The sequence below is a fragment of the Hydra viridissima genome, unplaced genomic scaffold (assembly GCF_058129835.1).
Source record: "Hydra viridissima isolate aposymbiotic clone 2 unplaced genomic scaffold, HvirCarnegie_v1 scaffold_1, whole genome shotgun sequence".
Taxonomy (NCBI): Eukaryota; Metazoa; Cnidaria; class Hydrozoa; order Anthoathecata; family Hydridae; genus Hydra; species Hydra viridissima.
In genome coordinates, this window is record NW_028324300.1 from 3,802,273 (window position 1) to 3,874,361 (window position 72,089).

At 35.2% G+C, this 72,089-nt stretch overlaps 4 protein-coding genes and 2 pseudogenes across 5 annotated transcripts; 3 read left to right on the forward strand and 3 right to left on the reverse strand.

The window, feature by feature from the left end:
- Positions 1-5,897: 5,897 nt before the first annotated feature.
- LOC149892936 (uncharacterized) lies at positions 5,898-10,376 on the forward strand. Its single transcript, XM_090084523.1, has 3 exons — positions 5,898-7,795; positions 7,889-9,494; positions 10,365-10,376. The coding sequence occupies exons 1-3, from the start codon at positions 5,898-5,900 to the stop codon at positions 10,374-10,376; spliced, it is 3,516 nt and encodes a 1,171-aa protein (XP_089940649.1).
- A 16,543-nt stretch (positions 10,377-26,919) lies between these two features.
- Positions 26,920-27,966, forward strand: LOC149892937 (uncharacterized). The gene has a single exon (XM_090084628.1). The coding sequence runs from the start codon at positions 26,920-26,922 to the stop codon at positions 27,964-27,966; it is 1,047 nt and encodes a 348-aa protein (XP_089940754.1).
- An 852-nt stretch (positions 27,967-28,818) lies between these two features.
- Positions 28,819-29,589, forward strand: LOC145198608 (uncharacterized). Its single transcript, XM_080074144.2, has one exon. It carries the CDS (start codon positions 28,819-28,821, stop codon positions 29,587-29,589), a length of 771 nt encoding a protein of 256 aa, XP_079930270.2.
- Positions 29,590-33,832: 4,243 nt separating this feature from the next.
- On the reverse strand, positions 33,833-36,068 carry LOC145186749 (uncharacterized; annotated as a pseudogene). The gene is made up of 2 exons (XR_016451131.1): positions 35,631-36,068; positions 33,833-35,391 (listed from the first exon to the last, which is right to left on the reverse strand). The product of XR_016451131.1 is annotated as an uncharacterized LOC145186749 (transcript).
- Positions 36,069-37,875: 1,807 nt separating this feature from the next.
- On the reverse strand, positions 37,876-41,034 carry LOC149892938 (uncharacterized). The gene is made up of 2 exons (XM_090083203.1): positions 39,254-41,034; positions 37,876-39,092 (listed from the first exon to the last, which is right to left on the reverse strand). Exons 1-2 carry the CDS (start codon positions 40,251-40,253, stop codon positions 37,876-37,878), a joined length of 2,217 nt encoding a protein of 738 aa, XP_089939329.1. The 5' UTR covers positions 40,254-41,034.
- Positions 41,035-60,637: 19,603 nt separating this feature from the next.
- The window catches only part of LOC149892939 (uncharacterized), a 13,852-nt pseudogene continuing 2,400 nt past the window's right edge, over positions 60,638-72,089 (reverse strand).

Consider the following 72,089-nt stretch of genomic DNA (forward strand, 5'->3'; position numbering starts at 1 on the left):
ATAATTTTCTTTTCTTTATAAAAAAGATGAATTTCGTAACGATTGAGAATTTTGATGAGAGCAAATTATCGGTTGGAGAGATTTATTCAGCAACCAAGCCCATTCAGTACCAAAAGATTCCGCTTTTTTATGAGTACCCCTCTGGAAAAGGTCCTTTTGTTTTGAGAACTCCCGTTTTGTTTTCTCTGGGTGTGTTTGAGAACCGCAATTTTGGAACGAAAGAGCTGGAGGGATATTCAATGTCCTTTCTCGGTTTCAACGAAAAAAACGGAATGAGCGAAGAAGAAAAAAAGTTCATAGAGACGGCAGAAAAAATATCAAAATTTCTTCGAGAAAAAGTCAAGGAAATGATTCCAGCTTTGAAAAAAGGAGGAAGAACGAAAAAAATAATGACAGAGGATTTGTCCATTTTCAAAAACAAATCAGATAATCCAAACGCAGCTCCCATTTTTTTCGGAAAATTGTTCACAAAGAAAAGCGAAGAAAACATTGAGGTTTCTTCTTCGCTTTTCAAAAAGAAGAACAAAAAGATGGTTAAAGTGAATCCTTTGGAATATGTTCGACAAAAGTGTTTTGCTGTTGCGGCGTTGAGAATCGAAGGTGTTTTTGTTGGAGCGCAGATCGAGTCCATTCAGGTTAGGATTACCGAAGTAGCCATTGCAAAAAAGGATACTTCAGTTCAAAGCATCATAGGTGGACAACCTATGAATTTTGAGGAAATGGAATCTGACGAAGAAGAAATGTAAAAACACAAATAAAAAATGGAAATCTGACGAAAATAAAATGAAAATAAAATGAGTTAAAACATTTTCTTTTCATATTAAAAAAAATGCATGCCCCTCACAAGTTGTATAAAAACGTTTACACAGCAGAAAAACATGCTGATTCTAACACGGAAATCTCGAAAATGTATTTGGAGCATATGGATGACAGGATCAAAGTGTTGGAAAAATTCAAAGAGTCAGATAGAACCAAAAATTTGGAAAATTTGGTGGAAAGAATCAAAGAGCTGGAGAATTTGGTGGAGACAACCAAAAACCTTCAAAAAAAGACATCGCAAAATATTGTGGTGCCATTAAAAAAATTGGATCACCCAAACTGTTTTAACATAAAGGGACAACATGAGATTTTTGCTCAGGAAAACATTAAATTTGCTGCTCTTTCTCCCAAGACAATAACGTTGTCTGTGGGATTGAATTTTGAAAGAGGAATCGCGGTCGTCACTTTGATGAACAAAATAAGTGAACAATTGAACTTTAACAAAAACGATGTTATTTTTTCAGAGTCTGTGAAAGAGATCTTTTTGGATGTGCTCAACAACAGTAACAATGATGTCACCGTCAAAAAAGGAGAAATGCTTTGCAAAATAAATCACATCGATTCGAATTAAAAAAAATTTTGTCTTTGTTAAAAAGATGGAGATAATCAAAAACACTGAAAAAATTTATCCAGTTCTTCCAACAGCGCCATCCGATGACGCTTATCGTCTTCAAAAGATCAGTGAGATCGAAAAAGAAATGGAGGATGAAAAAGTGAAAAGAATGACCTTGAGCAAAAAGTACCATCGAGTGGCAAAAATAATTCGTTTTGCAGACGATGGGTTGCAAACGTTGAGCATTGGTTTGGGGATTACAGGCATTGCTCTTTTGTCAACCGTTGTTGCCACTCCAGTTTCGATTGCATGCGAGGGGGTTGCAATTGGATTGGGGGCTTTGTCCATCTTCGGAAACCATCAAAACAAGAAAATGTTGTTAAAGGCTGAAAAGCACGAAAAAATAAAAGTTCTCTCCGAGTCAAAATTGAACACGATTAGCGACCACATTTCAAAATCGCTCATGGACGGGTTTGTGAGCGATTCCGAATACGAACTCATCCTCGGCGAGCTTCAAAAATTTAAAGCCATGACTGAAGAAATCAGAACAAAAACAAAAAGCAGCATTGACGAATTGACCAAAGAGTCGTTGATCCAAAAAGGAAGAGAAGAAGCCATTCAAGCTTTTAATAACTTTTACAAAAAAGGAAAATGAACGCAAAACGCAAACGCAAACGTAAACGAGTTTACGTTTAAGTTTTTTTCTTCGTATTTTAAAAAATGGAATTCTTTAAAATACAAGACCCGAAAAAGAGAGATGAGATTGTGAAAAATTACATGGCCAACAGAGAGAAGCTTTACAATGAGAGCATCAACCGGAACGTTTCAGATGCGAATTATCAGACTGATCTGTCCAAGTTTTTTCAGCCGTTGCTAGAGAGCAACGAAAAAGTGAAAAACGAGATGAAAAGCATCACCTACAGAGAGGTTGATAACAGTCCACTGGCTTTGAATTACCCAGAAAGTGATACGTCTTTTCAAAGTTTAAAAAGTGCTGAAAAAAAGTTTGAAAAAACGTTTGGAAAAATGAATGTTGGAAATACAGCATTGGAATATTTGTCAAAATACGCAACCAAAAAAAATTCTGCAGACAGAGTTTTTGGAATCCACGCAAAAGAAAGAGGAAAAATGTTTATTGGGAACAAAGAAATCACCATTGATGAAAACGACATCATTATTGATGGTGAAAAGTTTGAGGGTACTTTAGGTTTATGGGAGTTGATCGCAAGAAACAATCCTGATATGACAAAGATGACAGAAGAGGACTTGAAAAATTATGGAAAAATACTGGTTGAAACGAATGCAATGGAGCAAGAAAATGATCCAGCCAGACCAAAATCTTCAAAAGGTGAAAAGTGGAAAAATATTGTTTCAAAAATTTGGGAAGAACATTATACAAACACAAAAGGAACAAAAGGTAGTGGAGTGATCATTCTTCCGAGCGATCCGAATGCTCTTGTTCAAAGGCTTAGTTTGAGCATCGCAGCGGGTCATGCTGGAAATACCGCATCGAGAAACGAAGCTGTTGCCATTTGCGACGAGCTTTTGAGGCAGGGGGAAATCAACAAAGAGGAATATCGATCGATTCAAAAATACATTGCATCGTGAATTAAAAATTCGAAGAATTTCCATTGATCATCTCATGATCTAAAAAAAAATTCTCATTTTAAAAAAATGCTCATTGTAAACAACAGAAGATATATGAAAAAGAACGTCGTAGGAGGAGGAGGTATCGTTGACACGTTTAAAAATTTTTTGAGGAGAATGATCGCTTCAAACGCATCAAAGTCATCTCTTCATTTATTGAGGAAAGCAGCGGCAAGCGAAATTGGAAGAGAAGCGATCACAGCCGCCAAATCTGCAGGAAAAGAATTGGCCTCTTCAGCCATATCCACCGCCAAAGACGTTGCCGTTGATAAAGGAAAAAAAGCGATTGAAAAAGTTTATGCAAAGACAGGAACGCCAAACCCCAGCATGATTTTGAGTGAAGCAGCAAACCCCAGCATGATTTTGAGTGAAGCAGAAAAGCAATATGTACCTATTAATCCGCTGGTAGAGCTGCACAAAAAAATGTTTGGTTCGTCCATTAAAAAGAAAATGACAAAAAAGAACGCAGCAAGAATCCAAGATCTGGTTAAAATGGGAAGCGGGCTTTTGATTGCATGATTTTTTGATGAATCAAAAATGACATAAAAATTTTTTTTCTCATTTAAAAAATGATAAACACCGACAGATTAAGAGTTGATGAAATGCCAGAGTATGACACCGGCATTGAAAAAGTTGATTTTTTCGAGTACCATCCAACAAACCTAGATTTAAATTCTTCAGGATCGATTATTTTCGAGATTGATTGTCAGTCTGTGCATACACTTCCGTCTGAGGCTTACATCCTCGTGGAAGGGGTTCTGAAAAAACAAGACGGAACAGCTTACGCGGCAACAGACAACATTGCTTTGGTGAACAACGCCATCATGTATATGTTTAGTGACATCAGTTATGATTTATCAGGAGATCCAGTGGAAAGAGTCCAGTATCCAGGTCAGGGAACAACCATGCTTGGATTGTTGAAATATCCTTTCGGTTTTCAGATGGCTGATGGTTTGAAGCAAATGTGGTTCAAAGATACTTCAAACGCAACTGGAACAGAAGGATTCAACGTCAGGCGAGACCACTTGTTTGCAGACACCACATCCATTGGTGCATTTTCGTTAAAGATCCCTTTAAAGCACATTTTTGGTTTTTGCGAAACTTACGACAAAGTCGTTTACGGATTCAGGCACATAATCAAATTTACAAAAAAAGAGTACGATGACGCCATTTACAGAGCTGGAACTGTTGCTGCAGGAATGATTGACCTTAAAAAATTCCGACTTTTCATGCCAAGGATTGAGCTTGATGTTTTGAAAAAATCAGAATTTTTAAATTTTATGACAAAGAAAATCAAAGTTCCAGTGGCTTACAAAGCAAACAAAGTTGAAAGACAAGTCGTTCCAGCTGGTCTCACAGAATTCACTTGGACACTTGGAAGGGTCGTAGACAAAAGCGTTCCGAGATATATCGTGTTTGGCCTTCAGACAAACAGAGGTTCCGCTCAAACCGTAAATCCAGCCGTGTTCGATCATTGTGATGTCAGCAATTTTTTCGTAACCGTCAATGGGATAAAATATCCAAATTACAGTTACGACTTGAATTTTGGAGAAAAGAAAATAGTTATGGCTCATTCTGATGCGTTCACTTTTGATGAAAAATATTATGGTACAAACGAGCTTGTTTGTCAATCTGGTTTGACTCTTCTTGAATATAAAAATTTGTTTCCGTTGTTTTTTGTCGACATCAGCAAGCAAAAGGAGAGAGTTGTTTCCGAAACAGCTGAATTGGTTGTCAACCTAAAATTCAGAACGGCTGTGCCAGCCAACACCGTTATTTTCGCAGTGATCATTTCCGACAAATTGATGGGTTTTTCTTCAGACGGAACCAACATGCACGTTGTTTATTAAGGATTCATGAAGAAATTGATTTAAAAAATTTTTCTTTTCATATAAAAAAAGATGAGACTAACAAAAAATTATCTGAAAAATTTGCTGAGAGAAAATGGTATTACATTAACCTCAAACAATTTGCCGTCTTTGCTGATGATTGCGGTTGAGAACAATCTTGTAAGCAAAGATTCGCTTTTGGAAGGTGTAAAAGAATGCAGACATGTGGGTCGACCGAAAAAAGAAATAAAAACTGAAAATGTGAAAAAACAGATCGATCCCAAATACGAGAGGCTTGGTTATATTAGAAAAAAACCTGTGTCTGTGAAAACGACCAACATGGAAACAGGAGAGGTGGTTGAATACAAATCTCTTTACGAAGCGATGAAAAAGACTGGTCATGGCTGGAGATATTTGGAGCGTCGCGATGGAAAAGCGGATAATGGAATCAAGATTGATATCGTAAATTCTGAAAAACTCGAAAACAGAAAAAAAACTCCAAGTCCGAAAAAATGAAAAGTCCGAAAAAATTGATTTTGAGTTAAATAATTTTCTTGACAATAGAAAAGATGAGTTATTCTGAAAATATTGATCCTGAAGATATTGTTGAAGATAATATTCGTCGTGAAGATCTTCTTGATCCTGAACATGATGATATTGGTCCTTATGATATTGTTGTTTTTGAAAATGGTAATTCTATGTATGACCATGAAGTTACGGATGATGATCGACGAAATTTAGTAGTTAGTTATATCTTAAAAGGAAAGTCTGAAAACAAGATCATTGCAGAAGAGACGGAAAGCGAGATCATTGCAGAAGAGTGGGAAAAAAACTCTCCGTCTTCTTGGAGAGTGGGAAGATTTGGCGCTCCTGCTGCTTAAACATTTTTAATTCTTTTTTCTAAGAATTAAAAAATCAAAGATTTTCCACGGATCCGAAGGATCTAAAAAAAAGTTCTTGGCGTAATAAAAATAAAAAACAAAATGCGGAAGAATGGAAAACCTCAAAAAATTGATTTTGAGTTAAATAATTTTCTTGGCAATAAAAAAATGGAGACAAAAACTTTAAAAGAATTGCGAGAAATCGCCAAAGCTCAAAAATTGAAAAATTATTCAAAGATGCAAAAGACTGATCTTGTGAAAAAATTAAACGCTACATCATCTCAAAGGAGCATACTTTCATGGGTTATTAAAAGACCTGTTATCGCTCCTCGTCCTGATCTTAGTTCGATTGCCCCACGTCAAAAGCCTGTCATCGCTCCGAAACCATCAACAATTCCACCAAGACCTATCATGGTGAAGCCAGCTCTTCCTCCAAAGCCATCATCACAATATATCTTTGACTCCCCTGTTACAGATTCTTCTCCTGTGTTGACCCCAGGAGTTTTTTCAAGGTTTACAACGGCTGTAACAAATACAGTTGTCAACAGCTTCAACAGATTTCTTGAGATTGTCGATCCTTACGTTCCAGAGGCTGTGAAGAGAACAGTGAGCAATGTAGGCAACGAAGTGAAAAAGAAAGTAGACTCCCTCAAATCAACGATACTCAAGTCAATTGTACGAAATGCAGTTTACAAACCCCTCATTCATTTTCAATTGACTGATCACGCGCTGAAGCGTGTTGCCAAACAATTTTCGCATCAAGTCGAAGGAAACCAAAAGGATGCTTCTGCCTTTTTAAATTTGGCGAAAGACGGAGTGATCAAGATTCTTCAAGAGAATAAAAACAAAAAAGCGATCCTTGTTTTAACAATCGATATGGAGAGCGTCAGCATCACAACAGGAGAGGAGGTGCATCGAATCGTTCCTTTTTCATCAAAAGCTGGGATTATTTTGGAGTCGACGAACTTGAGCGAATTTTATGAAGAAGCAAAAGATAAGATCCTGGAAAACATGGAAAAATACAACAAAATGGGCTCGAATTGCACAGTGTCCGCCATCTTGAAAATGGATATTAACTTTATTGACTACAAGCCTATCGGTGGTCGGTCGTATATCCCTCTCGACGATTTTCTGTCAAGCAAAAAAGCAATCATCAACATGGTGAACGAAGACAATGAATGCTTCAAGTGGTGTGTCACCAGGGCGTTAAACATGAAAGAAAAACATGGAGAAAGGATTGACAAAGACTTGATCGAAAATTCAAAAAATTTAAATTGGGAAGGGATTGATTTTCCTGTTAAACTCGATCAAATCAAAAAATTTGAAAAAAATAATCCAGACATCAGTGTCAACGTTTTCGGATACAAAAATGAATTAGTTCACCCTTTGAGAATATCGAAATGCTTTAACAGAAAGCATGAAATAGATTTGCTTCTTATTTCAGATGAAAAAACAAATCATTACTGCCTGATCAAAAATCTGAGTCGACTCATTTCATCCCAAGCATCAAAAGAAAAAGTAAAAAAATATTATTGTAGAAATTGTTTGCAGGGGATGAACAGCGAGGAGTCTCTTTCAAAGCATTCGACTTATTGCAGAGAGCATGACTCGATCCGAATGGATCTTCCTAAAGAAAATTCGTTCATGAAATTTGAGCACTTAGGCAGGTCGATGAGGGTTCCATTCATCGTTTACGCTGATTTTGAAAGCTTTGTCAAACCGGTGGACTCATGCGAGCAAAATCCAGGTCAGTCGTACACCAAAAAGTTTCAAAAGCACGTTCCGAGCTCCTTTTCCTATTACATCAAATGTTTTGATGAAACCGTTTATAACGGTGATCCATCCATTTCAGAATCGTCAAACGAGAACCAAGACGTGGCTCAATTTTTTGTCGAAAGTTTGGAAAAAGAAATAAAAGAAATTTTTGGTAAAAACTTGGAAAAAAATATGGTTATCACAAAGGAGGATGAAAATAATTTCAAATCAGCAACGGTTTGTCACATTTGCGAAGAAAAAATTCTAGATTCGGAAAAAAAGGTTCGTGATCATTGCCATTTCACTGGAAAGTACCGTGGTGCTGCTCATGATGCTTGCAATAAAAAATACAAAGTCCCAAAATTTGTTCCTGTCGTTTTTCACAATCTGTCTGGTTATGACAGCCATTTGTTTATCAAAAAATTGGGAGGAGAAATAAACTGCATCCCATGCAACGAGGAAAAATACATCAGCTTCTCGAAAAAAATCAAAGTGGGAGAGTACACTGGGAAAGACGGAAAACCCAAAGACAAAAAAATTGAATTGAGGTTCATCGACAGTTTTAGATTCCTTTCCTTCAGTTTGGATACTTTGTCGAAAAATTTAAAGCCGGAAGAGTTCAAAAACCTCTTAAAACATTTTAATGGAGAAAAATTCGATTTGCTTCGAAGAAAAGGCGTTTACCCTTACGGTTGGGTGGATGGATTCGAAAAATTTCAAGAAACGCAATTGCCTCCAAAAGAAGCGTTTTTCTCAGAACTTAATCACGAGGAGATAAGCGATGAAGATTACACGCATGCGCAAAAGGTTTGGAACGTGTTTGAATGTGAAACGTTCAGAGATTATCATGATTTGTACAACGCGTCAGACGTTTTGATTCTGGCGGACGTCTTTGAAAATTTCAGAGACGTTTGCATGAAACATTACAAGCTCGACCCAGCCTGGTATTACACGTCTCCAGGGTTGGCTTGGGACGCTTGTTTGAAACTGACAAAAATAAGATTGGAATTGTTAAGCGACCCCGACATGCTTCGAATGATACAAAAAGGAACACGTGGAGGGATCAGCATGATCTCCAATCGGTATGGAAAATCAAACAACAAATACATGGGCGACTCGTGCGATCCAAGCCAACCGTCAAAATTCATTCAATACTTAGACGCTAACAACCTGTATGGATGGGCCATGTGCAAACCTCTTCCCACTCACGGTTTCAAATGGATGACAGAAGACGAACTGTCCGATTGGAAATCGATGCCATGCTTTCTTGAAGTTGATTTGGATTATCCTGAAAGCCTTCACGATGAACATAACGATTATCCGTTGGCCCCAGAGAGAATGAAAATCGGAAAAGTGGATAAGCTCGTTCCAAATTTAAACGACAAAAAAAAATATGTCCTTCACTGCGAAAACCTGAAATTGTATGAACGAATGGGAATAAAAATCTCAAAGGTCCACAGAGGTATAAAATTTGAGCAAAGTGATTGGATGAAACCATACATTGACCTCAACACACAATTGAGAACAAAAGCCACCAGCGAGTTTGAAAAGGAATTTTTCAAACTGATGAACAACTCGGTGTTTGGAAAAACAATGGAGAACATTGAAAAAAGAGTGGACGTGAGACTGGTAACAACAAAGGAAAAGGCAACAAAATTGGCGGCTAAACCCAACTACGACCGTCACACGATTTTCGACGAAAACTTAATTGCCGTTCACATGAAAAGGACATCAATTTTTTACAACAAACCAATTTATTTGGGTATGTCCATTTTGGATTTGAGCAAAACCTTAATGTTTGAGTTCCATTATGATTACATCAAACCTAAATATGGTGATAAGGTAAAGCTGTTGATGACCGACACGGACTCGCTGGTTTATGAAATAAAAACGGACGATTTTTACAAGGACATTGCAGATGATGTGGAAAGCAAATTCGACACGAGCGATTTTCCAAAAGACCATCCTGCCATTCAAAACGTTGGGTTCAAAGTGGGTTTAAACAAAAAGGTCATTGGGATGTTCAAAGACGAAACCGGAGGAAAACAGATTGAAGAGTTTGTCGGTCTCAGGTCTAAATTGTACTCTTACAAAATACATCAAAAAGAGCACAAAAAATGTAAAGGAGTTAAAAAATATGTTGTCCAAAAATACATCACACACAACGATTACAAAAATTGTCTCGAAACCAAAAAAGAAAAGTTGAACAAAATGAATGTCATCCGATCCCGTTTGCATAACGTTTACACGGAGGAAATCAACAAAACCTCTCTCAGCTCCAACGATGACAAGAGGATCATTTTGGATGATGGGATCCGAACGTTGGCCTATGGTCATTACAAATTAAAAGAGGAACAAAAGGTAAGTGACAAAAATGGGGAAGCAAATTAAAAAAATGAACAAAATAAAAAAAATGATCAATGTAGAAGGAATTATTTTGCCAAACGAGGCTTTGACCAATTTTCAATTGATAGAGGCAGCAAAAAAATTAAAAATAAAAAACTTTCGCGGGGTTTTTGTCAGAGACATGTTGCCAAAAAAAACTAGAAAAAAAGAATGCGGGATTATCAACACGGGGGATTCAAGCACCAACGGGTTTCATTGGGTGTGTTGGTTCAAAGACGGTGATAAGAAGTTCAGCTTTGACTCTTACGCTCAACCCCCTCTCGTTGAATTGGTTCAATATCTGAAAAGTCCTGTCTTTTACAACAGCGAAAGAGTGCAGTTTGGAAACACGTCTTATTGTGGTCACTTGTGTCTTTACGTCTTGAAAAAATGTGATGAAGGAAACAGCTTTCAAGACGTTGTCAACACCCTTTGGTGATTAAAGATCTAAAAAAATTTTTTGTCCTTTTAAAAAATGATTGACAAATTCAACAGAAACGAGTTTAGCGTTTATCTCGACAACCTTACATATGACTCATCAAGCAACGTTTATGTCAAAACGGATGGATCCAGCACCATCACTGCAGACATGGATTACAACTCTCATAAAATCATCAACTTGGGTGAACCGACTAATGCACATGATGCCGCCACAAAAAATTACGTCGACACGCATTCAACAGGTGGAGGAGGAGGAACGGTGATTGGAACAGCTGACTTGGATTTGAATTTTCACAAAGCGATCAACTTGAACGAACCAACCAATCTTCACGATGCTGCAACAAAAAATTACGTCGATGTCAGCTCGAGCATGCTCGTCAAAACAGATGGAACGAGCACCATCACTGCAGACATGGATTTAAACAACAACAAATTAATCAATGTGAAAGATCCAACCACTTCTCACGACGCAGCAACAAAAGCGTATGTAGACACCAAAGTGGCTTACTCCAACATTTTGTACACAGACGTCAACATGACACAACACAAATTAACCAATCTGTCGGAACCCGTTTCTGCTTCGGATTCAGCCACCAAAAATTACGTGGACACGCATGCCGGTGGAGGAGGAACGACGATTGGAACAGCTGACTTGGATTTGAATTCTCATAAAGCAATCAATGTGCTCGATCCTTCAAACGCGCAAGACGCTGCGACAAAAAGTTATGTGGACTTGTTGTTGCAAAAATCGAGCTTGACTAGTGTCGTCCCTGGATCCAGTTTCACCAGTTTGGGGTTTAAGTCTCAAACGGTGGCAGCGTTAACCACTTCTCCTGTGTTTTCGTTTTCTGGAAAATCTGGAGTGTTGAGAAGACTGTGGCTGGCTTTATACAGCATCTCTGGAACCAATGTTCCTGGTCAAGTCTTTATTCGAATCTTCACAGACGGAGAAATCAATGTGGGAAATTATGCAGAAGTGACTGACGGAATTGGAGTGGATCAAACAGGACTTGCTACCGATTTGCTTTTTTCCCCTCTCGGAGGATCGTTTTACGTCAACTCTTTACAAGGATGCAACGCTTTCAACTCCAATTCTTTGGGAGGATACTTGACGTTGGACATGCCTTTCAGAAACGACGTCTCCATTCAACTGGTCAATAAAAATTCCACAGCCATCACGTATTGGATTCAACCGTTCATTTCCACACTTGCTTCCATTCCTGCTTCCATCCCTCTTTACAAGCTGTACAGCAAGACGTTTCGTTATTTAAACACGACGTATGGTAGCGAATATGTTTTGTTGAACACCAACGGGAAAGGAAACGGAGTTTTTCTCAAATACATCAGAGTGCATGTCATTGGAGCTTCTGGAAACTGGTGGGAATCCAGAGTCAGAATGTATGATGGAAATTTGCCTCCTGGAAACGGAACCGTTCTCACTCCTTGGACTCCTTACAACACCAACAATTACACCTATTTTCCTGGATACGACGCTGACAGCACATGCTTCTTTTCCTCGTCTGGATTGGAAGATTTTTACTTGTCTTCGTGGAACGGATCAAACATCACCTCCTTCAACAACACATCGACGGGGCTGTTGTATCAATCCAATGCTTCCATCGTGCCCACTACCACCATTTCCTTTTACAGAAATTTCGGAGAAGCAGACTCCATGCCCAGCGTCGCAGCCGGAAGAAGGCTTGTCGTCACGCTCAACTCTGGAGACGCTCAAGTCGGTCAATCCGGAAGCTTTTACCTTCTCCTCGGACAAGCCTATTATTACGCTTAAAAATCATTTAAAATTTTCACTTGTGAAATTCCAAGGCTTGTAGCTAATTATGCTGGCATGAAACATCTTTTCTTTTTCATTACGATTTATCACGTCATGAAAAAATCGTTTTGTCCCAGAAATTATCAAAAATTTATATGACGATCACGGAAAAAATCGTTTTGTCCCAGAACCCGTGTTTTCTAGTAGTACTATAATCATGATATCGCGAAGGATTTTGGCGCTCTGAACAAAAGATATCTTCTGATATTTTTTGTTCAGAGCGCCAAAGATTTGTATGGTCCAGCCTTCACTGTGTACAATATACATGGCCTAGTACACATGCATGAAGATGTTGAATTTTCAGCCAAGTCGCTAAATGAAATTTCAGCATTCCCATTTGAAATGTGGTAAAGCCTCCCTCTGATCACAGTTTTCATCAACCTTTTTTTTGTCTGGTTTGGAACTAACCTAAGGTTTGGAAGTATTTTCTCCTAACCATCCTCCTTTGTTAAATTGAGACGTAAAAAAAATATAAATTACTGACAAGTTCGTATTTCTGAGGACTCTGCAAGGTTTAGATTTTTAAATTATTGTGTTGCAACTTGTCCCGTTTAATAAAGCAGCCTGCCCCGCAGTAGATTAATTATTTTTTAGTTATTTTACTATTGCGCAAAAACTAAGTTTAACATTATAATAATCAATAACGTATTACTACGCCATCAATCTCATCTATGATTTTGTAAATTTTTAGAAACCGAATTTTGTCTGAAATTGTTAATGTGTTAGCCATTGGTTAGAACAGCAAACTGAAGAAATACCTGAGATTGTAAAACATTTCACATTACATTTTAACCGTTTACTTGGCAGCTTAAGTTTCAAAGAGTCCATTGGAACAGAAAATGTTGGCAAAAACAGCGCCCCGTTTAGAAAATCTGCAAGAAAAATCAGATAAGTTAGATAAACTGTTTTTCTAAACTAGAATAACATGGGGTACTGCTTTTGCCAATATCTCCTATTCTAAAGGTCTTTTTGCTAGTATTAATGTAAAAGTAATTTTCATTTTTCTGGATATCCTTAAGTTATAGTTTAATGTTGAGGCACCTGCCAGTTAACAATTTTTAGCCAGGTTTTACTAAGTTTGCAAGGTTTTCTTGGGTTTATTGGGGTTGCAGAGGTTTCCTACATAATTGAAATTACAGTTTTCTTTTATTGCGAAAAAGTTTTTTCACAACAGGAAAATAAAGAATGAAATTTTACTCTGTGTTTTCAAGCCAATTCGCTTTTCAAGCCAATTTGTTGACATAAGGTGATCATCGCATTTAATGTGTCATCATTTAATTTGGTTCTTAATTTTGTCTTAAAAGAGGCCTAATGCTAAAAAAGCTCTTTCAGAATCAAGTGAGGTGGGCCTAATTGTTAGAATAGCATTATAAAGCTTTTGAAGGTTGTAAGGTCTCACTTCAGTTGCCTCAAACAACTGCATTTCTTTTTTAACTATTTAGCTCCAAAAAGTTCAAAGCCGATTTTTTTGTTGTCTTTTTTCTCACGTTCCATTTGGAACTTTTGGAATTTAACTAATAAGGTAAGTGTTTCATTTTTATCTTTTTCAACATTGTTAGTTGAGGCCTTCACTTTCAGTTTCTTTGTTTTGAGAAATTGCTTAGGACAAAACAGCCTTTGAATCAAAGCTGTATTTGATGTGATGTAATAGAAGTCTTCTTTACTTTTTTCCGAATTGATCATGAGATTGGTCATGGAAATCTTAAGGATTTAGATACGCAGAGAGCTAAATCAGACTTTCATTACGTCTCTCGCAAATCCTGAATTTAAATCTGTCAGCTGTGAGGAAGCTAAACCTAATTAACCAAGATGCTATTGATAACAATCAAAACACCCAAAATCAATCATTAATATTTTACACGCTATCTAACGAAAATGAAAAGACGCCAACGCCCAAATACAAAGCAACAAATATAAAAACGAGAATCCCGAAGAGAAAAGCGGCAAAGGGTTGAGGAAAAAGAAGTGGAGAGAAGTGGAAAGAAGAGGAGAAAGTTACGAAAATTGTTTAAAGTGGGGAAGACAAGTTATAGTCATAAGGGATATACGGGTGGGCATTTAGGGAAGGGAAATTTATAGTTGGTTATATGATAAACGACAAAAGAAGAAACAGAAGAATTAGTAAGAAACAGTTTTTCATATAGTTTAAAGTGGAGAATATATTATTTGTTAATAACGAAAAAAGATTTGTTATTCATAAAGTAAATAGGGAAGAAATATATCGCGCGCCAAGAAAAGTACGCGCGTATCATAACACAAGTCAGAGTGCTACCATTACACAGAACCAAGAGGCATCCATACACCTATACGCCCTATCCTCCTAAAATACAAGCCATTAAATCTCATTCCATTCTTAAAAGAAAGTCCCGTATCACATATGTAAACAAGAAATTATAAAAAAAGACCCGCCTCACACAGCCGAGAAATTGCCGATGGACGTCTTCAAGCCTATCAACTTTCAAAGTGTAAATATCACAACATTTTTAGCAAAAATAAGGGCTTCATCTTCTTGGCATATGTACCTTACTAGCATTTCAATGGGAGTTATGGACGCACAGAGTTTTTTGACTTTATTGAAGTCTTCGTTATTTTACTATCGAGATGGCTATATTTCTATTACAGTTATATATTTTCCCTGCTCTTTCTCAGCTTTTACAATTTATATAGGTTTTTTAAATTCATTGAGTACAATGAATTATGTACAATGAAGTATACAATGACTATATGACGCACGCACAACGCTCCTTCTGACGCGACACTATAATAGTTTATATATATGCAATTATTTACGCTAACTACAACACCCATTGATCTCTAGATCACAGAGTCCGCATATTTATTCGGAAACTTCTGCACTCGCGTTGATCTTCGGAGATTCAGGTTATCCACGATGGGTTCTTCCGGTTCTCTAGTAGACAAGTCAGCGACGATGGGAATAGGATGGACGTCCGTTATGTGCCTCGGCAATCCATTGATTTCTACCGAAACTTCTCGTCCTTCATCTGAAACCTTTCCTCTGTTCCATTCGCTCGTACATTTTGAGTCAGGTGGTTTTACAAATAATTCTTATCCTTGCGTATAGTTGTGGAGAACTTCCTCGTTAGTTTTGGCAGATATTGGGTGTGGTTTCCACTCATTAGAAAATATAGCTTTGTAATGGAGCGATATTTCCTCGCCATTTTTACTGGGAGCCACGTTATACCAATATACCATTTTTAACGGATCTTTTCCACTTCTGGCTGCCATTCGCTTGATTGTGCGATGATGAAGTTTAACAATTTCGTTCCCAGATGGCCTTTAAGCGCAACTAAAAAGGATGGACAGTCCCCATTCTGCGCATAATTCACCAATAAGTTTTGAGCGAAAAGTCTTGCTATTGTCAAGTAGAACTTGCCGTGGAGGTCCCCTTTCTCGGAATATTTTTTCTAAATGGAAGCACAGTGTTGTCTCTTTCTCGTTCTGTAGCTTTCTTCAAATTGCAAACTTGCTCCTTTTGCCACAGACAGTAATATACAAATAAATCTCTGATTTATAGTGGGTTATGTCAATAGCTAAACGGTGCCAACTCTTTCCAACTTCAAGATTTCCTTCTTCCCATCTAATTGGCGCAGGATCCACCGATAAACATCTTTCGCAATTTTTCACGACTGGTTCAACATCTTTTCTACAAACTTTCTCCTTTGGATATGTCTGTTTCATCAAATAAAGGGTTCGATTGACTCCAAAATGATGAAGATTATGAAATGACTTCACATCAGGTGGTACAACATTTGCTGTCATTGCAGAATGGTTTGAATGCAGCCAGTTCTGCGGTACCCTCGTAAGAGCGTCGGTTTTATTTTCTGCTGACTTAACCAGGAAAAGTTTTAATTTTATACCGCACTCCATCACAAGGTCTTCAATTAACAACAACCGGCGATGGACAAGTGGTTCTCCAAAACCGTGTACTCAAACAGGCTAGTCACCGATAATTAAGCAATTCAACCAGCCGACAACAGTAGCCGAATCATACTTTATGGTAATACATTCGAATCCCCAATTTGTTGCTAGATTAATTCCTTTTATCACGGCTTCTAACTCTGCAAAATTAATGTGAGCCGTATCATCTTGTTTTCCCAGCCACGAGCAGTCTTCTTCTATTTCCCCAGCCACTTTCAAAACTATGCCAACAGCTAAACTGCTTGTATCGCACCACACTGCTGCTTTGGAAGTGTTTTTGACGTTCCATGACCCATGAACGGGATCTTCCTTTGTAAGTCTTTCATTTAAACTGCTTACTAATTTGACAACACGTTCGTTCAAAAAAGTGTCCTATCCACAACTACTCGAAACCTTTTTTAGATAGCTGCACGAAGGGCGCAACCAATTTGCAATTGGAAAATGTCCGGTCAGCTGTCCGCACCAAGAAAAGATTTGCTGACGTGTCATTTTTCCTTCAGGAACTTTGGGTATGTTGTCACGTTTCCAACGGACTTGGTTGCATTGTTTGTACACTCGCAATCCAAGCACACCACCGCCGACATGTTTTTCTGGCAACTTAGAATCCAAGCCATATTTTTTCAAGAGTTCTTGAACTCTGCAACTTGACACTATATTATTATTGACAATGATGTCATCAATAAATGAATCTGTCTCAGACTCGACAACTTTGTCTAAGGATAATACCTTTTTTAAGATTTTAGTCATTATTCTGGGTGTCGCATATAAACCAAAACCCAATCTTGTTGGACAGTAAGGCTGCCCTTCATATTCCACAACTTGATATTTCCATAGTGAATCGTCGACACGAATCTGCAGGTACGCTTTCTTTAAATCGATTATCTTAAGATTTTCTCCCAACTTTCTCCAGTTGCGAAGTTTGGTACTGCAAACGTCGCCATCTGCAGTATGACTGGATACAAATTGATTCAGCTCCCGGTAGTCCATCACCGGGGATACTTTTGATTTGCTTCGTTGTATAACTGCCATCAACAGAATGATGCAATTATATCTCCCTTCAAATGGTTTCACCCATCCCTGTGCTATCCATTCACTTATTTCCTTTGCGTACTCAATTTTGTTTGTTAAAGTTGGTGGTTCCATCAGCCATTTCTAAGACACGCTTCAACTGCCATTTTTGAATTCTGCTACGAAGTCTTTATCAATCAGCTGTTGAATAGCATGCGAAGATACTTCATGCGTTTTTTCTTGAGAGACTGCAGTAGCACCGATAATTAATTGTTCTACATTGAAGTTTATGGTTTCGCCGTCTCTCCTAACTAGGACACCTCCAAGCAGTCGTATTGCGTCCATACCAAGTAGCATTTGATATTCGGGAACAATGTCGGCAACCAGGCATTCCAAATCAATGGTGTTATTATTTATAAAAAGATCGACAACAATCTGGTGTTTTACTTCAATTGACTTTTCATTGATCATAACAATCTTTTCTCTTGCCTATTTGACATTTTTTGCGTTTACAATATCCCGACTTAAAATTGATTTGGAGCATCCAGTATCCTACAATGGTTTTATTTTTCTTCCATTGACATATACGCAGAGAGTTGGCGGTTTTAAATTTTTTGGGAAGCCGCACGCACAAAAACGGGTGGCTTCCCTTCCATGTTTTTTGAGTTCGTACACTTTTTATAGCAGTCCAAGGCCAGGTGATTGTCCATTCCACACACAAAGCACCTCTTCTTCTCAATTTCTTTTCTGCAGTTTTGACTGATATGTTCATCCTCGCCGCAACGGTAGCACGTTATGGTCTATTTTCCGCTTCCTTAAAGAACTTTTCTCGGACCAATGGCAACAGGATTCACGCGACAAACAAAACACGATTCTTTAAGATTTCCAAACTTTTTGCTTTTTCAGCAATCTGGTGCAGGGACATTGTTAATATTGAGCATGCAGTTAGGAGCTGTTTTCTTTCTTCATCAGGTAATCCGAGAATAAATGCGCACCTTATCCACTCTTCGGTTACGTGATAATCCTGCGAGATATAAGTCAAAGGACTCGTTTCCTTTAAGACGGCGATTTGAAGCAGAGAAGGCAGTAGTCAGTGCGTTTCTCACTTCACTGTAGTCTTCTTTTATCTCATCTCTAAGACCTTGATAAACGATAAACGCCCCGCCAAAAAGAAATAAGGGGAGCACCACATGCAGCTCGTCAACTTTTTGAAGTTTTGCTACCAGTTCCCATTTCTGTATCCATTCTGAAAATTCACCTGAACCATCGTACTGCGACACCAAATCCGCGAACTTTATTACGATGCTCATTACCGAAATAGCTTGTACTATCAAGATGACTATATTTCTGTTAAAGTTATATTGTTTTCCCTTGCTTTTACTCAGCTTTTACAATTTATATATGTTTTTTAAATTCATTGTGTACAATGAATTATGTACAATGAATTATACAATGAATATATGACGCACGCACAACGCTCCTTCTGACGCGACACAATAATAGTTTATATATATGCAATAAATAACGTAATTTAGCGTAAATAACGCTAATTGCAGTTATTGAGTTCAAAATCCTGATCAAGCTTAATTATTGCCAACTTCACTAATTTTCTCATTTCCAAAACGCGTTGCAACCTGGTAAGTAAGCTGTTTCACCTTGTTTGTGTGTCAAGAAATAAAGCTATTTCCATTCCAATTAAGATCGCAATTTCGGGTTGTAAAAATCATAATTTTTTACTTGAGATTTGCGAAAATTTTTAATTCTTTTTCTGATTTTGGCCATTATAGTTTTAATATCAGGAATCGATTCAATATCAACTTGATCTTCATTTGAATCTGAATCTGAATCTTCTTCATCAACTTACTTTTGATGGTTGAACTTATACAGCATTTCACAGACATTAAGATAAATAGCATGAATAAAGGAATGCAATATATAAGGTATATGTCTCTGAACAAACTTCATCATAGTACTTTCATCATCGGTTATATTTTCAACTCAATTTTCAATTTTGTGTTCTTCCAATGAAATCTCATACTTACCAAGTTTAGTTCATGTAAAATCAATGGCTTTCTTAGTGGCCATACTTCCGTTAATATGTATATTTCAAGAGACTGAAATTCTATTCTGAAATGCAGGTCAAGATTCATGTATGGCTTGTCTCTTGCAGATTTAAACTCATCAAAATTTATTTTAAAAAATTTATATTAAAGAAATTTTCACTCGTTTCTTGATTTGAACTTCTTCATTGAACCTCATGAATGTCAATTTACCACAGTCCTTGCCATTTGAAATATCATTCCCATCAGCTCTAATGCTTTTCTAATCAACGAACTTTTAGAGATCTGGTTAAAGATTAGGCAATCAATAGCAACAAGTGTTTCACCAGTTGTCTTTGTATTTTTTTCAAAAAATTATCAATATTAGCAACTTTTGATTTTGATTCTGATGCTAAATTTTCAGTGCAAAACTTAATTCGAATATTGTGTTTTGATCTTAACTGAGTCAAAAGACCTTTTATGCTTTATTGAGAAAATTGAAAACAAATGAACAAAGTTTGCTTTTTTCACTTTCATCTTTCTTATTGTACAGAAATTTACATCATACTATGTGGGCTGCGTTTTTATGAATTAAATGAATTATGTTTTATTTGTTAGTGTTGAGCTGTATCAGGTTATAGAGGTTAGGTATGTATGGGTGCGAGGGTTGTGTGGAAGTATAATGTGGAGGTTGGAATTAAGGTTGGTAATGTGGGGATCACTTGCTTAGGAAAGGGCAAGGCTTGGGGATAGTTTAGTTAGGATATGGCAAGGTTTAATCGTTAAAGGGTTAATGTTGTGTTTACCGTCCTCAATATATTCTATTATACTATTACTATTTGTAATCCTATATCATATTAGTGCTTTAGGTATTAATACTTCTTTACCTAATACCCTGTGTTAAGGCCGACGTCGGGCCTAGCTCGGGCCGAGCTAGTTAAATCGGTTCAACATCGGCTACACTGTTTTCAACTAAACAATATCGGCTGAACGTCGGTTATATGTCTGTTCGCCGACGAAGCGGCTAACAGACATTCAGTCAACATTAAGCCGATTGGGTTCTGCTTTTTATTTCAATGATACATTTTAATAAAAAACCGAACCTGTTTCTATTAAAGTTTAAAAATGGCAGCATACTTCAATGAATGGCGAAGTTCTGAATAACGAAATTCTGAAATAACAACATTTTTTAATACATAGAAAAGTTGATACTTTTACTTTGTAAACTAATTTTATTTGAAAATATCAGTTAGTATTTAGAAGAAAGAAGTTTTTTTTTAAATTTGTAAATAGATATTTAAATCAAAATTTATATACCATTAATATAATGGTTTATAAATCAAGATTATTAACAACACTATAATATATATATATATATATATATATATATATAAATATATATTATATATATAAATATATATTATATATATAAATATATATTATATATATAAATATATATTATATATATAAATATATATTATATATATAAATATATATTATATATATAAATATATATATATATATATATATATATATATATATATATATATATATATATATATATATATATATATATACAGTTACGGAAAAAAGTATCCGGACAAACTATTTTAAGGTATAATTCTTTATTAAATGAAGGAAACTTCATACTGTTTATATATTTTTGTAGCTCTCGACAAGCTCTATCTAAGTGTATCATCAAACATTTAATACACCAGGTAGATACCTTTTGGTAAGAAAAACTAAAATGACTGTGGAAACAAGTATCCGGAGAGTTACTTTCTGCTAATTTTTGGTAAAGGTTTTCAATAAAGTTCACGATGTAAGATCTTATAAGTATCCTAGTAGCTTAGGATAATAAAAGTAAAAATGATAAAAATCATAATATTTATTTCTGTAACATTTAGAATCCATAGACAACCGTTACCATGGTGAATAGTAAAGAATTGACAGAAGTTGCTAGGAAAGAGATTGAAATTGTCTCAAAAGAAGCCAAAACGGTTTGAGATATAGCACAACAGTTTGATATCCCCAAATCAAATGTTCAAGATACTCTGGGGAGAATTAAAAAGTATGGAGTACTCAAAAGTTTGCCTGATCTGGACGAAAACGAAAAACAACTCCAAGGATTAATCGATAAATTCTCACTTTGGTTGAGAATTCTGTGAGACCAAATGCAACAGATATTGCGAATCAATCAGAGAACTCGAGTAAGTCAATATAAGTCCTCGGACTGTTAGAAACAGGCTGCATGAGTATGATTTACATGGTAGAGCACTTGCCAAAAAACCGTTACTTACCAAACGACATATTGCAAACAGGTTTGCGTTTGCAAAGAAGTATCAAAATTGGACCGTTGATGATTCGAAGAAGGTATTATGGTTGGACGAAACGAAAATATGCCTTAATGGTTCAGATGGTAGACGTTAGACATGAAGAAGACCAGGTAATTAATGCAACAAAAGCATGTTAAACAGAAAACAAAGCATGACAAGTATGTCATGGCCTGGGGATGCTTCAGTTGGGATGGTGTGGGGCGTATTCATGTTATAGAGGATACATTGACTTCCCCTAAGTATGTTAGAATACTTTCAAATCATATGCTACCATCTGCTCTAGAGTTACTCGATGGAGAATTCTAATTCCGGCAAGATGGTGATTCAAAACATACGGCAAAAAATACCAAAGCCGAGCTCCAAGGTGTTGTGAATAAAGTCTTCAGGATGTAATTAGCGTGTACGAAGGTGTTAATGTTTGTAGGTGCTAATGTGTCTAGGTGTTAATGTTTGTAGGTGCTAATTTATGTAGGTGTTAATGTATGTAATTGTTATTGCATTAAATGTGTGAAAATGACGCAATTGTAAAAGAAAGGGTCTGCGTATCGTTATCGGTATATCGGTATGAACCGATATTTTGAACCGATAACGATAAGAAATGATAACGATATCAAACCATATGAGTTTGTCAATGAAACGATAACTTATCGTTTGAACCGATAACTAAACGATATTTTATCGGTTGAAACGAAAATATCGGCTTTTTTTTATCGGTTTATTGGAATACATAAAAATAACGAGAATACCGATATTTATCGGTATAATAACGATATTTTTTACAATATTCAAATTTTTTTATTTTAAAATTCCACATTTTAGTTCAAATATATTGTAAATCTTCAAGTCGAGTCAAGATGTCGTTTCGCCTTTTTGATTAACGTTAATATCATTTGTGATACAAATGTATTTATATTATGGTTTTTTTTGTAAATGAAATAAATGAATATAAATGGGTTATTTTGATTACCGTAATGGCTGACTGTTAAAACTTTTGAAGAAAAAAAGCCAAAAATTATGCGTTTTAATTTTGAAAATATACATATTTAGCACTTAGTTCAGATTTTTCTGACAACATATATTGTGTTTACTACTGCATATGATTGATGAAATGTAAAAAAATCTGGAGTGGGGAGAGTTTCAACCTGGCGGTCTATTTGGAGAACAGTGTTGCTTCACTTTTTCAAACGAGAGTAACCAATAAATACCGATATGAAACGATATGAAACAATACATTGTTCTATTTCATAATTTATTTAACTTAAGGAAATATAAATTCATAACAAATTTCTGAATTTTTGCTTTTGTTTAAAGTTCCAAACTAATAATTGTCTTCAACTGTAAGATCAACCACATTTGGAGTACTGGCACGAGAGGCAGCAGGAGACGGAGAGGCAGGTCCTTCAACGGCAGCAGCTTCATCGGCTTGTTCTTCAGCAGAAGTGAGCAACGATTTCTTGATCTTAACTTTGACATAGTTTTGCTGGATATACAGGAGTTTCTCTACTTAATCTGGTTGCAACTTGGTTCGTTTGTAGGAGACAATAGCACCTCCAGCACTAAAAGCTCTCTCTGACGAAGCACTAGATGCAGGCACACAAAGCCATTTTCTTGCAGATTCTGCCAATAATGGAAACTTGTGTTTGTTGGTCCTCTAGAAGTCAAGACATCCAATCCAGTTACTGCAGGTACCTGAGGTACAGTTCCCATTCAATAGTAATGGAAGACTGATCAGCTGGGGCGGAGGTAACTCTAACTAGGACGTCACTAGCCAAATCAAAGAAAGGGTCGTCATCAGGTTGGGAACCTTGAGATCTTGCCTCTTCTAGCTGCCTGGCTTCCATCTCTTGTGATGCCTGGATCCATTCTTGGTGGTTCTGAGATTTTGTAATAAGAACATCATAGGCCTCATGAAATCCACCAATCTTTTTCAAAGCCTGGCCCTTGTACAGAGGATTCAGTAAGTTGGCGACCAAATAGTGCAAGTTGGTTGCTCCAGATTCTGGAAACCGGAAATCAAAGGCTTTAACTAGTTTTCGGTAAAACATCACAGCAGTAGGAGACAGGCCACCACGAATAGCTTGCAGAAGTCGGTATTTCAATCCATACAGATGAGAGATAACTCTGTGAATGGAGACTTTCTTGTCAGCAAAGAAGCTTTCCGAAATGTCCGAGATTTTCCTTAAAATTGGCAAAGTTTCGTCAAAGAGGTCAAACTCATCCTCACTGGGAATAGCTGGTGCAAATTTGTTAGGGTCAGAACCTGGATTATCCCTGATTGAGCTCGAAGGTCTTCTCATCCTTACAATACTGTCAATCATAATTAATGTGGAGTTCCAGCGGGTTTTGACAGGCGAGATAATTTTCACATACTTTAATTCCTCCTTGTCAACTGTGTCGTTGTCATCCAACATGTTTCGAATCTCCTTCTTGATTCGCTGTTCTGACAAAGAGGACTTGTGGCATAGAGATGACAGTTCTGTGGCTTTTTTAATGGCTGACTCCAGATCCAAACCTTCAACTGACTTGGCTTCTTTAATTGCACCTTCCACAACCAAGTTCAAAAGGTGATCAGCACAGAGCAGAGACTCGTCAACAAACTTGCATTTAGGGATGGCTGCCCTCAGGTTGGAAGCTAAGTCATGAACACAAACAACATAGCTGTGTCCTACATTTCCGGGAATCTCTGAGACATTTCTAAAAATAAAAAAAAAATTAATAAGTATAAACATTATTTAAATTAAAATTTACATACCTTTAGTTATAATATTATATTATAAAATTATAATTAAAGATATAAAAAATATTAAATGTAACGGGTAATATCGCTAATATGTTAAATTGTATAAAAATTTGTACAACAACAAATCAACAAGTACTACGTAATTAGCTAACTTAGTAATAGTAAGTTAAAGTATTAGTATAAGTACTACTATACTAAGTTAAAAAAACTTCTATAAAAAGTTATTTACTGATCCAGTCTGTTTGCAATAGCTTCTGCAGTATGGCGTCCAGAAAAGGGTGACACACCAATTACAAACATCCGGTGGTTGAAGTCTTCATTGATGAAGTGGAGGGTGATGGCTTGATAGGCGTCATTATTCCGACTTTGCCACATGTCAGAAGAAATGGCGAATCCAGGACTTTTTGGCAAATCTTTCTCCAGAACTTGATCCACTGCTGCTTTCACGTTTTTGTAAACTAATGGCAACCTAAAAGAAGAAAAAACAAATAAAAAAACTGTTGTTTATACTAATTTATAGTTATTTAAAAAAACCAACAAAATAAATTGGCGCGGACAGGTCTAGAAACTAAAAATTTTAAAATTAAAAAGGGAGGTACTAACTTACTAAAAAATAACAATAATGTAATAATGGCGTCATGGGACTTACGGCGTTATTTTCATTGCAATTAAGATTAAGGGGTTTGGAATTTTAAGTTTGATTTAAAACTCATACAAATTCTTTAAATTTGTTTCCCTCTTAAACCCAATGAAACCATCCCAAAATCATTTATTTAACCAAAAGTACAATAAACTATATATCTTACTTATAACGTGAGTATGTTGTGGCAGATTTGACCAGCATCTTTGGGTTGAAATAAGCAATCAGATCCTGGTAGCCTTTATGCCCAACAAGACTAAATGGTAAGTTGCATCTGGCTAAGAACGTTGCAATTTCCAAATCACCTCGGAGTTGATCTCTATCTTGTGGTTTGTATTTTAACCAAGTATCAATCTTTTTATTCTGATTGCCCTTTGATGGACTGCTCAGTTTTCTTGACTTTACTCTTCTGTCCATGACCAGAGGAACTTTGTCTCCATGATCCTTTTCATAGGAATCATCCTCGTCGTATATCTGTAAAATTAAAAAAAAGTTGTAAAATTTTTACATTACAATCTACACACTGTAAAGCGGCTAAAGCCTGCAATACATTGTAGTATTTCAACTTCAAAGTTCTAAGTTCAAAAGTCACTTTAACTCCCTCTCGAAAACTAGCCTTTTCCCAAAAAATGAGAAAGCTTTTAACAATAAAATTTCTATCTGTCATTTTAAATAACTGTTATTTCAAATTTTACAACAAAATTAAGTTATTAAAATAATATTTCAAAAATTTATCTTTTCTTTTACTACTTTGAACAACCTGTAGCGATGATAATTTTTGTTATCTAAGTTTAACCATATTTCACTTAAAAAGTTTAATAACAAAGTAAAAATAGACATTTCATACATACTGCTATATTGTAACAAATAAAATAAAACAAAATTTATCATATCTTACCTTCAAAGTTGATTAAATTTCAATGTTTTTTGTGACTTCCCTGAGACACTAAAGAGTCACTGTTTTCTTTTTGAATTTGATATTATTTTTCCCATCTGACTGCGAATCATACAGTTTACAAACTACAATCCGTTTTTATACAGTCTTTCAACCGCGCCATTTCGACTCATTAAATACATTAAGACATTACATGCGTTAACACCGACACACTTTGTTACCTTAAATACATTAACACGTTAATTGCATCTTGAAGACGATATTCCCGACATTTTTGACTTTAGTTGATCAACAAAGTTTTTACCTGACATCCTACTTAATTGGTCTGGAAGGATCAATGATATCTATTAACTAGATGTCTAACTTGCGCTTACGCAGTGAAGCAAATTTTTTGCCAACCAGGTTTGTTTTGCCAGACTAAAATGACCCTATGATAAATCAAAGCAAAACAAAACTGAAGTATTGCCAGTTTAAATAAAATGGATACTGGCATTAAAAACTTTAAAAACTTGCTTAACTTTTTCTTACGGAATTTTTGTGAAGTTAGACATCTAGATAATATATGCAATTGGGAAGGATTAACTTGTAAAACCGGTAAAGATAGGCAAAACGACATCTTGACTCGGCTTGAAGATTTATAATATATTTGAACTAAAATGTGGCATTTTAAAATAAAAAAATTTGAATATTGTAAAAAATATCGTTATTATACCGATAAATATCGGTATTCTCGTTATTTTTATGTATTCCGATAAACCGATAAAAAAAAGCCGATATTATCGTTTCAACCGATAAAATATCGTTTAGTTATCGGTTCAAACGATAACTAAACCGATATTATCGTTTCATTGACAAACTCATATCGTTTGATATCGTTATCGTTTCATATCGTTATCGGTTCAAAATAATAACGATACGCAGACCCTTATGTAAAAGTGTATAAAAAGAGAGTGTATTTTGTAAAATGTATTGACTCGCAGTCAAATGTAAAAAATATTATCAAGTTCAAAAAGTGACTCTTTAGTGTCTCAGGGAAAGTCTAAATAATTCCCCACACTATTTGGTGGCGACTACTGCCAGGACGACCGAAACCTACGAGTAAGCGAAGAATTGACCAAGAGCGAACTTACCAGAGAGAAATCAACACGATAAGAATAAACATTAAAAGCATAGAACGCAACATGATTAATGGCGACAAATCAAGCATAATCTTAGCGCTGGACAAAATAACAAATTTATTGGGAAGATTTGAAATGGCAAAGATAAACAAAAACGAATGCGTCAGAAAATTCGAGAATGAAAAACAAATCATGGAACAGCAGTTAACGATTCAAAAAGAAGCAGAACAAGCCTTATTGAGAAAACTTCAAAGCGAAGAAGAATGGTATCTAAAGAAACTAAAAATGAAAGAAACAATGCGTAAATCACTTGGAAACGAAAACGAAGCTACTCAGCAATCCGTCAAGCTTCAAAAGTATACAATCACAAAATTTGATGGCGATTATAAAGACTGGTTGCGATTTTGGAATCAATTCACCGTAGAAGTCGACAATTCAAACATATCAAACATCAACAAATTCAACTACTTACTGGAACTCGTCGAGCCAAAGCCCAGAGAGGACATACTTGGTTTACCACATTCGTTGGAGGGATACGATGAAGCGAAACGCATACTACAAGAAACTTACGGAAAAGATATTTGGGTTTACAAAGCATTGATTAAAGATTTGGAAGGATTGACGGCTATACACAGCACGCACAAGATCAAAGGAGTTCACGACTTTTACAACAAGCTTGCGAGAACTGTACGAACATTGAAAACTATGCAGAAACTACAAACGGCTCAATCATTCGTGTATTCGTTGATGGATAAACTTGGACCAGTTCGTGAAATACTCACACAAAACGATGATGGATGGGAGAAATGGGGACTGGAGCAACTTGTTGAAAAGTTGCAAAAGTACATTAAAAGGAATCCATTGAACTCAACTTTTAACTCAAGCGACGAACAAACAAAGGGCGATAAAAAGAACGCAAACGTGCAGTCAAGGTCCTATGAGCATCGAAGCACTACATTCAAACAACACAATGGCGGTCTATATGACAAAGAAATCATGGCAACTAGTGGTAAGCATGGATGTATCTACTGTGGGTTACAAAATCACAAAAGCGAAGATTGTATAAAGGTGCTAACTGTTGCAAGACGCAGGGAGATTTTAACAAGCTAAAGATTATGTTACAACTGCATTGGTTACGGACACTCGGCGATAAATTGTAAATCAAGAGGATGCAGAAAGTGCAATAAAAAACATCACACGTCCATTTTTCAAGATGGGAACGCAAAAATGGATGGTAAAATGGAAAATAAAAAAGAAACCATGGGAGCGGTGCTTAATGCAAGTACAACTATTCACCCGACAGTGATTGCAAAAGTAAATGGTGAAAAAGCAAGGATAATGTTGGATACCGGTGCTGGAAGTTCCTATATATGTACAAACTTGATTACGAAACTAAAGCTGAAACCTCTACGAAAGGAATATAAAAGTATTGAACAGCTCTATGGAACGGTGGACAAGCGTGTGGAATTCTATAGCGTTACGATAAAATCAACAACGATACCAGAATTTAGCATCAAAGTTGAATGCACCAACGCAGAAAAGGAAACACTCACCTTTTTACCCAATCCGATGATCAAGGATGTTAAGAAGCATTTTGAAAAATTGAGGAGACTGAAATTTAGCGATGATGGAGGGAGTGACGAACTTCAACCTGTTCACATTATACTCGGTGCTGCTGATTATCAACGTATAAAAACCACGGAACCGGTAGTTCTTGGAAAAAATCCGGATAAAGATCCAGGAGCAGAATTAACTATGTTGGGATGGACTCTTTCTGGGAGACGAACACAATTGAGTTCTGGTATTGAGAAAAGTTTCTTATTGAACACTGGTCGTGATGAGTTTGAGCAAATGTGTAGCTTAGAAGTACTTGGATTATCAGACACAAACAGTGAGTCAATGTTCCACCAAGACTTCAGCAAAAAACTGCATCAAACCGACGAAGGTTGCTATGAAACCTGAATGCTGTGGAAAAAGGGTATTGTCCAACTGCCAAACAACAGAAATCTTGCTCTTAAAAGATTGGGAAGTGCAACAATTCGATTGAAAAAACATAAAAAACTAGATCAGTATAATGATATAATGATGGAACAGATCAATGAGGGAATATTGGAAAAGGCTACAGAAAAACCTACGGAAGAAATTATTCACTACATTCCTCATCAAGCGGTAATCAAAGAAAATGCTGAGTCAACGAAAATAAGAATTGTTTATGGTTGTTCAGCTAGGAAAGACGCTCAATCACCTTCATTAAATGACTGTCTAGAAGTGGGACCATCGCTGCAACCGTTGATATTTGACATACTCATAAGAAATCGGATGAATAAACTCTGCGTGTTAGCTGATGTAAAGAAGGCGTTTCTACAAATTAGAATACACGAAATGGACAGGGGCGCACAATGCTTAATTTGGTATAAGGACTTAAAGAAAATGGAATTAACGGAGTTACGATTTACAAGGGTGATATTTGGTTCAAGTTCAAGTCCTTACTATCTCGGCGCCACGATTAAAAAGCATATATCAAAATACAAGGACATTTATCCTAAAACGGTGCTTGCTTTGGAAGAAGACACTTATGTCGATGATATACAAGCAGGTGGTGAAACGGAAGAAGAACTTATCAGGTTTAAAAATGAATCAACGCAAATCTTAATTGAAGCTGGTTTCCAGCTGCACAAATGGCATAGCAACGTAAGCAAATTGGAAAGCGACGCTGAGGTCAAATCAACATAAATACTTGGGATTCCTTGGGACAAAGAAACGGATCAGCTATCGATTGACTTAACTGCATGCATCACTAACGGAAATAAAGATGTGATAACAAAAAGGAAAATGCTTTCCGCTATCAACAGTGTCTTGAACGTATTGGGATTTAGTGCACCTGTTTTAATCATTGGAAAATTACTATACAGTCGACTATGCTTGTTAAAACTCGGATGGGATCAACAAATTCCAAACGAAATTTCAGAAGAATGGAAAACCTGGATCAAGGCAATTAGAATTAAAGACCTATTTCAATTCCGCGGTGCGTTCTGTCTGAAAAAATTGTTGAAATAGAGCTCCATGGGTTTTCAGACGCAAGTAAATCAGCAGTATGTGCATGCGTCTACATTGCAGCGAGTCATCAATGTTCAAAAACAAGCAACTTACTTATAGCAAAAGCATGGATTGCACCAAGGGATCTAAGTATTCCTAGACTGGAGCTGGTAGCAACGCATACCTTAAGCAAGTTAATGAATTATGTTAGGAAGACATTAAACAAGTATAATATTATTGAAGTATATTATTGGGTTGACACTACAGCGGTACTTTACTGGTTAAAAGAAAGAGGTAGGTGGTCACAGTTTGTCAGGAACCGAGTTCAACAGATACTATTGAATGGAGAAGTAAAATGGCTTGAAGTACCAACAAAAGAAAACCCCAGTGATCTTGGGACAAGAGGAGTGAGTTCTGATAAATTATCAAGCTTGTGGCTCAATGGACCTACATGGTTGAAACACAAGGAAAATTGGCCAATGCAACCAGAAGTAATCGAAGCGCCGAGTGCATCATGTGAAATTATAAGTGTGAAAGAGAACTTCGGTATGGCAACTGAAGAAATAAAGGAACATAATATATTTAAAGAAATGTTGAGTAAACACAAGTATTGGAAGACAATAAGAATATCATCCTTCATAAAAAGGTTTATTTACAATTGTCGGAATAAAGAAAAAATAACAGGACCACTGGAAGCTGAAGAGATGATAGAAGCGGAGTTGATGAATCTTAAGTTACTACAAGAAGCTGTTGCAATAAAGTCCCATGTGGAACTTAAACAGGATGAATAACAGCTTTGGAGATGTCACGGAAAAGTCTCTGGGTATAATCCAATATTTTTACCAAAAGTATTTCAACTAACTCAAAGAATTATTGAGCATCATCACGCGAAAACGTTACACGGGGGAGTAGGAGATACAATTAGTAGCATAAGAGAAAGATTTTGAATACCAAATTTGAGAGTTGCCGTAAAAAAGATTATTCGTGAATGCAATCTATGTAAGAAATATAGAGTGAAACCGCTTTTACCGCCTACGAGAGCAATTTTACCACGCTTTAGAACTGAAGATATTGAACCGTTTACGGTTACAGGTGTTGATTTTGAAAAAAGCGCCAAATGTCTCGTAATGGCTCGCACTATATTGAAAAATAAAAAAAATGGTGCAAAGCCTGTTCAATCCTACAGTTTTTACTATGTAAAATTCAGCAAACGGTGCAAAACCGGCTCTTTTTGTTTTCGCAGCTGCTTCAAAACCAGTTTATTATTTCAGCCAATAGGAAAGCACTTATCATACCACGTGATCACAACAGCTAATATTGAAAATTCTTTCGTTTTTAATGCTTTTATCCTCTGGAAATTACAAATTCTTCGCGATTTGACTTGTAAGTAATAGAAAAAGTAGAAAATATTAATGAAATATTAATTAACTAAACATTTACAGACTTTTTGCGATGGAAAACGATCGAAAAGTAAAAAAAACAAAACGCGTGGCAGACCCCGAAAACACAAAACGAGCAAGGGAGAAGAAAGCTAGGTATGTATTACTGATGAAGTTTTATTTGTAATTATGTTTATTAACTTTTAACTTCTATTTTTCTGCAGGTATTCAAAGAAGAGTCCACCAAAAATCCCTTCATGCAAGCACAAATTGGGTGCTTTCCAATGTCACTGCCTGTCACAGAGTGATGTCATCACTTTCAATGAGCGATTTTATCAAACAAGTAAGAAAATGGACCAGGACAACTTCATTTTGAAGCATTGTTCATCCCTACAGCCGAAACGTGTTAAATGTGAATCAAATAGGAAAAGAGAATTTACTGTAAAATATTTTGTTACAAAGGCTGTCACTTCAACAATAAGAATACCAGTTTGTAGGAGAACATTTTTAGGAATATTAGGCATAAAAAAACATAGACTGCTTGGAGTTATCAGTAGATTTCACAAATCTGGTACTTCAGCCAAAGAAAGTAGAGGTGGAGAAAGGAAAGCAGAGAAGTTTGTTGAGAAAAAAGAGAAAGTAAATAAATTCATAGAATTATTTCAAGTTAGTGAAAAGCACTACTGTAGATCACACTCAAAATGTTGGCAGTACTTACCAGCTGAACTCTCAACTGCTGCAATGTGGAGGATGTATAACAAAAAGTGTGATAGTCAATTAAAAGTTACCAAATGGTTTTTTACTAATATATTCAATACAGAGTATAATCTAGGTTTTGGGACCCCTAGAGTTGACACCTGCTCTGCATGTTCTGAACTTAAAACTAGAATCAAAAATACAAAAGATCTCCAAGCCAGAGAAAAAATTGTTTTATAATTAAACATCCATTGCCAAAGAGCTGATGCTTATTTTGACAAGCTGAGGGAAGAAAGTGATGACCTTGTTACCCTCTCATTTGATTGTGAGAAGAACCAAGTCTTACCTAAACTATTAGATTAAGCTGCATATTATAGGAGGCAGCTCAACTTTTATAATTTTGCAGTTGTAAAAGGGAGCTCTCATAATACACTTAACAAAGAAAATATTGTTTCTCACTATTGGATAGAGGGGGAGCAATCTAAGGGATCAAATGAAATTGCATCTGCTCTTTATATATCTCTGAATAACTTAAGCATGTCTAGCAACATAAAAAGAGTCAGATTGTGCTGTGATGGATGCCCTGGGCAAAATAAGAATTCAGTAATGATTGGTATGATCAGTTATTGGCTCCACAATAAAGCCCATCCTCATATTCAAACAGTGGAACTGGATTTCCCAGTGACAGGTCACTCCTTTATCCCACCAGATAGGGTGTTTGGCACAATTGAAAAGGTCATCAATAAGAAGGAGATCATTGTTAGCCATGTGGAGGTCATTGAAAAACATTCTGCAGTTTTCCACTTAGGAGAAGATTATGAAATTCTTGATTGGAAAAGTTATTTGAAAACAATTCTAAGAAATAATGTTTCTTTGCATTTCAAAATAGCTAGTTGTAAAAGAATCGTTGTGTTAAAAAGACCAAGAATTATTGAGGTGAGAGGTGAACCTTTTTATACAGTAAAAGTTAATGCTTTTAAGTCATTGACCAAGAAAGGTAAAAATTTTAATTCAATTAATTTACCAATCATTCATTCACAAATTAAAATTAACCCAAAGAAAATAAAGGATGTAAAAAAGTTATTGAACTCTCATTATGGTGTTGATTGGAGACAAGATCAAAATCTTGAGTTTTACAATAACATCATACCTAATGAGGAAATAGATGGCATTGACTCTGATCAGGACAGTGAATCAGAAGAAAATAATGAGCTGTGCTGTGGTGAAGATGGATCATCTGATATTGATGATGTTGATGTTCGGATTTAGTAATTTAAATTTTGTGAATTTGAAACTATTTTATTGTAAAGAATTTATGACTTGTCTTTTTAATGTGTTTTTTAAGGTGCATATAAAAAAAAGAAAGCTATATAATTTTTGTCTTGCTAATTATTATATAAGTAAATTTAATCTTTTAAATGTTGTTCACACATGTATTTGTGGCCTATACATGTCTAGCAGAAATTTTATGTAGGGGAGAACGGGGTGAGATGGGACAAAAAAATTTGCTTGCGTGCTGCCCTTTAAATTTTCCACAAAAACCATACAAATCGGTTTAAAACTATAGTCCAATGAATTGTCATGTTAAATTACTGCAAAACCCATTATTTAACCATCAAATTAAGTTGAAGGGCTTGGTTTTTTAAAGTGACACTGTTTGTCCCATGTCACCCCATGTTGGGGTGAAATGGGACAATGGTTGGGGTGAAATGGGACAAAAATTGAAACAAATAATTTTAAGCATTATTTTATTGTTTATTCTACTCCTTATAAAACATAACAATACACAAAATTTATTTATGTTTAACAAAAATAAAATACCATTCTAAATGCATTTGTAACTTTGTTCAACAGTTGCTTGATGTTTAAATTGAGTCAAAATTACATTGATGTCTGAGGGGGTAACTTTTTTTGTTTTTCTTATCTTTATCTTCTTTTTTTCTTTTACATTCTGATAAACTTTCAACTAGTTCATTTTTTGTTGGTGTGTCAGTCAATACCAGAGACCTAGAACATTTTCTTTTTGCACTTTTTCTCTTTGCCACCCTTTCACCCGCTTTTGGAAATGGCCTTATATCTTCTGCTGTCCAATGGTAGGCAGAAGTGCTGATTTGCTGTTTCTTTTCATTAATAACTTCAGATACAATACACAGTGATGTGGGGACTGTTTGTTTGTCGGAATTGTCATTTGCTGGAATTGGCCGATCAGATACATAAGAACATAAAAAGTCGACATCACTAAAAGCATATGGATCGTACGGGAAAATGCCAGCTGCTTTAAAACCATTTTGAATGTTTTGGGAAGTAAAGGCTCTCATATAAGCTATTCCTAAATTTTCAGAAATGTCATATATCGTCATAGGAGTATTTGGATGTGCCTTTAACCATGAATCACATGCTGAATTGTAAAATTTCTTTAATGGCCCAAATACTGATCTGTCAAGTGGTTGGAGTTTGTGGCTGCAATGGGGTGGCAATGTCAAGAGCACAACATTGCTTTCCTTAGCTTTATCCATCAGTTCAATCGATATATGAGTTTTGTGGTGTCCATTATTAAAAGTAATGGATGATCCTTGCTAGGATGTCCATACTCCACAAAATGATCAAACCATTTCAAAAAAATTTCTGTATTTATCCATCCACTAGGATTAGCATCACCTTTTGTACCTGTTGGTGCACCTTTAAGCATATGGCTACGAAAGTGGACACGAGGAATTATCAAAAACGGTGGAATAAAATTTCCAAGGGCATTAATGCAACCCACCATTGTAACTAGGGTTCCCCTTTCAGCAGAAGTTACCTGTCCTACTTGCTTTACTCCTTTACCAGCAATCACTTTCACTGGCTTATGAACAGTTGTCAGACCTGTTTCATCAATATTGTAAATGCAATCAGCAGAAAAGTTATAGCGCTTCTGCACACTGTCAAGGTTTTTGAAGAAAGTATCTACATTTGTGCGATTGAAACTAGTTGTTCGACTGAGGCTGATAGCTTCTGGCGTACGAATAGATAATTTTGTACGATTTAAGAATAAATAAAACCATTCAGCTCCAGCTGTTTCACTCTTTTTCCAGTTTTCTGGTATTTTAATGTCATTTTTAATTGCATATTGATATGCAAGTTGCTTTGTTTCTCTAACATCAAGTCCATAATGCATATTAGATGCTTGACGAAGATATATTGAAAGTTCATCTTCTTGTGTCTTATTAAAAATATATTTATGCTGTTCATCAAAGTATAAGTTACTGTAAGAAGTTTCTTTATTAACCTTTATTTTCCGCTGTAAACTTGATTTTGAAATTGTATACTCTTGTGCAGCTGCTCGTAGTGATAAACTGCCAGATTCGACAGCCATCACAGCAGCTTTTATTGTATGAGCATCAGGCTTTAACCGACTTGTCACTCATTTGTACTTTCTTGGCATCTGAAAAATTATTACTCATATTACTCAATCCATTATTAAAAAAAATTATGCTCTTTTTAATTGCATTAACCAAAATCCAGATTAGGCTATAAATTTTAAATTTATTTTAATGAAAATAAAATAGTATCACAACCCTGTAAAACTTATAATGTGATTAAAGTTAATAAGGCTAATAGTGAAGAACTTTATTTAAACTGAATTCAAAATACAAAAATGATTGGCATTAAAACAATACTTACTGTGAAAGATGTCTTCAGGACAAAGTAACAAAGAAATCCAATAAAATTATTATTATTTTCTATGATAAAAAAACACTTTACTATAAAGTAAACATTGAAATCTTATCATAAACATAAACATAATTTTCTGTTCACTTGCTTTTTTACAAAAATATTAATTATAAAAGTTAAAGTACAGTAAATTAAAAAAATGATAAAATTGAACAGTGTCCCATTTCACCCCAATTTTCCTGTCCCAAGTCACCCCATCACTAGAAGGTGTGAGAAAACCTTTATTTTATATAGTTCTCGTAGCCATATGCTAATCATATTTCTTCAGTAGTTAAATAAAACAATAGTGAATAATTAAAAACCATAAACATAAAAATATATGCAAACAACACATAAATATTTAATATTAATGATGTCTTCAAAATCCAGGAAAATTGTTAGATTTTTACATATTCGCAAATAATCCGAAAAAAAAATTCTTCTGAAACTTAAAAAACACAATAATATGAAGAAACTATTGCAAACTTATAACATATATAAAAAACTTTTGCTTTATTAAATTTTTCACTGAGATATTGCCAAGTCCCATCTCACCCCATGTCCCATCTCACCCCGTTCTCCCCTACACCATAAATTTGTTTAATAACACCTGCCCGCTGAATGTGCCATATATTATATTGAAACTTAATAATGAAACATCATATTGCAAGAACCATAATAAATTTCTCATTAAAATTTTTTTCAGTGTTTTGTTGCTTCTACTATAAAACCCAGGTAGCTAAACTTATATGACATGTGATGCAGGTATTTCTTCAATTTTTATGACCACTAATAATTAGTTACGTTATTGCATTTAATAGAAATTTAATGCATGGCAAAAAATATTTCAAAATATATTTAACTTTTTGAAAACATTAGCGGGCTATCCTGCTAAAAAAAGGGGGGAGAGAGTTTTCTAAAATTGTCCATAGATGGCGTAAATATACTGAAAAGCGTGTGAAATCGCGGTGGACTTTAAATAACCATGGGTTCCAACGAAATTAATCACAAAACAATTAAAATTTTGTTAAATGTGCAGTGGCTTGATCAAAACCGGTTTTTTTTGAAAAAAATGCCCTTTAATTAAATATTTCTATTCAATGATAATCACAATTACTGATATTCACATAGAAAACCATTCATTAGTGACTAAACATGAGGTGTATATGTTTTTTTTAATTTTTTTATTTGCACAAAAAAAAAAGTGTATCCTGTAAAATTTGCTTTAGTGCAAAGGGCCGGTTTTGAAGCTGACGGTCTCATATATATATATACATATATATGTGTATATATATATATATATATATATATATATATATATATATATATATATATATATATATATATATATATATATATATGAAGACTCCACAGGAAGAAACGGCTGGGTCACATTTTGAAAGTGTTGACTTTTTCCACTTTTTAGCTTTACTAACCATAATAGCATATTTTGTATTTGAATTCAAATCAAATAAATGATTTGATGCATATATAAAGTTTTTCTAAATTTTCCTAAAAATTCGAAACTTATATAGGTTTAAAAGTTTAATAATGACTTATCTCAAAATGAAAAAATGTGACCCTGTTGTTTCTTCCCGTGGAGTCTTCACATATATATATATAATTTTTATAAGGTCTGTTAAATTCTAGGAGTTAAGCAATGCCAAGGATGCAAATCCTTATGACAGTGCACATTCTGATGCAAAATGCCAGTTACTTTTTATTTAATTAGTGATACATCTCTCTCTCTCTCTCTCTCTCTCTCTCTCTCTCTCTCTCTCTCTCTCTTTCTCTCTACTATATTTTAATTATTGATATGTCAAAATTTAATTTTATATCATTTTTTAGATGCTGCTCACATTGGTCTTCGTAATTCATATGAATTACATCGGATGTTTAGTAGGGTGGCCCTTATATGATGATAAAAAATTAAATAAGAGCAATGTTAAGTCTGACCATTTTAAATGGTTCCATTTCATACAAAAAAATTATGTGTAAAGTTTCATAAAAAAATATTAATATTTAGAGGTGGCTCAACGCCGTCAAAGTTTTCTCATATACGAAGTTTTGATGTCTGTGACGGAATTCAGCACATTTTGCCATCAGTTTCATACAGAAAATTAATTCTAACTACTAAAAACAGTTCTTAATTACAGAGACAAACACAGAAACAATAGAATACACAAAGTTACACATCTTCACTTAGTTGAACTAGTTAATTGTGAAGTAAGGTTGATTTTTTCACATTCGGAAAGTTTGCCCGGTTCTGTTCGATAACCTGCAGAGCATATTGCAGCTGTTCTTCGCTTTTAAATCGGCCAGACTTTGTTGCATCTTGGATCAAGGCAACTCCTCGTTCTGCATGGTCGTTTGTTACTGCCTGGGATTTCACGATTGCCTCTGCAACCTTGAAGTCATCTCTCCTGTTCCATGATTCAGGATCTTCGGCCAGGAATCCATCTGGCATGCCCAGAAGAGAAAACAGGTTTCTGCTTCTTTTTGAGACAAAATCAGGAAGCTTCTTTTGTAGTATTGTCGCCAAGTCCACCACGACACGTTTCAAAGGTACTTCTTCTCCTTCCTGTTCTAATGATCTTTTAACAATTTCGCGTTTCGTAGTGAAATCCACTTCTGGATCGAAGAGGCTGAAAAGGATCAAATCTTCTGACAGGTACCAAAGATGGCCCGCAAGCTTGCGTGATGTTGCGGCACCAATATCTTGATCAGGGTAAGCCTGGAGTTGTTGAATTAGTTGTAGATCATTCCTAGCGGCTTTGTAAGCCAGAGGCGCCAAAAACCAGAACGTGATATAAACCTTTGCAAGAAATATGTTCACACGTAGGAGGCCACGAGACTCTCGCAAGGTCAGCTTAAACTGTGATCGAAACAGCCAAACCTTTATACCGTAAATGGCTTTCGCCATCCATCGAGCTTGATGCATTGACCCAGGCGCTCGAAAATTCTTCCAATCTGTAGGCTTTCTTCCTAAAAAGATGAGCATCAGTTTGAGCAGCTCGCGATAGTCATCTCGTGGCTGATGATCTTGCAGCTGCTGTTCACAGAAAACAATGATTACATGTTTGACTTCGGAGAGTTCAGCTGAGGCAACATCATCCGAAAAGGCATCTTCATAACTTTCCTGGTCAAAGGATGACCACTGTGCTTGAAATCGTTTGAAAACGAGTATTTCCGGAGCTTTACTGGGTCCCATACAGACACAAAAAGCAGCAGCCAATACCAGTTCCATGATGTGATGTCGACAACCAAAGTGCAGTAGAGGCCGCCCTAGTAGCTGTTCGAGAAGAACGCAAGCGCCAGACAGCCGACCGGTGTTGGAAGAGGTTGTATCGAAACACATACCATGGACAAAGTTTTCCAGCTCCCATTTTCGGATAGCATCATAGACTGCTTTGGCCTCGTCTTGTCTAGTGCCTAAAAAGTAATTAATAGTAGTCTTTATTAAAGTTTGTCTGACATGATTTCACATTCACATTTCATAATAATAAATGATTTCGAAATTTATAAAAACATTTAACTAAAATAAAAGTAGGCATATATATTATACCATTATATATTATACCATTATGTATTACCTGCAGGAATCTTTGGAATATCCAAAAGCTTTGTCTTCCCCATTGTTGTGACAAGAATGGGCAACCTATCCACCTTCTCTGTTCCAGTCAGATCTTGCATCAGCTTGCCATCCCAGTGTACTGTAAGAGCAGTATTTGGCTGGAAATGTTGAATGATTCCGGAGGCAATTTGCTGTCGGTGTTTCCGACGGAGTCGTTGGATGGTTGATCTATTCAAAGCGAGTGATTCAGCGTCTTGTCCATGAGCCCTCGAAGCCTCAACGATGACCATCATAGCAGCCCTGTCGCTCATTTTATTTCTATCAAGCATAGATGCCAGCTGTGGTGAAACAACACTTTGGCGTCCTCGCTTTCGTGATGAAGAAGAAGGAGTAACAGTACTTGTGCTTAGAACTGGATCCTCATCTTCAGGTTCAGACTGACTTTCTTCTGAATCAGCGCTGCTGCTCTCCAACACAGCTTTATCTAGCAAGGTGTTTTTATCAAGTTGAGATCGATGTACTCTCTTTTGCAATATCTGCTTTCTCTCATTCTGCTTTTTTTGTTGTTGAAGCAGAACCTTATCGATTCCGCCCATGCAGCCAGGTCGTCCCTTTTTTCTTTGAGATTCCAGAAAGACCTTATCTTCTTGATTCTCAATTAGCTCCATGGCGTCAGCATGTGCAATGTCGAACAGTTCTTCTATTGCGGCTGAAAATGCGGTTTCATTTGTTTGCTGAGTCTCGGTCTTGCGGCTCTTGTTTTTCTTTAGACTTTTCCACTCGAAGAATAATTGCTCAAGCTTTTTGATGGAATCTTGATGATGCCTGGTTGGAATTTTAGCTCGAAACCAGAAATCTTCAACTTTCTCAATAGCGTGGGTTGCAGCCTTTTGAATATCCTCTTTCAAAACATTGTGGAGATGTAGAAAGTGACCAAGAACCTGCTTCCCTGATGGCAATTTACTACCTTCAATTCTTTCAGCAGGGCTAACAAGATAAATTTGTGAACGCAATGCCATCTGAAAATGCCAAACAGATTTATACTAATCATCATAATATTATAACATAATATTAAACTATGCAATTTTTGGCATAAACAAATTACAAAATTACACATGCCATTGACATGCCATGCAATAATACAAAACGAAATCTACAGTCATACAGACTCCCTCATATAATTATATATATAACATAATATATTTTATAATTAAATTGACATACTAACCTTTGCTGATTGCTAATATCTGTGATTATTGATAACTATTAAATAGAAATTTTATTTTGATTAATTAACAAACAACAGTAGAAGAAGAAATTTATAATACAAGATGGCTACAAAGAACTAGCACAAGATTTATTTAAATATTATATAAGATGCCCAATAGGTGCTAATATTAAATTATATTACATGTTTAGTTTTGTTTACTGAAAAAAATGACTGAAGAAAATTATGAATTAATAAAATTACTGAGGAAAATTATAAATTATTTATTTAGATATATTGAAGAACATTTTTTTATGCGTTATTACCTTTATATTTATTATAATTTTATATTTAATTATTTTTTAGATTAGTACATTATTGAAACATGATATCTAGTTCAAATTATTGATTGAAATATATTTATTCATTTAATATTCAAAATCATTTATTGAAAAGAACCTGAAATTTTTTTTCGCCGATTTTGGTATTCTCACAAAACTAAAGCTTAGTTGAGCCACCTCTAAATATTGTTCAATCCTGCTCATATTTGGCCTGAATTATTTTTTTATATATTGGAACTCATCTGAGGGGTCAGACAATGACATTTTAAAACTTCAAAAATAAGGGCCACCCTAATGTTTAGCCTATCCAATTTATTTGATGATTCGACAGATTCAAATTAACTTATTTTAAAAATATATTTAATTTTGATTTATATGTGTTTTGTATATATTTTAGGTGCCGAATCCTTTTTTTCGTAAATATCTTTTACATGGTAACGTTTAACTGAAGTTTAACTTTCAACTTTTATAAAACTGATTACAGTTGCTTACATATGTCACTATTTATAAATAAAAAAATTTACATATTACCTATTATAAAAAAGAACTTTAAAATATTATTACTTGAGTAATATTTATAATAATATACTATAATATATATATAAGTAATATATATAATAATTTTTATAAATAGTAATACTATTTATAAATAAAAAATTAACATATTATCTATTATAAATAAAAATTTCAAATTTGTATTACTTAAGCAATGACATTTTAAAATTGATTTTTACAACAGAAAACAATGACAATATGCATACTTAAGTAATAGTATTTTATATTACTAAATTTAGTAATATAAAATATTATTACTTAATTATGATATAAGCGGTATCGCGTCGGCTCAATATCGGCCAGCCTATGCACCGCGATAGTTTGGGTGGCTAGCCGATGTCGGGCCGACATCGATCCGTACGGACAAAATCGATGGCGGTCCGATATCGGCAGCCGAGCTCGGCCCGACATCGGCTTTAACACAGGGTAACTTGACATTTATCTGTTATTAACTTTATGTAAAGTGCTTAAGCTGAAGTAAAAAATGCTTTTGAACATAATTTATCAAATTTAAGATTATTAAAACCTCTGTCAGTGACTGACTTAAAACCCTTCACATTCTAGTACAATATGACTAGTTTTACAATTTCTTGTGAACTAAAAACATAATACTCTTCTGAAGAGAAGGTTCTATCCGTGTATGCATGTGTTATTAGCCTGATTCTTACCTTATAAGTTAATGTGTTATTCTTGTATTGTCCAACGCAAGCTTTAGACGCCAAGGAGACATTGTCAATAACATCCATGCTCGTATTTCAGAGCTTGTGAATCTCAGCGCAGCAGCGAGATGAACAATTTTTTTCGTAGTTACTTTCATTTAAACAATAAATACGGACTTTTTTGTTTAGGATCCGCTTTTTTTTTTTTCCAAGTAGTAGAGAAACGAGAGTTCTGGCTCATTGGCATTTTTTTTGTAAATCTTTCCATATGCGTGCTAATGGGTACTTACCTTTTGACTTACCTTTATTTTCTGTGTCAATGGGATCTGTAAGGTCCGTGTGCGAGGGTATGAATTCCATCTTCTAAAATAATTCTTTTATCCTCGTCAGCGCTGAGTGCAATTTTGTTAATTTCTTCAGTGTAGACATCGTAAAGATGGGAACGGATGACGTTCATTTTTTTATGCAGCTGATTTTTAGTTTCGAGACATTCTTTGTAATGATTATGGGTGATTTCTTTTTGGACGAGTATAGTTTAGACCGAAGCCCAACAAATTCTTCAATCTGCTTTCCTGCGGTTTCGTCTTTGAACATTACAATGACCTTTTTGTTTGCGCCCACCTTGAATCCAACAGTGTTAATAGAGGGGTGGTTTTTATCAAAATCGCTCGTGTCAAATTTGTTTTCGACGTCATCAGCAATGTCTTTGTAAAAATCTTCTGTTTTTATTTTGTAAATGAGAGAGTCTGTATCAGTCATGAGGAGCTTCGCTTTATCAGGGTACTTTTTCTTGATGAAATCGTAGTGGAATTCAAACATTAAGGTCTTGCTTATATCCAAGTTGCACATTCCTGAATAAATGGGTTTGTTATGGACTAACTTTGTTCTTTTCATGTGCACAGCGATCAAGTTTTCATCGAAAATGGTGTGACTTTCGAAATTGGGTTTTACAGAAAATTTCTCAGCTGCTTCCTTTTTTGTGACCAGTTTGACGCCTACATGATTTTCAATGATTTCCATGGTTTTTCCAAAGACTGCATTGTTCATTAGTTTGAAAAAGTCCTTTTCAAAGTCGTTGGGGGCAAGAGTTATTAAATGGGTGTTGTGGTCAATGTAAATTTTCAGCCAAGCACTTTCTTCAAACTTAATGCCTCTGTGCACCTTTGTAATTTCCAGCCCCAATCGCTTGTACAACTTCAAGCTCCCGTGATGGATGACGTATTTCTTTTTGTCGTTTAAATTTGGAACGAGCTTGTCCACTTTGTTAATGGTCTTTCTTTCAGGAGCCAAAGGGTAATCATTGTGATCGTCGTGAAGACTTTCAGGGTAAACCATATCAGCTTATAGAATGCATGGCATGGATTCCCAATGAGAAAGCTCGTCTTCAGTCATCCATTCGAAACCGTGAGTGGGAAGAGGTTTGCTCATAGCCCATCCGTACAAGTGGTTGGCGTCCAAGTACTGGATGAATTTAGACTCTTTGCTAGAGTCAAACGAATCCCCCATGTATTTATTATTCGAAGTTCCAAGTCGGCTTGAAATCATGCTAATTCCACCGCGTATTCCTTTTTTGATCATCAACAGCATGCCAGGATCGCTCAGAAGCTCCAATTTCACTTTTGTTTTTTTTAAAGCGGCGTCCCATGCTAATCCGGGAGAGGTACAATACCAAGCAGGATCGAGCTTGTAGTGTTCCATGCACACATTCTTAAAGTTTTCATTGAAATCCGCCAGTATCAGCACGTCAGAGACGTTGTACTGGTCGTGGTAATCTCTGAACGTTTTGCAGTGAAATCCCACACCGTTTAGGCATGTGCATAGTCTTCATCGCTTATTTTTTCGCTATTGAGGTTAGAGAAGAACGCCTCTTTAGGAGGCAATTTCGTTTTGGAAAACTTTTCAATCGAGTCCACCCAATCGTAAGGGTAAACACCTTTTCTTCGCAATAAATTTAACTGCCTTCCTGAGTAATATTTGGCAACGTTTTTGCATTGGTCATTGGTTAGACTCTTAGACAACCTGTCTAAACTGGAAGGCATAAATCTGTAGCTGTCAATAAATCTCAATTCTCGCCAAACTTCACGTAGTTTACCTTCTTTATCTTTAAACTCTCTTACTTTGATTTCTTTTGAAAAGCTGATATACTTTTCTTCGTTGTTGGGGATGCATTTTAGTTTGCCACCGGTTAGTTTTTTGATCAACAAGTGGCTGTCGTAACCGGACAAATTGTGGAAAATGACAGGTATGAATTTAGGAATTTCGTATTTCAAGTTGCAATTTCTGTGAGCAGCTCCTCGGTACTTTCCAGTCAAATGGCAGTGGTCTCGCACTTTTTCATTTTCGATAACTTCTTCGCAAATGTGACAGACTGTCGCAGCGTTAAAATTCTTTTTATCCTCATGGGTCATGAGTATATCTTCTTTAAAATCAATCTTATTGAAAATCTTTGTAATGTCTTTTTCGAGCTTGTTTAAAAATTTTTGCGTGACGTCGTACTTTTCGCTTGTTGCCGTAAACGTCACAGGCTTTCCTTCATAAACGGTTTCGTCAAAGCACTTGATGTAGTAACAGAAGGAGCTCGGAGTGTGCTTTTGGTACTGCTTTGTGTAGGATTGGTCAGAAGTGCAGTTATCAGTATAACACGTGCTGAGCGGCTTGATGAAACTTTCAAAGTCGGCATAAACCAAAACGGAACCCTCAACGACCTATTTTTATTGGTAAACTGAATGGTTGAATTCTTTTCAGGAAGTTCAATTCGGACAGAGCTGTGGTCTCGACAATAAGTCCAATGCTTGGAAAGCATTTCTTCAGAGTTGTATCCCAGCAAGCAATTTCTGCAATAATATTTTTTACCATGATGTGCTGATGTGTGCGAGGAAGCAAATCGGCTGAAATTTTTAATCAAACTTTAATGGTTGGTCTTGTCGTCTGAAATGAGCAGCAAATTGATAATATGCTTTCGATCAAAAAATTTTGATATTCTTAAAGGGTAAGGTTTTTTGTTTTCGAATCCAAAAACATAGATGCTAATGCCTTGATTTTTTTTTTCAAACTTTTTGATTTGATCGAGCTTGACTGGAAATTCAATTCCTTCCCAATTCAACTCTTTTGACTTTTCTTTGAGCTTTTCGTCAATCCTTTTGTTATTTTTATCCCTCATGTTCAGCGCCCTGGTGACACACCATTTAAAGCATTCATTGTCAGTTTTGTTTGTCATATTGACAATTGCCTTTTTGTTCTTCTGAAAATCATCAAGCTCAATCCATGACGAAGCGCTGAGGGGATTGTAATTGATCATGTTAATGTCAATTAACATGATCAATTACAATCCCCTTAACATGATCAACTACAAAATGATCAATTACAATCCCCTTAACATGATCAACTACAAAATGATCAATTACAAAATGGCAGACACTTTCCAATTCGATCCCTCCTTGCTGTAATTAGCCATGTTTTCAAGGATTTCTTCTTTCGCACTGTCATAAAACTCTCATAAATCCGTAGCTTCTAGCACAATTCCATATTTGGATGGAAAGGGGACCGTGCAAATGGTTTCCTGTCCAGTGGCAATGCTCACACACGTCATTTCGCACGTCAAAACAAGGTTCACTTTTTTGTTTCTATTTTCTCTTATGACTTTCATCGCTGCCTCTCTTGCCAAGTTTAAAAAGGCAGAAGCGTCTTAATGATTTCCAGCGACTTGATGCGAAAATTGCTTGGTGACATATCTTAGCGCATGATTGGTCAATGTAAAATGAATGGGAGGTTTGTAAACTGCTGCGCGCGCAATCGATTTGAGAGCCATCGATTTAAGAGAATCCACTTTTTTCTTCACTTTGTTCCCCACATTGCTCACTCTTTTCTTCACCGCCTCTGGAACGTATGGATCAATGAATGCAAGCACGCGGTTAAAACTGTTAGCAACCACATTTCTGACAGCCGTCGTCAGCCTTGAAAATAAACCAGGAGCAAGCACAGGCGTTGAATCAGGAACAGGCTTGTCAAGTATATGCCTCGGAGAAGGCACCGGTCTTTGAACAGCAGTCCTCGGTATAATAACGACAGGATCGTCAAAAATCAATAGATCTTTAGGAGCAGGCACCGGTCTCGGAGCAGGCACCGGTCTTACAACAGCAGGACGAGGAGCAGGTACCGGTCTTACAACAATTGTAGGTCTAAGAGCTTCAATGAGCACATCCTTTCGCATCTTGTAATAATATTTTACTTTTCGCTCTTTTGCAATTTCTCGCAATTCTTTTAACGTTTTATCTTCCATTTTATATACGGAAAAAATTTATTTAAGCCGTTTCAATTGTTTTAAATTTTCAACAAAAGAATTTTAAATTTTCAACAAAAGAATTTTAAATTTTCAACAAAAGAATTTTAAATTTTCAACAAAAGAATTTTAAATTTTCAACATAAGAATTTTAAATTTTCAACAAAAGAATTTTAAATTTTCAACAAGAGAATTTAAAAAGTCATGTTGTCTTTTCAGAACCCTTAATAACTTCTAATTTATATCCGTCTCGATTTTCAAAGTATTTCCAGTTGTGTCCCGTCGCTTTTCTCAATTTGTAAGCTGATTTGTATTCAGTCGCCTCTCCCGTTTCAATGTGGGTCAGTTTTAAAGTGAAAGGATTATTTCTGATGTTATCTAACCTATTCCATTTAGGGTCAATGGGCTTTTTCTCCGCTTTTGGTTTTACTTTTTTTTCAGCATTTTTAGGTCTTCCGACAGGCCTCTTTTCTCTCATATTTTCCATTAGTGCATTTTTATCGATTAGATTGTTTTCAATCGCAAGCAGTGTCAACGCCACCAAAGTGTCAGACGTTTTTGAAACGCCGTTTTCTTTTAACAACTTTTTCCAATACTTTCTCGTGTATATCATCTTTTTAATTTGTGTAGAAATTTTATTAAGCTCAAATTCAATTTTTTTAATTCTCCTGTGAAAAGAATTTATAGAATCATCTTCATTTTCCCCATTGATCTATATTCACAGGATTAAAGTAATGCCAAATTTTTAATGATTGACGTTTTATTTTAAGTTCTTCAGCATTTAATTTTCGACCATCATTGTCATCCAAAACGTTAAAGCACATTCTTCAGATTTTTACAAAATTAGAAAGTGGTATGTTTTCGATCATTTCTTTGAACAGGAACCGTCTCAGGCTCTAGCTCATATGCGTCAGGAGAAAGAAACTCAAGAAGATGTTTCTCACCAAGTTCATTAACTACACACTTGCTGTGTTCCATCTTTTTAATTTGTGCTGAAATTTATTTAGCTCAAATTCAATTTTTTTAAATTCTCCCGTGAAAAGAATTAAAAAAAGATTAATTTTAGTCAGATGCTCGCCAGATTCATCAATTTCAAACAGATACCCGCTTGATTCATCGTCTAAAAAATCAGCTTCAATTATACACACATCACCAACTTCGTCATATATGATTTCACACTCCTCGACTGCCTCTTCCTCGTCCGACTCGTCTTCTGTCTCCTCTGCTTCATACCCTGAATCTTCTTTATCCGACTCATCTTCAGAGTCATTTTTCATCTTTTTAATTTGTGCTGAAATTTATTTATTTCAAATTCAATTTTTTTAAATTCTTCAATTTTTTTAACTTTTGTCATGTTAAAAAATCGTTTAAGCAGCAGGACTGCACATTCTATTTTTTTCTGATTTAGAAATTTCAAGCAAATTTTCAACCCTTAATCTTCGTCTTTTTTCCTCATCGTCTTCATCCTCCTCGTCTGATTCATCAGACTCTTCTTCTTCTTCATATTCCGACGACTCTTCATCCGACTCTTCTGCTTCCATTGGATCTATATCAACCACATAATGCTGATTTATGGATTCATCATAAGCACGCACGTACCGATCGCCCAAGTTATCCGTCAGATACTCTTCGTCAAATTCATCAAAATGAACCATATACCGTGTGCCAGATCGATCAATCACATACCGATCACCCAAGTCATTCATCACATAAAGACACCCCGCTTGATTGGAAATCAAATACCGATCACCTAGGTCATCAATCACGTACCGATCACCATATTCATCGATCACGTACCGATACCCAGTCACGTACCAATCACTCATCACGTACCGATATCCAGTCACATGCTGATCACTCAATTCATTAAAATTCATTAAATACATATCTTCCGGCACGTCTTCCAGCTCGCTTTCCGACACATCTTCCCACTCAGCTTCTGACGCATTAGCTGCATTCATGTCGTTTTCCATCTTTTTAATATGTGCTGAAATTTATTTAACTCAAATTCAATTTTTTTATTTCAGCAAATTTTCTGCACTATATCGAAATTTTCGTACGCAATGTCGAGCGTGTTGAACAACATTGCCATTTTCAGTTTGCCGGCGATTCTTTTTTTCTCCTCGAAATCGCAGTCCAAACAAAGTGCGTGCCTGTATATCGCTCTCAGGTTTTCTCCCTTTTTCAGGTTGTTCCATTCTCTGTTGTGCTCTTTGATTTTTCTTTACATTCGCGAAAATTCATCCTCATCGCCTCCCCACAAAAGTTTGTAAAGCTTGTCTCTTTCCTTCTCGCCGAACAGTTTCGGAATTTTAAAATTACCGTTTTCGGTGACGTAAACAGAATCACGAAACATTCCAGACGCAAGAAGCTCGAGCTGCTTTTTCTTGATCCTGTCGGACTGTTTCATGCTGCACTCCAGAAAAAACGGATAAAAGTGATTCATTTTCTTATTTTTGAAACAGTTTAGATCTTTTAGGTCTCCCCACAGGTCTCTCTTCCTTCACATCTTCCATCAATTCGCTTTTGTCGATTAGATTGTTTTCCACCGCAAGCATCATTAACGCCATTTTACTTTTTGACGTTTTAGAAATGCCGTTCTCTTTCAGCAGCTTTTTCAAATCCTTTTTCGTATACCTCATTTTTTAATATGCAAATAATTATTCGCAAACGAATCAATAAACAACATTCATTTTTTTCCCATCTGATTTAATCCTGAGCATTTTGTCAGAGACGACGACGGCAAAAGCCTGAGTGCTAGCAGGAACGTTTGCATTAAAGGTGGCTTTAATTTGCACATCCAACACTGTCGATTTTAACCTCTCAGCCTGCTTGCTAACGTCAAAAACAAAAAGGGGGCAAATGTATCTCTAATTTAAGCCGGTCAAATTGGGCTGCGCAACAATGTCACCGATTCCATAAAGACTATTGTCAAACTTGGAGGCTTCTCTGTAAGCCCTTAAGAAATTGTTGTTTTTAAAGTCCAAGTCGTAATCGACAGCAGGGTACCTTTCGCTGTTTAAAGTGACGTACATGTTTTTTAAGTCGCGGTGATCAAAGACGGAAGGGTTTCGGTCTTGGCTACCATCTCTATTGGTCTGGAATCCAACAATGACGTACCTCGGCCTTTCGCTGGCAGATCTGGCGCTTAGCCTCCAGCTAAATGTATTGGATACAGGCACAGAAATGGTATTGCACTGTCTGGACCTGAACGATAACGGCACATCCACTTTCGATTCGATGATTTTGTAAAGATTGTCGCTCTCCAAAAGAGAGGGAGTGACATGAGGCATAAACAAGGCCAATTTGCTCAGGTCTACTTTTCCTGCACCTGTTTCATTTGCTTTAAAAATCGCATCAGTGTCGCTCTTTCTTGCAAGAGTGATCGTGTGCTTAAACCCGTAAAGCACTTTATCGTAATCGTCGCAAAATCCAAAAATGTGCTTTAACGCAAAATCCAAAAATGTGCTTTAACGAAAATTTCCCTTTATCAGCAGGTTGCTTAATGATGTAAGCATGTCTGTTTATAAATCCGGTGTTGGCGGTAAGATCTGCATCCACTGTTAAGTCTCTCTGGCACAGTTGATTCATGCCCTCAGATATTTGGAATTCCACCGGATATTTGAGATAACCAAGCATGGTGGTGGATTGTCCTGGACTGTAGATGGTTTCCACTTCTTGATTCAACAATTGATAGGAAATTTGGCTGAACAAGTGCATGATGCCATTGTTTGCAAAAGTAACCACATCCGTATCCGCGTAGACCGTTCCATCCGCTTTTAAAAGTCTTCCTTCGAACAAAAGGTATGCCTCTGATGGAAGCGTGAACAAGTCTTACTGCTTAATGTTGATTCTTATTTCTCCAGTCGTATTTAAATTGGTACTGACTGATTCGTATTCGTGAAATTCGAATCTCTCGATTCCTTCATCGACCATTGTTTTTTCTGTAAAATTTAAAACATCGGAATTTGCAATTTTTTTATATAAAAGAAAAAAAATTTTTAAACCCCTAGACCATTTTCATTCCATTTCCCATTTTTACAAGGTCTTGTATTCTGAAGACGTTTTTATTTTTCAAAGAGCCTCCAAGCATGGAATATTCGTCGATGAAGGGTGCGCTTGGCGCATGTGAAAGTTTGCTGTTCACCATTCCTGAAATAATGTTTTTGCTCTTCTGGGTGAGGTCTTTCGTTGGCTTCGGCCAGTCTTAGCATACAATTTCTCTATGGTCTTTTTACCCTTGTCGATGGCTACATCTTTAGCGGTGGATATGGCGGAAGAAGCTAGCTCTTTTCCTGCAGATTTCGTGCTTTCCCTGATCGCTTCTCTTCCCAGCTCGCTTTTTGCAATTTTATTAGCCAAAGTGGATGCTGCTTTAGAGGCGCTCGATGCGGCTGCTCTTCTTATGAAATTCTTCAACTTATCAAATATTCCACTTCCTCCAACAACGTGTTTCTTGACATATCTATTTCTGTAAACGATCATTTTTTTATAAGCGAAAAAAATTATTTTGCATCGATGTACCTTTGAATTGATTTATATTGGTCTTTGTTAATGACATTTTACCTCAGCAGCTCGTCGCATATGGACACAGCCTCATTTCTAGACCCTGTATTTCCTGCATACCAAGCGGCCACGCTCAAATTAAGCCTCTGCACGAGTGCATTCGGATCGCTGGGAAGAATGATGACTCCAGACCCTTTTTTGCCTTTGGTTTCACTCCTAAAATTAGCCCAAATGGGTGCAATGATCTGTTTGTATTTTTTGCTCCCTGTAGTTCCATGCTGTATGGCGCCAGTGTCTTTAAGGATTTTCAAATAATTTTGCTCATCTTCATCGGTAACGTTTCTCAATTTATTAGGAAGCGTAGATTTCATCACAAACTCCCAAAGACCTTCTGTTCCCTCATACCTTTCTCCACCAACAATCATACCATCTCCATCCACAGTCATTTCCGATTTTCCAATGTACATTTTATCTCCAACTTTATTCACCTCGAAATTTCTTTTTCTTCTTCGATCGGAAGCCTCCTTGCTGTACATGCTCAAATAGTGGGACGAAATATCGCCCAAATTCATGGTTGACTCTAGATCTTCATGCAGGTCTTCATTGGGTGCAATTTTGTCCTCTATGCTTTTATCATCTTTTCATCGCTTTCGATGCGAGGCTTGTTAAGCTTGCTCAAATCAGTCTGAAAACCAGCATCTGAAATGTTGTCATTGAGACTGTCCTGATAAATTTTCTTCCTGCTCTCAATCACTTCTCTCACAATTTCATGCCTCTTGTTCGGGTCTTGTATTTTAAAAAAAGACATGGTTTTTAAAATACGCGGGAAAAAAAAACTCAATTTTTTAAAAATAAATTGTTGAATGTATTTATCGCGTCCTCTCTTCCTTTATTGATCAAAGACTCTTTGGTCAGTGCATCTATGCCTATTTTGGTATTTGTACGTATCTTTTTCGTCATGGACTTAAATTTTTGAAACTAGTTAAGAATCAATTCATACTCTGAATAGCTTATTTTCCCATCTATCAGCGCTTTTCAAATGAGGTTGCTGATGGTGTTCAATTTTGACTCTGCGAGAACTTTCAATTTTTCATGTTTCTCTGCTTTTAATGCCAACTTTTCGTTAATTTGGCCTTCAACAATAGATAAAAAACCCACTCCAATAGCAACACCATCGCACGCAATCGCTGCCGGAATGGCAATAATGGTGCTCAAAAGTCCAATTCCTACAGTCCCAAGAGCAATGCACAACACCTGCATTGAATTATCCACATTCGAGATGATTCTGAAAGCACGATGGTACTTTTTGCTGAGAGCCATTCTCTTCACCTTTTCACCCTCCATCTCTTTTTGGATCTCGCTTATTTTTTGAAGGCGGTAAACATGCCCTTTATCCGCTGGAGCCGTTGGACGAGTTGGATACAGTTGATTTTCTTTATAACAATTATACTCCATTTTTATGAAGCGAAAAAAAAAATTTATTAAAGACAATTCACTAAAAGACCTAAACAAAATTGACAAGACATAAATTTTCACCCTTTTTAACGACGACGTCTTGCTTGCTGTTGTTGTGAATATCCTTAACGACATTAGCCACAGGCTCTTAAATAGTCAGATTGTGATTGAAATAATCCAGCTTTAAATTGACTCTCCCGCCATTTGAGTTGTCTTAAAATTTTTCCTTATTTTGTTCGGAAGACATGAATTTCCATTCTGCCTGTTTCTGGATCAAACTTTTCAATGGAGTATGTTTCTCGAAGGGGAGATCTCATTTTTCATTTGTGCTGAAATTTATTTATGTCATTTTGCAAAATATTTTTCATGCGTAATAATACACCTGGCCGAGGAGAAGATAAAAGCTTCCGGATTGTTCAACTTGCACGTCTCCAGAGTTGAGCGTGACGACGAGTCTTCTGCCAGTTGCGACGCTGGGCATGGAGTCAGCCTCTGCAAAATTTCTGTAAAAGGTGATGGTGGTGGTGGAACCAATGGAAAAACCTGATTGTTACAGCAGTCCAGTCGATTTGTTATTAAACGAGGATACGTTTCAACCGTTCCATGAGGACAAGTAAAAATCTTCCAATCCGGACGAGGAAAAGATGCATTTGCTATCACTGTCATATCCAGAGAAGCTGGTGTAATTGTTTGCACTGTAAGATGTCCAAGGACTGAAGACAGTGCCGTTTCCTGGAGGTAATTTTCCATCATACCTTCTGACTCTAGACTCCCACCAGTTTCCAGAAGCGCCGATGATGTGTGCTCTGATGTATTTCAGAAAAACGCCATTTCTTTTTCCTGCTGAATTGAGAAGCACATATTCGTTTCCGTAAGTGGTGTTGAGGTACCTGATCGTTCTCCAGTAAAGTTTGTAAAACGACAAGGAGGGAGGGATGGTGGTGAATGTGGAAATGAAAGGTTGAATCCAGTAAGTGATTGCCGCAGCATTTTTGTTGAACAGTTGTATGCCCAAACTTGTCCTGAACGGCATGTCTAGGGTTAAATACCCTCCCAACGAGGTGGTGTTGTAAACGTTGCATCCTTGCAAAGAGTTGGCGTAAAACGGTCCTCCGAGAGGGGAGAAGAGCAAGTCGCAAACAAGACCAATACTGTCCACACCGTTAACGTCTGTGGCCGTTGAATAATTCCCCACACCAATTTCTCCGTCTGCATATATTCGAATAAAAACATTTCCAGGGACGTTTGTTCCAGTGCCATACGAAGCCGACCATAATCTTCTCAGATCTCCAGGACCGTCTGCATAGGTGAAAACGGTGAATGCGCTGGTCAATCCTCCTGCTAAAGTTTGCGACTTTTGTCCCAAGGATGAAAAGCTTGAATTTGGAACAAGTCTTAAAAAGTTGGATTTTTGCGATGAAAAATCAGAATAGCTTTTTGTCGCTCCATCTTGCGCGCTTACGGGGTCGAGCAGGTTAATCAATTTGTGCGAATTTAAATTCAAGTCGGCAGTGCCCACTGAAGTTCAACCTGAAGACCCATGAGTATCCACATAATTTTTTGTGGCAGAGTCTGAGGATGAAATAAGTTCAACCAGATTGATCAATTTATGTGACGTCATGTTAATGTCTGTGTAAAAGATATTGGCGTAAGCCACTCGAGTGTCCACATACACTTTTGTGGCGGCGTCGTGAAGAGTGGTGGGCTCATAGACGTTGAGCAATTTGTGAGAATTTAAATCCAAGTCTCCCGTGATGGTGCTTGACCCGTCCACTTTAATATGCATGCTTGAGCTCACGTCGACGTAATTTTTTGTGGCGGCGTCCTGAAGACTTGTCGGTTCGTTCAAATTAATCGCTTTGTGGAAATTCAAATCCAAGTCTGCTGTTCCCAATGAAGTTCCTCCTGACGAATGAGTGTCCACATAATTTTTCGTGGCAGCGTCATGAGAGCTGGTCGGCTCTGCCAGGTTGATAATTTTGTTTGAATTGAAATCAATGTCCGAGGTGATTGTGCTATTTCCATCTGTTCTGACATAGAGTTCACTTGATGCAGTGGTTGAATAAGGATTATATAAATACTTTCCCAATTCTGTCCTAACAAATTTGTCAATCATTTTTTATATGATACAGATTATATTTATTTTAAAAAAGGGTGTTGACAACGTTTTGAAAGTCGTTTCCTTCATCCAATTTTTTTAAGACGTAAAGGCACAAGTGGCCACAATAAGAAGTATCACCAAACTGTACCCTTTCGCTGTTGTAAAAGACGGAGCTTTCTAAATATTTAACCAGTTCGACAAGATGGGGCTGAGCATATGAGTCAAAGCTGAATTTTTAATGCCCGTCTTTGTACCAGCACACCCAATGAAATCCATCCGTGCTCGAATCACCCGTGTTTACAATCCCGCATTCTTTTTTCCTTGTATTTTTTGGAAATTCGTCTCTGACAAAAACACCTCTAAAGTTTCTTATTTTGAGCTTTTTTACCGCCTTTCTCCGCTGAAAATTCGTTAAAGCCTCGTCATGCAATTTAATTCCTTTCACATTGATCATTTTTAAATTCGCGTAAAAATTTAAAAATCACTTGTGAAATCACAAGTCATCATCAGATTCCACTTCTCCCAAATCCAAATCGTCACCCATAATGCTTTGAAAAGAAGGCCCATTTTTTGTGATGACGACTTCTGGAAGTTTGACTTGGATGGATTCAATCTGCGAGCCAATAAAAACACCTTCAATTTTCAAAGAGGCAATGGCAAAGCACTTTTGCCGAACGTATTCCATAGGATTTGTTTTTACGAGCATTTTATTCTCCTAGACACACTTTTCTTCTTATGTTCTCTTTTTGTAAAACAAAGAAGTGATATTTTTTTCTTTGGTGAACAACTTTCCGAAAAAGAGAGGAGCTCCAGATCCTTTGTGCTTGAAAATGAACAAATCTTCAGTGATTATTTTTTTTGTTCTTCCTCCTTTTTTCAACAAAGGCGTCATTTTGATGTCTTGCTCTCGAAGAAATTTTGATATTTTTTCAGTCACCTTAATAAACTTTTCTTCTTCTGCAGTCATACCCTTTTTCTCGTCAAAAGCAACAAAAGATATGGAATATCCCGTCAGTTCTTTCGTTTCCAAGCTGCGGCTTTCAAACACACCCAGTGAGAATAAATGAGGAGTCCTCAAAACAACGGGACCTTTTCCCGACGAATAATCATAATACAGCGGAATTTTTTGATACTGGATTGGTTTTGTTGCTGAATAAATTTCTCCAACTGATAATATGCTCTCGTCAATATTTTCAATCGTAACGAAATTCATCTTTTTATAAATGAAATAAAATCTTTTAGATCATTATTTTGTTCATACATTTTACTTTGCTCTTTTATTTTATTTATTTTTCTGCGAGCGTACTCAATTATATCTTCTTTTAAAATTCCGCCTTTTACAAAATTAATTCAACCACACTTTATTTTCAATTCAAAAACATCCTCTCGGCAAATAATGGTAAAATTTAAATCATTTTCAAAGCTGTAAATTTTGTAACGGTATCTCTCCTCATAAGGCGCATAAGAATACACTTCGTCTTAATCTTCCGTCTTAAGGTACTCATAAACGAAAGGCTCAGGTAAAACCATCATCTTTTTATTCTCCATTTTTGTATATAAAAAGAAATTTTTTAGATCATTTTTGCAAACTTATCAATTCTTTATTATCCACCCACGAGTTGAACGAATCTGGGTAACCTAACCATTTAACTAACGACAAGTTCTTTTGTTTACGATTGATTTTTTCAAATCTGAATATGTCTTGATGCGTCTTTTGCATTTCCTGCTCGTAAAAAGTGCCTTGTATTTCTTCGCCATTGGCGTCTGTGATTTTGTACGTGGGTGGATCTGTGTACTGAGTTTTTGACACTGTGAAAACCTCTTCAGTCCATCTCGGCGTGTACCCTTTTTCAAAATTGGACTTCTTTTTAGTGATTCGCACTTTGTCACTCATGGAAAATTTTGGATCATTTGACCTTTCTGCCTTTCCATTCAGGTTTAGCCATACCCTATTTTTGTTCTTTTCATCGCTGGCTTCAACATGAGTCATTTTGATGGAAGAGAGTTTTGTGTTGTTGTAGCTGCTCACCATTTCATCTAAAACGTCAATGTATTTTTTGGTGTTGTTGACTGAAAAGTATTTGAACATTTTCTCTTTCATCGTTCTGTTCCATCGCTCGACGACGCAACTTTTCTCTTCGCTTTCAGTGGAATATAATTGCACATCCAGCTCTTTCACATTCTTGTTGTAAAATTCTTTACCTTTATCCACCCAGATTTTGGAGCACCTTCTTTCTTTAAAGATTTTACTCAAAGCTTCAGCCACATCAAGACCCGTTTTGCTTTTTAAGGGTGCGATCCATCCATACTTTGAAAACACATCGATCACCATGAGCAAGTATTTTACACCGTTGTTGAATTTTGAAAACGATTGCATGTCAACTAAATCTGCATCCCATATTTCATCAATGTCATTCACAATCACTTTTCTTCTTTTAAAATGATGAATCACTGGTTTTTGAAGCTCCACTGCAAGCTGATCCGTCCATTTCAGGTTTGCGGGCATTTTTTTTTTTACCGACACCGAACCCGAATTTGGCTTTGGTTTTGATGACTGGAGCAATAAGCTTTCTTTCGTTAATTTCTTTTTGCGTGGGGTTGGGTATAGAGTTCATTTTTTAAAGCATCATTTGATCTGCCACATTCCTGTTTTGCCTATCGTTGAAATATTTATAACCAAGGTCATGATGATACGCTGCATTGTCCATCCTGTCCACAGGCTTGCTCCATTCCTGGTACATGTCGGTGGAAGCAAGTCTCTTGTTCAAGTTTGCGCCGGGATCTGCAAAGTTCATACCTGGAATGTGCATTTCTCCTGGAAACTTTGCCCAAGGAAGCTTGATTTTGCTGGACAGTTTGTTGATCGATTCAACCAAGTCTCCTCCTTTTGTCGCAAAAACAAATTTATTTTTGGTCGTTCCGCAAACGTCGCAAGGTCCTTTAAGCATATTTCTGATGTTTTTGGAGACTTCGTTCCGCAAATGAATCATCTCGGTTTTTCTTTTGCATTTGACGCAGTACTTTTTACATATATTAAAAAATTTTTTTAAGATAAAAATGGAAGTGATTGATTTGTCATGGAATATCGGTAAGAGCAAAAGGAACAACAACAAGCTTTTGCCGAGAAGTATACGAGGAATCATCGTAGGAAAGTCCGGCTGCGGAAAAACGACTTTGCTTTTGAATATACTGCTGAGACCTGGATGGTTAGATTACCACCATTTGCAGGTGTTTGGAAAGTCCCTTTTCCAACCTGAATACAAAATACTCAAAAGCTCCTTCGAGAAAAAATTGCCAAAAGAGGTTATTCTCGAATTGTTCAACATTCAAAATAAAATGGAAAAAATGAACGCGAGTCCTGAATGTGTCATTAAGGAAATTTCGAAAAATTGGGACGGAAAATCAGACATGGAATGTCAATTTTATGAAACAGCGGACGACGTGCCTGAACCTGAAGATCTTGACGCATCGAAAAACAATTTAATGATCTTTGACGATTTGAAATTGACCAAACAAAACAAATGCGAAAAATACTATATCCGAGGAAGGCATTCTAACGTCGACTGCTTTTACCTGGCTCAAAATTATTTCATGCTCCCCAGAGAAAATGCAAACTTTATTTGCCTCTTTCCGCAGGATTCAAAAAAAGTCGACCATATTTATCGAGACTACGTCGCTGTTGACATGAAAAAAGAAGAGTTTAAAAAGTTTTGCAAATATTGCTGGTCTCAACCCCACAGATTTGCCGTCATCGATTTGTCCTCTAAAAAGAATCATGGAAAATACAGAAGCGGATTTGACAATTTTTATTTTCCAAGCGTATAAAAAACATGTCTGGATTTTATTTCATTGTGAAAACTAAAAAAGAAACTCCAACGGTAGAAAGCAGCGTCATCAGAACATACTTTGGCGTGCCGATCGATTTGGGCTTTGACAAAAAGTATGAAATGGCCTTAGTAGGGCTGGAGACTTATCACAGCTACGCAAACATCAATTCAAAAAAAAATGTCTTTGGGTACAGTCCAAACGCTGGCACAAATAGCTACACCATTTACATTGAAGAAGGGGGTTATGATATAAATGAGATTAACGATTATCTTCAAAATGAAATGAGAAAGCAAGTTGGAAATTTGTACAGAGCAGATGGAGTGGTTCTTGAAACAAACGATTCTACGTCGAGATCCACTTTAACCTTTGGAAAGCCTGGAGCGACGACGAAATATTGGGTGGATTTTAACGTGAATAACAGTTTGGCGTCACTCCTTGGATTTGATAAAAAGGAAGACACCTACGTGGAGAAAAAAGAAGATCCTGCAAATCCTGATAAAGTGACGAGTTATATCGATACCTACGAGTTTGAAAGTATTGTGAGGATTGAAGACTTGGGGGTCATCAGAGTGACAAACGACATTATCGCTTCGTCTTAATCAAATGGAAAAACTACAAACGACATTTACTCTTTTTATCCAGATGCTCCTCCAGGATACAAAATCAGTGAAAAGCCTTTCTATTTAATCTACTTACCCATCGTGGTAAACAAAATTTCAAGAATGGAGACGCAAATTGTGGATCAATATGGGAATTTAATCAACTTTAGAGAAGACATCATCGTCAGATATCACGTCAGAGAAAGAATATCCTCAGTGTTGCAAGACCTTTACACAAGCAGTGCTGTCGATCGTTAAAAAAATAGATCCTTTGGATCCGAAAAAATTCTTTGATTTTTTTTCTTTTTCTAAAAAAATGAGCAATTATCAAAAGCTTAGATGAATATTTCACAGAGTCAAGCTGATAAAATAAAAAAAGCCATTCAAGAAAAAAGCGACGTCAGTTCAAGGCTCTCTCATCAAGATCTGGACGGAAATCACGTTCTAGCAGTGACAAAGTCTCAACTGAGCAAAATTAAAAAAGCCTACAGCAATGGTAGAGGCATCACATTTAAACTATGCAAAAGACAGCTCATGCATAACGCAAAAATAGAAGGAGGATTTATCGGAGCTCTTTTGCCATTATTAGGAACGCTCGGAAGCACTCTAGCCACAAGAGTCGTACCAGCTCTAGCCACTGGAATGCTTGCAGGTGTAGGCTCATCTGCCGGTTCTGCCATGGTGGATAAAATTACAGGACGAGGCGTTGTGTACATGAACAAAAATGGAAATGGAATTAAATTAACTGCAACAGGATCTGTTTTATTTTTAAGACCTTGGATGAAAAGCACATCTGTCAATGGAGATGGACTGTTCATAAGAAGCGGAAAAGGATATGAATCCGTTGAATCCGGTTTATTGCTCGGACCAAACTCTCCATTCTCCAGCATACCCTTTTTAAATTTAATTCTTTAAGTCTTTACAAAGAGTCGCGTTTAATAAAATAATGAGTCTCACTTTATTAAACGCAAAAATAATGGAACAATTTAAGCAGGACTCGATGAATGACACCGCTCAGTCAAAATGCGTCTCCTCTCTTTTGGAAAACAAGGAAGGTTTTTCAGAGGAAACGGTGAAAAACTTGCAAGAAAAAATGGAGCATCTAGAGCGGCGAAAAGCGGAAAAAACGTCTTTTGTGGTCAAAACCAACCATCTCGTTCAACGGTTTCAAGATATTTTGCAAACAAAGTTGTCCTTTGCAGAAAAAGACAAATTCAACGGGGAAAATGAAGATCTTCAGCGAAAATACTTTCAGCTAGCTGAAAAGCTGGTCGAGTCGAGACGGTGGACCAACATCAAAATTTCGCAAAAACCTTCCTTTTTGTTCAAATGCAAGTATTGCTTGAATGAAAATCCAAACAAGTTTGAAATGGACGAAAGCAACAAAAAATTTTGTCTGGAATGCTCCGGTCAGCAAGAGACTCTGGAAACCAACAAAGATTACAACCAGTCCAACACGAGCAAAATCAATTCGTCAAGAATCATCCATTTCCAAGAATGCATCAGGCAGTACAACGGAAAGCAAAACTGTAAAGTGCAAAAAGAAGTATTCGAAAAGCTCAAATGCAAATTCCAAGCCATGAACCTGCTCGTCGACTCAGATATCGACAGCGTCAAATATTCCAAAATCACCAAAGACCACATCTTGATTTTTTTAAAGCAGTTGGGGTACACGAAGCACTACGAAAATGCCAACTACATTTATTTCATCCTGGTCGGGAAAAGGATCGATGACATTGAATACTTGGAAGAGCAGCTCATCAAGGATTTCAAAGAGCTATCTCTTCTATACGACCTCTTTTACGGAAAGGACAAAACAAAAGAGATCAAAAGAAAAAGTTTCATGAACGTTCAGTACATTTTATTTCAACTCTTAAGAAACAAAAATCAACAGTGCAAATGTGCAAATTGCAACAACATCTCTAAACTTTCCATCAGCATCAATGACAACATGACAGTTCAAAGCAGGATATCCTTTTCTAAAAAAGAAGTTAAAAATCTTCAAAATGTTAAAATGTTTAAAAATCCTGAGACCAGCTAAAACCTTTTTGGGAAACATTGACATCATGTTAGAACAACTGTTCACCTTGGCCAAAACAAAAGATCGTTTTTTTACATGATCTTTTATCAAAAAATATATCACCTTATATTATAAAATTGTTTTAAGTTTAGCACTTACTTTAAAAAACTTGATGTTTTCAAACTTTAAAGAACTATGATGTGCTAATTAAAACATTTTTTAAAAAATTTGATTTTTGTAATAAACATGTTGCACTTTGTGAAATTAAAGTATTGTCTCTTCATAAATGAAATAATTTTTTTATGTATAATTAACATCATGAAGCGCTTTATAATAATTTAATAATGTGAAGTAAAATACAGCATAACAAAAGCATTAGCACCTTAGGAAAAAAGAAATAGTAAATAATATTTTTTTATAAAGACTAATAGAACAGAAATATTTTTTTTTGAACCTCGTATGCATTACATGCAAAAATACATATACTGAATAGCAAACATACATAGACAAAAAAGCTTTTTTAAGTTTTTCATGTTAACTTTGCTTGTGTAAGTAAGCCAAGCAGTGTACACTTTAAACTTTTTGACTAATGACCTAAAGCAATATAATCAAAATGATCAGGTATAAAACTAAAATGATGAGTTTACCTGCAAATGTATGCTGACTCATCAGCCATAGTAACTCCTTTGATTTGAATCACTGTACCATCTATTACTCCAAGGAGACCTTTAACTCCAAATGATTGAAAGTACTTTCTCTTTTTTTCAGCCATCTCCTCTGGACTATCATACCATCTGACAAGGTAATGATAGTGCTGAATAAAATATTTGCAAAACTGGCGAAGTATGCAACTGCAGCTTGACTGGCTTACACGAGAGGTGTCACCTAAAATTACATAAAACAACATGTGAACAAAATATGCATATTGACTATTATATGCTAATTAATCAAAGTAAGTTAGTTATCTGAGAGAAAAGTGAACTTTTACAAGGTATAACTCCAAATATATCTGCAAAAAAATAAAATTACAATTTAGGAACGGTAGGAGGATGCAGTATAAAAATAAATCTATTGACAATCTATTATGCTAAGTTAAAAAAATTAGACTTTGTTTGATTTTTGCTATACAATAATGAAGTATCATATTTACATATAGTGAAAAAAGAAATTTTATTTTATTTCTTAACAATTAATAAACTGAAATAGGAATAAAGTTATTTTTAAGTAAGCAAACATGATTAGTCTAAAAACATGTTTTCCTTTCCGATTTTAAAACTTTTTCCCTAAGTTTTCCCTAACTAAAGAATGTTTCCCTCAAGTTTAACTTTTGAAACTCCATGAACTTCTACATAATCTTTCCAGGTTATCCCAAAGATTTTATTTGTACGTATTAAAACATATTATTTATACTAACAAGCTAAAAGTTTTACAACAACAGTTATTTCTTGTAAATTAATTGTTATCTGTCTTGATTAGCCATTTTTTAATACAACATAAATTATGGTACAAAATTGGAAAAAACAAATTTTCTGTAAACAAAGTTTCCCAGGTTTTCAATGGGATTTTTGCTACCTCTAGGTTGCTAGGTACTCCAGGTTGAATAAAAACCCTGTATAAAGTACCACCTTTAAGCTGCATTCGTAACAATCCATTACTAACAAGCATATTTGAAAATAAAGAATCATAAGATTATAGCTAATCCATTTGGTATTGACTAATAATTCTTACCAATTACTGCTTGAAAACTCCCAGTTGATAAAAGTTTGATCTTGTCCATGTGCAGCTAGAATAATTGGAATATCCATTTTTGACTAAATTTTTATAAAGCTGTTAAAACAATGAATTGAAAACAAAGATCGTTATACTTAAGACATAAACCTTTTTTAAAAAAAGTTTTGAAGAAGAACATATATTTAATAATAAAAATATTATATCTTCATAAGAAGTTATATTGTTGTACAGAGACTGTTACAGTAATAATTCTGTACAGGGAGTTCTATAATACAAATCCCCACATAATATAACATATTATGAAGATTTTGTACTTTTAAATATATATAGCATTTTATATCAGATAATACTTTGTCATATTGTTAAGATCCCTAATAATATATCAATCTGACAATAGAACTACATATGCACCATAATTATGTTATGCCATTCTCATTATTTTGTGATTTTAAAGTTAGGCTAAAGTTAAAGCAGCTCGGCGCTATTCCACTTTCGCACACCCACCCACCCCCCACCCCCTCTTTTTATGATTTATTATGATAGAGAATTTTATGCTGATTAAGAATCGTATAAAAACATAGGTCTCAAAATTAATGGAAAGTGCTCTAATCTGAAGTTGACAGTACAAAAATATACGACAAATCCTTAATATTTGCCATCTTGAATATTTATAATTTTTATCTAAAAGTTATCTTTTAAAAGTATGAAAAACCTGGTTTTTATTTTGCTTTACAAAGATTTCGAATAATAGAACGTTAAGGGAATTCAATGGCATTTAATTTACGAAGTGTCTTCGTAGAGCGCATTGCGCTCTACGTAGCCATAAGCTGCTCAGAGCGCAATATTGCACATGCATGAGCAATTATTTTATTATAACAGTGCGATTTATATTTCATAATAAAGCTGGTTAGATAGGCGATTAGGGTAAGGGTTAGGGATAGGGATAGGGATAAGGGTAGGGATAGGGATAGGGATAAGGATAGGGATAGGGATAGGGATAGGGATAGGGATAGGGATAGGGATAGGGATAGGGATAGGGATAGGGATAGGGATAGGGATAGGGATAGGGATAGGGATAGGGATAGGGATAGGGATAGGGATAGGGATAGGGATAGGGATAGGGATAGGGATAGGGATAGGGATAGGGATAGGGATAGGGATAGGGATAGGGATAGGGATAGGGATAGGGATAGGGATAGGGATAGGGATAGGGATAGGGATAGGGATAGGGATAGGGATAGGGATAGGGATAGGGATAGGGATAGGGTTAACATCAACAAGATTTAAAAATAAAAATAAAATAAAATAAAAAATTTAGCGCATGCGTACAAAGTATTGCGCTCCGAGTAGCTAATGGCTGTATAGAGCGCATTGCGCTCTAAGTAGCAACGGCCTTTAATTTATCACGCTAATTTGTTTAAACTGGGATTCTTACTTTGTTGTCTAGAGTATCTTTTTTAAGTTTTTATGAAACAAATTGAAAAAATATTTAATTAATTATATAGTGCAACAAACTTTTAAACTATTAAAAATATTTATATCAAAAATACGCATATTTAAAACTATTGAATTTTTTTTATAATTCAAGTTAACTACCCGCGAAAGTTTACTTTTAAAATGTCTATCATATAGAAAGGAATTTTTCAGAAAAATTTTTCTGCTTCTTCATTTTTTTCACAAATCATGACTCTTTGAAGACCAATAATAAATGACATAACCCTGACGCCTAGGATAGTGTAAATTAAAATCTATTAAGTACACTTTTTGCAAAAAGTATTTAAAAACTCCATTTTTATTATTCGATGAAAGTTCATCTTTTCAAATACCTTTTTTCTTAATATTAATAATGATTTTAATGAGAAATATAGTCGTAAATTCTGTTATAAAAATAAAATTCACAAGAAGGAATCACATGTTTCACAAGAGTAACATGTTTTATAGCTCGTTTGTACATCTGATTACACTCGAAAGAACTTTCACTTTAGCGATAAACCAAAAAACATTTTTCAATAATAAAAACCAGGCTGACAATGTTTTGCTTTTGAGAACAAAGTCAACCGTGCAGTTAGTTTATTCAAGATGGCGAATATTAGGGATTTGTCGTATATTTTTGTACTTTCAACTTCAGATTAGAGCACTTTCCATTAATTTTGAGACCTATGTTTTTATACGATTCTTAATCAGCATAAAATTTTCTATCATAATCAATCATAAATAAAGGGGGGTGCGAAAGTCGAGTAGCGCCAAGCAGCTCATAGCAAACTTGTGTAAATTGAGCGTAAATGGAGCAGAGCAAGTTTCTAAAAAGTTTGGTGAACCCATTTTAGTTTGGTGAACACAGATAGTTTAGGTCTGAACTTACTTAAAAACCAACGTAAATATTTTTGAAATGCAACTGCGCAAGTTTGGTGAATACGACTTTTACAGTTTTGAACTTATGCCTAACTTGCGCGAATAACACATGCTAAAAAAAATTTTAGAGAATATGCATCCAAAACTTTTACGGAACGTTCTTAAAACGTGCCCGAACGTTTCAAACGTACGTCGAACGTCCTCGAACGTCTTGTGTTAGCTGGGTAGAAGATGATTTTAAGAGAAAAGAGTTTAAAGAGATTTTGTGAAATTCTCCTTATGAGAGAATCTGATGAGAAAATAATTTAAGAGATATTAAAGAAGATTTTAAGAGAAAAAGAGTTTTGAAGATTTAAAGAGAAACTTATGAGAAGAGTTGGTAAGGAAACATTTAAGTAACTTTCAATATGCGTTATTATATGCATGGTTATTTTTATGAGTTAATATTAAGAGAATATACTGAAGGGAAATAATTGAAAATTTTGATTAATAAAAATAAGTGTGAGAAGAAAAACCAGTCTTATGTATTTTTATTTTTGTTTGCATCTTGAGTAAGACAATATCATTATTAATATTTTCATTATCGCTTTATGCATTAACAATTGTTGTTTAAAAAGTCTGAAGCTCCTATCGCACTTCTACCATATCTGAGTTACACGCTGACAATCCTACCTCACGTTCTATCAAATTTTATATTTGCGCTACCATTACACTTCCATAGAACCAACCGCACAGTCATCATAATCTGCGACTAGCTCCTTGCATCACTTGGATGAATAAATAAAACAAACAAATATAAAACAAAAAACAAAACCTCCGCCCTCACAGTACTAAATTTCAGAGAAATTTTATTTGGAGAACTTTGAATTAAAAGTTTTTCGAATCAAAGAAGGAGTTCTAGACCGAATAATTGGCGTTCTTCATTTGCTTTAAAAATTGTGATTAGTTTTTTGTTTGTTTGTTTTGCAATTATTTGCGATTAAAAAAATGTACCAAATCTGAGAATGAAATCCTTTTAGATATATGGAAAATTCTGAAGTTTACTAAAATAGTTTGTTAAAAATACTTTTGATGCGTTTAAAACAGCTGTGATATTTTACTTGTGTATATATAAACTATTAATTAAAAATTTTGGAACAGATATAGGTTTAAAGGTTTTAACCTTTACAGGACGAGGGTTTGGGTTTACTTCCCCAGAATACTTTCCTTTTGCATATCAGTGACTCAAATTCTATCGATTGGATCTTCAGCATTAAAACGTCTTTTAGACGCAATTTGAGTCTGTGGCATGTAAAAGTAAAACCTTCTGGGTTACTGAAACCCTAAGGGTTAATTGAATTGCATTTCTGAGCAATTTCTAGTAAGGTTGAAACAAAGTATTATGAGGCATGCGAGTAATCTAGTAACTTTTTATGTCATTATATATAAATCCTTTGAGTTCAATTTATTTCAAATAACTGATTTAGAAGTTTCTACTTTATTCGTTTTTTATGAGTTAAAAACCTAAAAACAAAACATCGATGCTAGTTTAATTTTGCACATTAAATATTTAGTGATACATATTACAAATTGTATTAGCATATTCGTTGGCAAGATTACATACTGTAAGGAGCGAGAAAAGTTAAAAATAGCAACTAAGAAAAGACTTATACACGGAGACTTATTCTACCTGGCATATAAATAAATAATGAGTAAGCTACGCAACCGAAAACAGTTTAAAGCGATAAAAAGCTCGAAAAAGAGGAGATGGAGAGGAGGAGAAGAGACGGAGTAGAAGAGAATTTTAAGAGAAAAGCGTTTTAAGAGATTTTAAAGAGAATTTTATGAGAAAAGAGTTTTGAAGATTTAAAAAGAATTTTATGAGAAAAGAGTTTTGAAGATTTAAAAAGAATTTTATTAGAAGAATTTATAGAAATTTTAAAGAGAACCTTCTGAGAAGAGCTGGTGAAAAAAGATATTTAAGTGGCTTTAAATATGCGTTATCATCTGTATTAATGTATTGTTATTTGCATAAGTTAATATTAAGAGAATTCAGATATTGATGAGAAATAGTTGAGAATATTTTTTAAGGAAAATAAGTAAGAGAAGAAAAACCAATAGAAATTATTTTTATTTTTGTTACCATATGCGTTAATAATTGTTTTTGAAAAGTCTGATGCTCCTACCGCGCTTCTACCATATCTGCGTTACACACTGACAGTCCTACCTCACCGTATCACTCTCTATCTTACATCATATCTGCGCTACTATCACATTCAAATCACAGTTGTCATTAAACTATTTTGCATCACGCTACCATTACACTAATATAGAACCAATGGCACCCGAAAGAAAATTAATTATTAAGCCCGTACATCATAACACAACATTTCACACTTTAAATCATTCTCTAAATCACACTAAATAAATAAACCCCGCTCGCACAATACCCAGTTATATTTTGAATTTATGTCTTGAGATGGTTTATTGTTGATCGGTAAAGTTCAGCAAGCAAGTTTTTAAAATAATCCCATATAGTTTGAAATTTGGCAATTTAAGAGTTGTAATTTTTAAACCAATACATGTGAAAAATGCATTTTATTTTTGCATGCCATATTTTTTCTGTAGCATTCCCAAATTGAAACATTTTAATGAAAAGTGTTTGGAGTTCTTCTCAGATATATCATGATCAAGTTTGAGTATTTTAACATGAAAATTTATGCAAAGTTTTTGGAAGATTTAAAAACAATATTTTGCAGCTCGAGCAATAGTCTACAACCAGATTGAAATATTTCGTTTGATTTATAATAGTTACAAACAAATTTTTACGCGTTAATCGAATTATAAAAGCTCACCTTTCGTAAACGGAAACAAAGGAACTAACAGTGAGCGATACAAGTGCATCATCTTGGCTATATTAAAAAGTTCAAAGAAATTCAGTTTGTATTTTTTCAAAACTTATATGGTTGTATGTAAATTTTTTTGTTTAAAAAAATATTTGAAATTCAAACAAATTCTGCTTACCACTAAAGTAAAATCAAAACTTTGCGATATCTCTTCTTTAAATGGAAAGTCTCATTTGCAAGCCTCAATTTCTACAGCGAACAATTCAATTTTTGAATATTAAAAACCATTTATAGGGGCTAAAAGAATTTTGGTAAGTTTAAGGTTAACATGGCAAAAGAATGTTTGGAAAAATAAGGCATAACAAAATCGTATAAGGTTTAAATGTCTGAAAGAGTTAGATTGAAGAGCAAGATCTAATTCTTAACTGTTTTTATTTCAGGATTCGGTTTTGCTATAAACTTTATATCGCTTTTTACATTGAAAAAATTTCAAAAAGTGGTTCCTATTCCTTTTGATGAACTTTGTTTTAAGCTTTGGCTATTAAAACAGCTAATAATTCTCAAATGGTGGCAATAGGGATTAATCGCTGCGGGAATTCGGATTTTTTTTATTTTTTGTCTATGCCATTTAGATTTAAAAAAGGTGATCCCTTTGCAATATAGCAAAACTATTGATGTATTTTATTAACTTTATGTAATTAACTATTTTTTTTATTTTTTCTCTTGATGGACCAATGAAAACAACATGTTGATATTTATTTTCCCGACTTCTTGTAAAAAAATAAAACTAATTGCTCATACCCTTTTTCGACAAGTCGGATAAATGGTATTAGTGATAAGTTTTATTTTTTAAATGAACCTCCCTCTTTAACATTAGGTAATTAAAGTATGCAAAAACTACTTGAAATGATGTAATTTCTTGTAAATGTTAGAGTTTTCTTAAACATCACTACTTACAGATAAATATTCGAAATTAGTCATCGAAACTTTATAACTTAATTTTGAGATTTTTTGCTTTTGTTCAACGGATTAAATTTGCTTAATGTTATACAGCAAAACAGTGATTATCATCGATATGTAGTGCGGTGTTTGCGATATTTCTTAATTTCACTGGAAAGAGGATTTTTTTTCCTTCATGATAAACTTTTGCATAATGATGAATCAGGAAAATCTATTATAAAACCAAATGAATTATAAGTTTTTATTTTTGATTCAAATTCATCACACTTTTACATAAAAGAAATTGATTATATATCAAGCGCAAATTTATCTCAGAGAAAAGGATTGTTGTATAATAATTTTTCTTGATAAAAATCGATTTCCCTTTAAAAAAATGTTTTTTTTAAAAAATAAATTTGTGTGGCTTTGAAATAGCTGTTTTTTGATAACACGATTTTGATAACACGATACGAAAACAGAGGCATGATTGTAATGAAACACGATATTATTTGCACACTTTGTAACTTTCTACAACAAATAACTTTTTCTCCATGTAATTTTCACATAATTGAAGAATAACTGAAAACCTTAAAGATTGATTATTGAACTCCACAAAAACGTGGTGCAATTTTGATGTATACTCGAAATGTTGATGTATACTCGAAATTTTGATGCATACTCAAAATAATAATTTGATTATTGCAATTGAAGGAAGACTTCGACAACGATTTCCTCGCCAATAGTTTCTTTTACCAGAAGCAATTGGGCATTAGATGGCTTGATTCAATAAGCAGGGACCAACCTCGAAAACTTACAAACAAAAATATTGAGGGCACATAGTTCATTAGAAGATATTGAGCGTGTATCCGAAAGTGCAAAAGAACATCCGGAAGCATTAATAATAGAATAACTTCGGGTTAAGTGGACAACTATTTTGTTTTTTTTTATGTAGTCGCCATAAAATGAGTAGAAACAAAAAAAATGTTGAGTATATTTTTTAGTAGATCTGTTGTTTAAGTATACTTTTAATGAAGAATTGTATATGTTTATGAAGAAGAATTTTATATGCAAAATATTTAAAGAACTTCAAATAGCAACGTAACAAAACTTCGCGGGGATATGCAGAATATGTGGAATGCCGTTCCACATAACCCGCAACAAACTATTTTATAAAAGTTATGAAATAACTTAAATAAATTTATATTAACTTATGAAAATAGTAAATATAAAATGTCTTCTCGGCATACTGCAATAATTAACATTAAAAACCATAAAGCAAATTAAAAAATTGCTTCCATGGCATTAAAAATATTTTTTATATTGTAAAAATTGACATAAGTTACAACTTTAATTGCTTTACAGAGGTCAAAAAGAGACTTAAAGTGTATTAAAACATATTAGATGTGACGAAGCACATGATTTGCAAATAAAAATGGCATATCTTTTTAGAAAACATGTGTTGTGAGCTCATGTTAAATTGCATTTTAAAGATTGAGACCATCTTTTTGGTCATGTATCTTGATTGTATAAAATAATACAAATTTCGCCTTTTGTCATTGTATTAGGCGGAATAAATGGAAAAATGAGGTCGTCATCAGTGTGTGTTAAGACAGTTTAGAGACGGAAAGTCTCTTCAAAAGGAAGTTACTGCGCAAGGTAAATGCTTCCGCAAATGTTTTAGCAGCTAATTAAGTTACTGTTAAAAATAAGGGAAATTACACACAAAATTGCCAATTTAAAATAGAAAAAATGATCGAATTAGATGGTGGTATCTTAGAAAATGAATGCAGAGGTGATGATTATACTAGCGAGCATGAATTCTACGGTTATTAAATTTTTTCTTCTTGTATTGCGCTATTGATAGTAATAAAGTAAAGCTAACAAAAAAAAGAAACATAAAATAATTATTAGGGTATCATTACCATGATGATATCCTAGTAATCATTCTATATTCCTTATTTTAGGACACTATACCCAGAAGCATCTAAAAATTGGGTTCTTGAAAGGGGAAAACATTAATTTAAGTTAGCTGTTTGTAGATTTGCCCCTTTTTTAAGTTGCCAGTTAAGAAAGATATATCACAATATTTATGAATTTTACGCCACAACAGTCATAATGTACTTTTAAAATACATTCATTTTTGTTTAATACAATTTTTCATCAAAAAGCATAATTTGATGGGGTACTTATGCTCAACTTTAGAAGAAAAAAAAAATTCGCTGTACATTAAGGATTGCCCAAATACATTTGTATATACTTTAATACTATTATATATACACGCATACTAATTTGCAATAGCAATGCGTGTATATATAATAGCACATGGTTAAAATAAAAATAGCGCTCATGTAAAGAATAGTAAATGAGTCACTTAAGTAAATGCTGTAGTTTTATGAAATTAAGCTTTTTAATAAATTTATTTAGCTACAAGGAAGCGCACCTTAAAATGCTCTCCAGTTATAAGCTCTATAATAGTACTCTCCTTGATTATCTACTCAACAGACCACATAGTTACATCAAACACTGTTTAGAGAAGATTGGACTTGTTAATGATTATGAGGTGTCTGGAGTTTGGCGTCAAAGTCACGGACTAATTATGTTAAACAGATTCTTAGGCAGTTGTAAAAATTATATTGTAAATTTTGGAGGGACAATATGATACCAAAATGCTCTTACTAAAACTGTCGTGAATCTGCGTTCTTATGTAACCATATTTTTCTGTTAAAAAATTGGTGAAAAAAAGGAAAAGAAAAAATCTGCTTCATTTCTTAAAATAATTGAATCGACAGACACGCCTGGCGCCATTATACAGGTATCTATTGTGACTGATGAAGAAATAAACGGTCAAGAAGTTTTCGTTGTAAAAACTTAAATAACCGTAATAATTTTCTTTAATTATGCAAATATTCACTACAATTCAAGATATGATTTGGAAAAATTTAGATTTGATTTTTAATTTTACTATTGATTATCTTAAGTTCATTGATTTAAACAACCATTAAACTTAATCTCTCAATTTTACAAATCTTTTATATTGCTACTTATCAAACGCAGAAATCATTATTGATTTAGTGTTTTATAATGAATAATCCATATCAATCAATAGAGATTAGTCTACACTTGGTAAGTATTTTACATATTATTTTATATTTTTACTTTTTACAAGATGACACGTTTATGATCCATATTTTTCTTATAACTTTTTTCTATCGTTAACCAGATATTCCCAATTCTCTATTAGCCCCCTTCCCTACTTTACCAAATTTTTTTGACATTTTTAAGTTTAAACAATAAAAAAGTATGACAACTTTTGTCTTTGTTGAGTAAGAATAGCGCTCAATATCATTACAAGGATTTAATGAGCTGAGTTTTCCATGAAATGGGAGCAGCAATTTTGGTTTTTGTTAAATCGCGAAAAATCTATTTAAGAAGTGAATTATTTGATTTAATTTATTTTT

Excerpts from the sequence above, each read along its gene's own strand:
- LOC149892936 (XM_090084523.1), top strand. The coding sequence starts at position 5,898 with ATGGAGACAAAAACTTTAAAAGAATTGCGAGAAATCGCCAAAGCTCAA. Across the intron at positions 7,796-7,888 it reads CATTGCCATTTCACTGGAAA|CCATTTGTTTATCAAAAAAT; the intron begins GTACCGTGGTGC and ends TGGTTATGACAG.
- LOC149892937 (XM_090084628.1), top strand. The coding sequence starts at position 26,920 with ATGATTAATGGCGACAAATCAAGCATAATCTTAGCGCTGGACAAAATA.
- LOC145198608 (XM_080074144.2), top strand. The coding sequence starts at position 28,819 with ATGCTGTGGAAAAAGGGTATTGTCCAACTGCCAAACAACAGAAATCTT.
- LOC149892938 (XM_090083203.1), bottom strand. The coding sequence starts at position 40,253 with ATGGCATTGCGTTCACAAATTTATCTTGTTAGCCCTGCTGAAAGAATT. Across the intron at positions 39,093-39,253 it reads TATTCCAAAGATTCCTGCAG|GCACTAGACAAGACGAGGCC; the intron begins GTAATACATAAT and ends ATTACTTTTTAG.